Source organism: Littorina saxatilis, unplaced genomic scaffold, assembly GCF_037325665.1.
Source record: "Littorina saxatilis isolate snail1 unplaced genomic scaffold, US_GU_Lsax_2.0 scaffold_338, whole genome shotgun sequence".
NCBI lineage: Eukaryota > Metazoa > Mollusca > Gastropoda > Littorinimorpha > Littorinidae > Littorina > Littorina saxatilis.
In genome coordinates, this window is record NW_027129678.1 from 74,669 (window position 1) to 136,056 (window position 61,388).

At 43.8% G+C, this 61,388-nt stretch overlaps 2 protein-coding genes across 3 annotated transcripts; one reads left to right on the forward strand and one right to left on the reverse strand.

Moving 5' to 3' along the window:
* Positions 1-5,561: 5,561 nt before the first annotated feature.
* On the forward strand, positions 5,562-36,598 carry LOC138957903 (uncharacterized). 2 transcript variants are annotated; one of them, XM_070328939.1, is made up of 8 exons: positions 5,562-6,209; positions 6,606-6,783; positions 10,567-10,660; positions 10,869-11,002; positions 23,133-23,235; positions 23,674-23,963; positions 35,680-35,734; positions 36,448-36,598. In XM_070328939.1, exons 2-6 carry the CDS (start codon positions 6,614-6,616, stop codon positions 23,926-23,928), a joined length of 756 nt encoding a protein of 251 aa, XP_070185040.1. In that variant the 5' UTR covers positions 5,562-6,209; positions 6,606-6,613; the 3' UTR covers positions 23,929-23,963; positions 35,680-35,734; positions 36,448-36,598. The 2 variants fall into 2 exon arrangements, with proteins under 2 accessions (XP_070185040.1, XP_070185041.1); XM_070328940.1 differs by lacking the exon at positions 5,562-6,209 and having other exon boundaries at positions 6,378-6,783.
* A 2,649-nt stretch (positions 36,599-39,247) lies between these two features.
* Positions 39,248-60,121, reverse strand: LOC138957905 (uncharacterized; the record flags this gene model as incomplete). The annotated part of the gene is made up of 7 exons (XM_070328943.1): positions 39,248-41,721; positions 43,858-43,967; positions 53,329-53,407; positions 54,184-54,305; positions 55,000-57,771; positions 59,137-59,284; positions 59,859-60,121. Coding segments are annotated over 7 exons (3,668 nt in total), but the record flags the coding sequence as incomplete, so codon positions are not given.
* Positions 60,122-61,388: the final 1,267 nt, after the last annotated feature.

A 61,388-nucleotide genomic window follows, 5' to 3' on the forward strand; every position in this document is an offset into this window, starting at 1 on the left:
ATAAGAAGAAGAAGGGAGAAAAGTTTAAAAAACGTACCATTTTTGTTTTGTTTTGCCGCGGTAGTCATTTTTTTTGCTGGAATAATATCAAGGAATGTCACTAGACATTTCCGCAAAACAATTGTTCATGAATTGTTCCCCGTTGATCGCATATTGAGGTGTTCCAAATTGGCCGACTGTTCCGGGATTGGCGACTTTCCCTTATAAAGGTCAGTGGCTGACTCACTTCCATGTGTATTAGTTGAGCCAAGGAAGAAAATTTGTAATTTTCACTCATAAATGTAATTATCTCGTGAAAACTTTAAAATGTCTTGTGAAAATTTCATATGTAGTTTTGGCGCTAGTAAGCCGTCATAGGAGTGTCCCATTCTGAGGTCGCAAGCCGCGCAGGTAGGCCAGGACTTTGAACTCGCCTGACACGGTTTGTATTCGCCTCACTTTCGTTAGGTATCCGATTTTTAATGACCAAACTCACTCATTAGTTTTTAAGCCACCAAGCTGAAATGCAATACCAAACCCCGGGCTTCGTCGAAGATTGCTTTGCCAAAGTTTCAACTTTTGATTGAAAAATGAGGGTGTGACGGTGCCGCCTCAACTTTTACAAAAAGCCGGATATGACGTCATCGAAGGTATTTATCGAAAAAAAGAAAAAAAACGTCCGGGGATATCATACCCAGGAACTCTCATGTCAAATTTCATAAAGATCGGCCCAGTAGTTTAGTCTGAATCGCTCTACACACACACACAGACAGACAGACACACACACATACACCACGACCCTCGTCTCGATTCCCCCTCTATGTTAAAACATTTAGTCAAAACTTGACTAAATGTGAAAATACTGGCCCTGCGATATCTTGTTATTCTTCTTGATGACGTTGAAGCGTATTACGTAATCGTGAACGCCAATGGCTGCGTTTCATTTGACGTTGTGCGAAAGAAAGGTTGTAAATGTCCACTGCAAGTCAGTGTTTATGACTTCGCTATTTCCTTATCACTGAAATAACTGGACAAGTAATAAAACAGCAAGCCCATTAAAAGTGGGATTACAACTTTTAGTCAATCTCACGGCATAAAAGATCAAAACTAAACAGTTTTGTTAGTAATAGAAGCGATTGAGCGAATGAAAAAGAAGAACCCAGAACATATCCCATATCACTTAATGTCGATGAAAAGAAATGTCACAGAAAAAAAATGTGAGAGTGATTGAGAAAGACAGAAAGACAGACAGCGAGCGGGGTGGTGTGGGGGTGGGTTGGATGTAAATAGAAATTTCATACTGATGATATAATAGCATTATTGTGTGCTAATGTGTGTTTTCCTTGTGTGGCATTATATTACGTAGGGAAAAACATGACAGCATTTATGAAGCCAGGTTCTTTTTTTTACGAAAATGTATTTACATAAGGACTCTCGAGTCTCAACTCAACTCTGGGAATGACACCACCAAAAAGAGCTACACCAAAAAATAAAAATCAGAAACTTACACCATCAAAAAGTGTTATAAACATACACACAGACACATAGACACACACACAGACACGCACACACACACACACACACAGACACGCACACACACACACACACACAGACACACACACACACACACACACAGACACGCACTCACACAGACACGCACTCACACAGACACGCACACGCACACACACACACACACACACACACACACACACATACACACACACACACACACACACATATATATATGACTAAGTGCCAAAAGGTGCGCACGAAAAGCGGACAAAGGGGCTAAAAAATAAAAGTTGACAAACACGACTGATATTGTGATTTTTGTTAAGACAACAGATGCTGGAACCCAATTACGAAAAGAAAAGATAAATTTACCCAAATGATTTTACAAATAACGATAATTTTGTTCGTTATATCATTCAAAACGGCACTGAGTCATAGCATTAAGGTTATCTCGCACGTTTTTAAAGCTAGGGCTTTGAAACTTGGCACACAACCAAAGTATAATGACCTCCAGGTATGGTGCACATCACATTAAACAACATTGAATTTCAAGGTCACAGCGAGGTTAAATTTCCTTTGCAAACTGGAAAATTGTCGTTGTCACGTCTTACATGTTTTAATACTAGATCAGTTAGACTTTACATACTTCACATACTTTCAGCATTTTTATAAAACCTCATTAAAAGTGACCTGCTGGTTAATCTTTGTCAAAGTTCAAGGTCACAGCGGGGTCACATCTGGTCCAAATGTGGAATATTTTCAATTTATTCAGCGCGTTTATAGCACGAGCTTTGAAAATACACACAGTTCTAGTGTATAATGTTCACACACGATTAAAGTCTGGTTGAAAAAGTCAAGGTCACAGCAGGGTCGCGTTGAGGTCAAACATATACATTTTTCAATGAGGTTTTCTCATATGTTTTTGAAGCTAGGGCCTTGAAACTTGGCACACTACGCAAGTTAAATTAAACCTCATCAAATTCCAAGGTCACAGTAAGGTTAAAGATCCTTTAAGGATATTTTCTAAAAAAGGTGACCGCCTGGTTAATGTTTGTCAAATTTCAAGGTCACAGCAGTGCCATCTGGCTTAAACTTTGAAAAATTGTCAATTTCTTCAACTAGTTTTATAGTGTTTGAAGTCATTCACACATGATGAAAGTCTGGTTGATAAAATCAAACGTCAAGGTCGCAGCGGGGTCGCATTGAAGTCAGACACATACAATTGTCATTTTCACGAACGCCTTTTAAGCAACACCTTTGAAACTTCACACATTCCAAAGTTTTGATGTTGTTTGGTTATAATCAAAGTGTGGTCAATTTCCATGATTGAGAGCATTCAGAGGGGTCAAGTTGAGGTCACACAAAAAGTGATAATCTTTATAAGACTCACGTTTGCTGCTATTGCTCACTTGACATTGGTGAAAGTGCTTATTTTATAATTGTTGATCTTGATGTTTTGACCAATTAATATTACCAGGATCAACCATACCAGATTTCAAAGTCCAGAAGTTGTCAAACCTCAAACCTGTTGGAAGTTTCAAAGATTTAAGCATCAACAAATTTCTATTTGATTTGACCTTAAATAACAGATTTGACCTTAAATCTTAAAACAGATCAACCAGACTTTGGTTTTATATAAATTGAAGTTCAATACAATTTCCTTTTTTTTTTTACCCAAACCATAACGCCACTTTGACCTTGACATTTGACTAAGGTCGACCATACTTGGTTCATGTTTGCTGGTGTTGTCCATTTGTAAATGTACTGATATCTGAAATATGACATGACTTATGTTTTGTCGTTCCATGCTACATGCAGTGTCCGAACAATCTCATTTTTACCCACACGAGACCCTGCTATGACCTTCACATTTCTCAAGGATCAACCTTGAATTCTCCATGTTGAACAATCATTAAGCAAATGCGTTGTTTGAAGTTTGAAGGTTCTAGCTTCAAAAATCTCTGAAAAAATATGTTTCATCCGTTTTCTGAACCACATGTGACCCAGCCGTGACCTTGAAATCTGACAAGGGTCAACAAGACTTTTACCATGCATGGGGGCGATTAAACCCCAAATGTGTGTAAAGTTTCAAGGTTTCAACTTAAAAAACGTCTGAGAAAAATATACATTTTCCTTTTTGGACAATGTGTTGCACGCAAGACAACACGACAAACGCTCGTGTTATCATTCTTTTACTTTAAGGTCGAATTGCGTGCCCGCTCTTTCGCTAATCTCAATTAAAATTCATCTTGGAAGTTCGGTTTTATTACGCTTTTAATTAAGAAGATTAAACTAAGACAACAAATAGTTAGTTTTATCCATTAAACTCGATAAGGTAGTGACATTTTATGTTGAACGCAAGATGGTGTCGCACGCAAGATCTGAAAAGATGTTGACGACATAATTTCAACACTTGATAGCGCATTCGTGGTTCGTGATTTCTTCACAAATTTTGAACACAGAATGTGTCACGTGGTTCCGTAGATGAAGTAGATCTTTGTACATGTAAATTTTGTTTTTAAAAGAAAATAACCGTTAATTACCGAACATTTTGTCGCACGCAAGATATGACGAAATTTTCAAATCGTTTTCAAAAATGCTGTTCAAAAGTTCTGCAGTCTTTGCTGGATTACTTGAAAGACAGCAGTTTGATACACCGTTATCGCTTGACGTGTCGACATCAATTCCAGAATTTTTGAAAAAGAAATTTAGTAAATATCTGCGATTGAAAAATGTATGCCGTGATGACGACACATCTTGCGTGCGACACCTTAAAATTCGGTTATCGAAAAAAAAAAATTCTCTCGAGATTTAGATTTGACGTTTGGTCTCGTCTGTAAAGCGATGTTTCAGGCATTCAATCAAACTAAATGCAATTCATTTGTGCTTCTTGTTATTTTTCTGTGGCATATTCAAAACACGAGGTATCACGATGTCCTTTTTCAGATAGCTGGTTTTGGCGTTATTTTTGACTTTAAACAAAGATAACTTCAAAACCGTTCAAGTCAGACACACGAAATTATGTCCACTATCTCTTCGCACATTCATCCACACACACACCAATTTTCAGCAGACACACGTTTTTAGAAACATTTTTATTGTAAAACAAAGTCGTCTTCTGTTCTGTGAGCACCTTTTGGCACTTAGTCATATATATATATATACACACACACACACACACACACACACACACACACACACACACACACACACACACACACACATACACACACACACACACACACACACACACACACACACAAAATGTGTAAATAAGCAAAATTAATGCTATCAGGAATGTGAATAACAATTCAGTTTCATCAATAAAGCTTTCATCAATGTTCGAGACATGCTTTCCGCAAACAGAAACACGCACACATAAACACACCTAGTGAGACGAACATCCGCTTCCGCCCTCGGTAAATCATTTGGCCAAGTAGTGACTGAATGTCAAAATAAAAAATAAGAGTAAAATAAAAAAGAATTGTAACAAGTTACTCAATAATGACCAAACAAATTAAACACACACACTAAAGCGTTCTAGGAATGTGTTAAGTCCCAACATCTGATTGATCAAAGAAATGTGTTGAGTATTCTTTCTTTTCAAGTTAAAAAAAAACCTGTAGTTTTGCTCGTTTTAAGCGTTCAGCATAGCGGAAATATCTACAGCTAACAAAAACCTTCCTCTTCGTGAGATGTGAACCTCAAAATCATTGACAGCGAGGGTTGCAAACATTAATCCTACACATAATCGTGTCCGCAAACATTCTAATATTTATGCAGTGTTCGAGAAACGAGTAACCAAATGTTTTATGTATTTTACTCATAAAACTTGAAATAATTCAAAAGAAAATCATCAACTGGTCAGTCGTGCAAGTATTGAACACTTTTGTTGCGATGACAAAGTAATGTGAAATTAAGAGATGAGAAGAAATTATAAAGACGTATCGCTGTATTTCTACCTATATAAGTGAGTGCTAGCGTGTGTGCGTGTGCCAGCGTGTGTGTGAGCGAGAGAGAGAGAGAGAGAGAGAGAGAGAGAGAGAGAGAGAGAGAGAGAGAGAGAGAGAGAGAGTGAGAGAGAGAGAGAGTGAGAGACAAGACAAGACAAGACAAGACAAGACAAAATATGTGTTATCGGGGATAAGCAAGGATATATGCTTTTTTTACATCCAGCCTTCGTCCTTGATAGGGTCGACTAAAACAGAAAAATATAATCAAAGAACTATCAGAGCGAGGGATCGAGGGAATGATTGAGTGCGTAATTCTGGTCAACAAAACACCAGGCACAATTACTACATTATTGACTCAGTGTATCCCTAGGTATCTCTATGTACAACTTCAGATGGAATAACAAAATCATAATCACTAGGTTTGCAGCTTATATACATGATATAACTGATATCAATACTTTAGCCTACTGACAACGGGTACACATTCACCCACGGGTACAGGCCTCGATTAGCCCGCCGTACCCGATTAGCGCACCTATTTTCATCATTACAGACATAATATACTGATACGATGGATTGACCAGAAAGTGACTCTAGTATAGTTATCAGTATATGACTCTTGTTATCAGTAAGATGTTGAGTTAGGTGTGTACTCATTGTTTATACCAGATCGGTTTTTCAGAACAGTCGCAGGTCATTTTTGCCTTGGCTGTCCGTCTGTTAACAGTGTACGACTAAACGGGTATCTCTTTGCAACTCTACCTGGTAAGCTATAACTGTGACATGTCATTCTGTGTAAATGTGACGCACATGAGCAAATTTTTTCAATTCCTTCCTATTGAATATTAATTGTGGGTTTTTGGGTTTTTTTGGTGTGTGGTTTTTTTTTTTTTTTTTTTTTTTTGGGGGGGGGGGTTGCTGAGACCCTAGTTGATTGGATGATTTGTTTGTTTTGTTTATTTGCTTGCTTTTCGTTTTGTTTTTTGTTTGTTTGTATTTTGCTGTTGTTTGTTTCTTTGCAAATCCTAGTAGGGTGTTCATATTCTTTGCTTGATCATGAAATTATTATAATTAGTTTTCAAACGTTGAATCTGATGATCTCTTGTCAGTTTTCACCGACAATTGAAAACAGAAATCGTTGACACCTCTTATATGATTCAGCGAAAAAAATGGCGTCGCGCTACATTGTGTACGTGCTGGCGGTGTGCGCCACGTTGCTATGGAAACCAGCCATGCTCCAAGATACCACGCTGTGTAGCAGTTCGTCCCCTTGTGTGTTCGACTGTGGGGAAACCACTCTTGACCTGGTACCGCTTTCTAGAGACGACGAGCAACCCTTGTGAGTGTGTGTGTGTGTGTGTGTGTGTGTGTGTGGAATAAGCTTGTGTGTGTGTGTGTGTGTGTATCATGAGTTTGTGTGTGTGTGTGTGTGTGTATGACGGTTTGTGTGTGTGTGTGTGTGTGTGTGTGTGTGTGTGTGTGAGTGATTGTGTGTGTTTTCACTGACAGTGCAGAATGTAGGAATTCGGCTCCCCAGCTTTGCAGATTTGTTACAGTGTGGAGAAAAGTGCAGTAGGCTACACATACGTTTGGTTTGATATCCGTCATTTCCCCTATAAGAGTCTTGCAACAGTACAAAAGGGCATCCAGTACAAATCGCCAGTGCGTAAATAGGTCACTTTAACCCGACAACTTGTGTGCACACCAGAATTGGGTTTTTCCTCTTTCTCTTAGCAAAACTTTGGTACCGAGCTAGTTAATTACTTTCACATGATTGTGTTGCTGAGGCGAGCTTGGCTGGCCCTGGGAAGCCGAGCTGACCACAGAGGGGCCTTTGTTCTAGTCCCCCCTCCCCCTCTCGCAGCTGGACTTTACCCCCCCCCCCCCCCCCCCCTGTAGCTGTAGGAAATGATCCGACTTGGAGATTTTAGGATCTTCTTTGCCCTGCCTTTTCTTGTAATGTTTTAATTACATCGTTTTTGATACAACAAATAACGTCCCTTTTTGTTTTAGGATCATCTTTGTTAAGTTTTATAGTCAGTTTTTACGAAGGTTTGGCGAAGAGGGGCGTGTTCTTTTTACCCTCTCTTTCCAACCCCTTCTTTAGTTTGTTTATTGCTAGGCTTGACACTTTCCTACTGCTATGCTCACAAACGCATACTCTCTCTCTCCCTCTCTCTCTCTCTCTCTATTTTATTTTGCCATTCTTTTTCTCGGTATCCCTTTCATTCGTATATTCAATACATGTATTCATTTATTTAGTAGAATGTAGGCGCTATGTTAATCATATATATATGGCTAAGACGAATGTACAAAGACGATTGAGACTGGTGTATGCAGACGATTTTTGTTATGGCAATGGCCGTTGGTGCTTGGAGCACGAGTTGTTTTTGCGGGTCAGTTTTATGGGCATGGATTTGCCGTTTGATATGAACGTCTAGCGGACGTTTTGTGTGTTAGAGAAGAAGCATTTTTGTGTGAACATAATTGCTCAGTCTTTGAGAGACAGAGTGTAATTGGAAGTTTTGCAGTTCGTCTGCGTTTTTGTCTACCTACAAGTGTTTGGTATCTACAGATACGTTGTAAGGTTTGTCGTTTAAGGACATATGTTTGTACAGCATTTTTCATGTGGATTTTCTTAATAGAAGAGCTTTTGTGTATATTTGAGGAATTTAACTTCAGTTGGTAAGGAGGCTGGCAGCCCTCCACCTCCCCTTCCTTTTGCTCCCGCGCTGCCAGAGCGAGATTCTCATTGGCCTCGCTAGGGTGACGCGGGAGGAAGCACCGTTAGTTATAAAAGCCGATGTCCTTATGAGGTCGGGAGACGTATGAGAGAGTAGGGTGCCTAGTAAGTGCCCGAAGCATGCGTCTCTTCTGTTTTAGAGTCAGGGTCATCAAAACTACCACTCAGTGGGGAGAGATACACTGAGTTGGGCAAAAGGTGCAGGAACCTATGCCATCTGCTCGGTGCCTCTCCCCGAGAGATACACTCAGTTGGGCAAAAGGTGCAGGAACCTATGCCATCTGCTCGGTGCCTCTCCCCGAAAGATACATTGAGTTGGGCAAAAGGTGCGGGAACCTATGCCATCTGCTCGACAGTGTCTTTCAGGAGTTGCGTGTGGTTTTGTGCCTTGGTGCTTGACCACGTCCTCAAATCGCAGCTCCAGTCCCAACCAGCAATAGTGAACAGTGCGCGCTGTTTGCTCGGTTACCACAAGGCTTATTAGAGTAGTGCGTGCTACTCTACCGTTACCAACAAGCAGTGATCGAGTGGCGTCACTCGATTTTGTCCAGGCCCCGAACCCCTGCCCGATTTTTCATCCAGATTAGGACTTAGCTTTTGTTTTCAAAGAGTCAGTTGAGTCGCCAGGGTACCTACGGGTCATGCCCGATTTTTCAGCAGTTTAGGGATTTAGATTATATTTGTTAGTATAGAAGAGGAAGACTGTTTTAGAGCCAACCTAGACTCTTTATAGATATATTTTCTATGGAAGAACTCACGTAGCCCATGTATGTTTTACTAGATGATTACCCGCTTCGCCGGGTACCGGCTTCACCGGGAAGAAGTAGAGCCGAACACCAGGCTGCGCCTGGGACCCGGCATTGCCACACGGAGAAAGGGAGATAATCGCGGCTAGGGTGAATCGCGAGACAGAGACAGACAGCGTGGCGGTTCATCACAATCATCTTTGCAGGATTGAGAATTTTAGAGCTTATTTCTTAGCCCTATATTATCTGTTGTGGCTTCTCAAATGCCAGAACATACAGACAGAAAATCGTTTATTTAACGTCACTCTGTAAAAACATTGGCGACATTTGTCTTAGATTAAGAACACACACAGGCACGCACACAAACTTTCCCTTTATGTACAGTGGTTCACCACCCTCCCGCCCCCCGCACAGACAGACAAAAGCCGCTAGACCACATCACAAACAGAACTCTACAATACACAGGTTTTTGCCCACACACACACACAAACACACACACACACAGAGAAGCCGTATATATATATGTATATCTATATCTATAAATATATAGAGATAGGTGAGAGTGTATTTTTCGCGTGGCTATAAATTGATTCGACCTTTTCACTTTGACAGTAAGAACAACTTACGGGTGCAAGGGAAGCGTTCTGGACAGCGCAGTGACATTCTAAAAATAGTAACTTAGAAACGAGAATATGGATTGAAGCCACACGAAGGAAGGGAGATACACGCAAAACACTGGAGAAGATAAGGAAGAGTTACTTGTAACAAAAACCAAAATCGGTTCAGCGCTGCGCGCTGAGAGCACGTGTTGAAATATCTCATCGATGATATTGTGTCCGGGGTGTAGCTGAATACGGTGTCCAAATTTGAAAAAGATCCACCGAGAACTTTGGCTTTGGTGTGTCGGTATGGGGGCCCGGGTAGCTCAGGTGGAACCAAAATCGGTTCAGCGCTGCGCGCTGAGAGCACGTGTTGAAATATCTCATCGACCAGATTTTGTGCAGGGTGTATCTGAATATGGACACCAAATTTGAAGCAGATCCATCGATAACAAACACATACACACACACACACATACACACACACACACACACACACACAGACACAAGTCGTTATATATATATAGATGATTGTTGTTTTGGTCTGAATACAATTTGTAATCTTACTACACTCTTGTTGGTTTTACATTTTGTTGTCAGAAGTATTTTGTTCGTCTGTTCGTCTGGTGCGTGTGGTTTGAATGCCATCCTGACAAATGCCTTTTAAAACCACATGCACGGTAACATCTTAGGCGCAGACACAGACAGTTAGTATTCCCGTGAAGCTACCACCGCTCGGCTTTACAACAGCATCATCACATTCCTTGGGCAAAAGCCTCGCAGCAGCTAAACTATATATATCACTTGTCTACATGATGCTTTAAACTGAACTGGGCGCATCGAAAAGCGGACGCTCAGGGAGAAGCCCTAATTACTTGCTCTCTGCTGTCCTGTTCCTGCCGTTTGCCAGCTACTACCGTTGCACGTGTGCGTGCGTGCGTGCGTGTGTGTGTGAGTGTGTTTGTGTGTTTACCTGCACAGTGTTTTCAAGTCAGCGGATTTTACCTCACTCTCTCCCTAAACCTTTCCCTCAGTTTTCCAGATTTGCCCGACCGAGAAGGAGCTTTCCAGTTTTCCTTCAGCCCATGTTCCAGTTTTTCTGAGGGTTCCGGTTGTGCCAACACTTCAGTGAGTGCACTCGTTTGCTTTTTGCTCACATTTTTATTTTCCAAAAAAGTGCGCCTAAAGCCTGTCCTAAACCGGGCCAAGTCGACTTCACGAAGTATACTTCGCGAAGCTGGCGGCATGGTTTTTTTAATTGTAATTGTTCTTGTTGTTGTTGAAATTGTATCAATTCATGACTAATCTGTTTTCGCCCTACATCTGACGCCGACAGGTGTGTCAGATCGATCCACTGGATGCAAACAACACAGTGGATGTTGGCAGCACTGCCTCTGTCGCACTGACACAAAATCCACAAACCAACGCCGCTGTTCTGACTTACACGTCTACTCAGGGTGGAGTAAAAAGGTGAGATAAACGGTCGTGTTCTGCGGGTAAAAAATGTTTCTGTAATTTGTTCATCCCTCTTGGCCCGGTGTCACGAACTGAAACCTCTGCTGAACAATCCATCTCATTGCGGTCAATGCGCATGCGCCAATCTTGGACTTAAAAAAATGCGACCCTTTGATCGAACGAACCATGGGTTTAAGGTTAGGGTTAGGATTAGGGTTAGGATTAGGGTAAGGGTTAAGGTAAGGGTTAGGTTAGGGTTAGGTTGTTCACGACCTGATTAATCTCCCCATGTTAGCGCATGCGCATTGACCGCAATGATAAGGATTGTTCAGGCAGAGTTTTCAGTTCGTGACACCGGTAAAGGTTGAAAATCTTCGCTTAGGGGGTTACTTTGCCTTGCCTTGCTTCCGACACAGCTTAACTGACTGACTGCCTGAATGAATGATTGATTGAATGACTGACTGACTGCCTGAATGAATGATTGATTGAATGACTGACTGCCTGCCTGAATGAATGATTGATTGAATGACTGACTGACTGCCTGAATGATTGATTGAATGACTGACTGACTGCCTGAATGAATGATTGATTGAATGACTGACTGAATGAATGAATGATTGATTGAATGACTGACGGACTGCCTGAATGAATGATTGATTGAATGACTGACTGACTGCCTGAATGAATGATTGATTGAATGACTGACTGCCTGAATGAATGATTAATTGAATGACTTACTGCCTGAATGAATGATTGATTGAATGACTGACTGACTGCCTGAATGAATGATTGATTGAATGACTAACTGCCTGAATGAATGATTGATAGAATGACTGACTGACTGAATGATTGATTGATTGAATGACTGACTGCCTGAATGAATGATTGATTGAATGACTGACTGACTGCCTGAATGAATGATTGATTGAATGACTGACTGCCTGCCTGAATGAATGATTGATTGAATGACTGACTGACTGCCTGAATGAATGATTGATTGAATGACTGACTGCCTGCCTGAATGAATGATTGATTGAATGACTGACTGCCTGAATGAATGATTGATTGAATGACTGACTGCCTGAATGAATGATTGATTGAATGACTGACTGACTGCCTGAATGAATGATTGATTGAATGACTGACTGACTGTCTGAATGCATGATTGATTGAATGACTGACTGACTGCCTGAATGAAGGATTGATTGAATGACTGACTGCCTGAATGAATGATTGATTGAATGACTGACTGACTGACTGAATGATTGATTGATTGAATGACTGACTGACTGCCTGAATGAATGATTGATTGAATGACTGACCAACTTACTGGCCAAAGTAAGTAAAAGGGTCGTTACACCGGGAACGGATTATCAATACAGGGATAGATGGGAATGACTGCCATGTTAGTGCATGAAATGCAAGTTGATGTATTCGAAGACGGTGCGATAGTGGTAGTGTGGAGGTGTCTGAATTTCATTTTTTTCTCAATCAAAAAATGAAGGCAAGAAAGCGCTCTACAGAAAGACAGCTGCTAGTGGGAGCTACGCAGAACCATGCAGCCTGCCGGGCTGAGGTCGGATTGGTCGTATCAATCAAACCGACCCCACGACTGGCTCTCATCCAGTGGGGTTCTTTCTCGTGTACATCAGCCATGAGACATCCAGTAGAGTAGTACTGAAAGACTGGTGCACATCAGCCATGATACATCCAGTAGAGTAGTACTGAAAGACTGGTGCACATCACCCATGATACATCCAGTAGGGTACTGAAAGACTCAGTGGTGCACATCAGCCATGATACATCCAGTAGAGTAGTACTGAAAGACTGGTGCACATCAGCCATGATACATCCAGTAGGGTACTGAAAGACTGGTGCACATCAGTCATGATACATCCAGTAGAGTACTGAAAGACTGGTGCACATCAGCCATGATACATCCAGTAGGGTACTGAAAGACTGGTGCACATCAGCCATGATACATCCAGTAGGGTACTGAAAGACTGGTTGTTAGGAAACGCTACCGTTGCTGAGCTTTGGTTCAGTTTTGTGTGTTGCATGTAGTTGACTTATTTGTACTTTGTGGGAAAGTACCGATATTATATTTTGTAAACACAATATTTATGCTTGGACGAGAATGCAGGTGAACTTTCTAGTCCTGTCAAAACAAGTTGTTTACCATGCTGTTTTAGTCGTGAGTTCGTGGCGTTCGTTCGGATTAAGTGCGTCGGCGCTTTTTGATGTACGTCATAGAGAATGTCGCTAGTTTAGTCCATGCACGGCTCGTATAATGTAGTTGTATCGTGTTCGGTCTGGAATATTCTCGAGATTGAGTATTTACTATATATGCCAGCGCGATTTGTATGTAAAAAAAGCTTCTATTCGAGTTCTGCTAGATGTGCAGTTGTATGTATTGAATGCTGAATAAATCCTCGAACTCAATTTGACGAGTTGTTTTCTGCTGCTGCGAAGACGGGCGACGTAGAATAAAAGAACACAACTATACGACATTTGAGAAACTTGTGGCAATTTCAAGTGTCGTGTAACACTGGTGCACATCAGTCATGATACATCCAGTAGAGTACTGAAAGACTGGTACACATCAGCCATGATACATCCTGTAGGGTACTGAAAGACTGGTACACGTCAGCCATGATACATCCTGTAGGGTACTGAAAGACTGGGACACATCAGCCATGATACATCCTGTAGGGTACTGAAAGACTGGGACACATCAGCCATGATACATCCTGTAGGGTACTGAAAGACTGGTGCACATCAGCCATGATACACCCTGTGTCACGTAGTGGTGGCAAGTGTTTGACGACTGTTGTCCTTGGTGGCAATGTTGCGTTATTTTTGGCGCGATGTATCATTGTGTGTTTGTTGATGGGTGCATTCCGTGCGATTTCCCTTTGCCAGTTGCTATAACACTGTCAGCGAATTATGCACGCTTAGATGGCGTATCTCGTGCGCTAGCTGCGGACCTCGCGTTGCAGCATTTTTGCGCAGGCCTTGGGTTCTGTCTCGTGCGTATGAGTACGACAGAACTGCGAGAGTTCACGCGTTGGATGGCAGAGAAGCTGGACAGAGTCTGGACTGTGTGGCGGTGTTGGGGGTTTGTTGGCAACTACCAAGAGCCGCTGGGGTAATTGTGTGTTGGAATGTGTCTTGTTTCGTTTGTTTATTGGTTGTAATTATTGTCGTCTACTGTGGTGTCGTTGTCTCAGTTGTCGTGTGAAATTTTGTGTGAACTAACACTAGTTGACAGTTGTCAGTGGACAGAACGATTAGTGGTCAAGGTGACGTTTAAACCAAGTTCAAAACAACTCCAGCTTTTGCTTTGTTTGACGACTGTTATTTTATCAAGGGACGTTAACGTGTATTACAATCAAGAATGCCAAGCCTGGGCTGCTTTCCGTTCTTTGGAAATTGATTATAGCATTCATGGCTATTGTAAAGATTTATGGTTGTTGTAAGTATTGTTGCCGGGTGATTGACAGTTCGCAAGACAATATTTCCTGGGGGTAATATTATTGTACACACCTAGGGCTGGGGGCAGTGGGGGAAAGGATATGTTTCGCCGACTCTGGGACTCATTGGTTATCGAATGTGTTGCAGCTTCTTTTCTTCTTGATTTTCTTCATCAACCCACCTGTTGCCTCGACCTTGTCACCGGTGTTGTCACCGTGGCAGTATCCTGCAGCGCTACTGTGTCCCACTCTCAGCTTGGGATGTCCGCCCGCCTTCGGAGCTTGATTTGTGCACCGTCGAGGCCGGGTGGGTTCGCCTCCACCGTGCTTCGTCTCCACCGCCGTCCGTCCTCGTTGTCGCCGGCGCTGATGGTGGTGACGTAGGGGGCTCCAACTACGCTCTCGCATGAACTGACGCCGAGACCCTGGCTCCTCACCTTCAGGAAGCCCGCGCTGCATGAGCCGAGCTTCAAGTTACCCCGTCGACACTTCCGGGAAGGACCAGCTTACCTGCTTAATTGCAGGCAGTCTATCGTCGACGTGACGTCACCGTCAAGGAACACTTATCTTCGCCGACGGTGTCAGTCATTTTTTTTTGTGTTTACCCCACAGAGAGAAAAAACTTGTAAACATCGAGACAACGCAGGCTCGTCTCATTAACTCTTGATCTTCGGGAGGAGTCCCAAGATATGCATCAGGGAGTAGTCCCTAGACTTTCTTTGAATATTTGTTTCCTGCGTTTTCCCTATTAAATGTACAGGGTCAGTCTTTGTTCTCTTAAATCTTCAATTAATTTTTCCTGTTTCTTGTGAATTTCATGAACGATTACTGTGGCGAAGACCCTTGAATTATTATTGATCGCAATCTATCGCAGGTCCTTTTTCCCGTGTGTTTGATTGCCTAAGGCTGCAGCCGGACGTCTGCCTTGCCTTGTTTATACTTGTATATTGTCGTGATCTAGCACAGGGGTGCTGAGTAACTATTCCCATTAACCCTTACTAACCGCTTAATAGTTGAGTGCGTGTGCATGTGTTATAAGTGTGCTCGAAGTTGGAAACAGAGTGAATACAAATGTGAATAATAACTTGGAAAAGGATGCAAAACGGGCTTGGTTATTTCTTTATTAACGCCAACAACGCAAGTAACTTACATTTCACGTCTTGACGTGACATATTTGGTGGAGATGCAGGGTATAAAACACGGTTGACATATAAAGCTAACTTATACTTGTTTTTTTTTATAAGTTCATAAGTTGTTAACCCTCTGTTTTACTTGTTCCCGTCCCTATTTGTTCACTTGTGTGGTATATAGCCTTGTCCTCTGTTGTGGGTGTGGGTGGGCTTCCAACACATGGTTGGCTCATCGGGTTTGGCTAGTTTTCAACAACAACAACCCCATGACTCAGTTTCCGAGCTATTTCATCTTTGCGATTTGATTCACACTCGTTCTTCGTTTCGGGGTTCGGTCTTGTTTTCATGATGTCATGCACAGACGATGTCTAAGGACTCGTCTCCAAGGAAATTACGTTCTTTACCACGTGTTGATTATTCTGAACAAACAGTCACTGACGACGATAATTCTTCTTCCTCTGACGTAGTTGATACTTCGGAGTATTCGCTTTCTGATACCTCTTTTGTTGCCGCTCCTGCTCCTCCGCTGGCTGCTACTCCCTCAGGTAATCCTTCTGCCACCATGGACTACCTTCAGTTAGGTAAGGAGGCCGGTCTTACCGGGCGTGATTTGTTGGATTTTGTGATTGAGGCCGGAGAGAGGAACCGTAACTTAGAACTTGAGGAGAGGAAGTGGGACTTAGAAGTTGAGGAGAGGAAACGCCGACTCGCCATGGAAGAAGAAAGCCACTCATACGCTTTAGCCAACCCGGAAGAAGCGCATGCTCACCAGGTTGCTTTGGCTGCCGCCTCAATCACGTCCAAGAAATCAGACATTGGCATTATTGCCGACAAAATTCGGTTGCCTTATTTGGACGATAAGGATGATGTGGATACGTACCTGGCCAAGTTTGAGCGTATTGCTACGCAGATGAAGTGGGAGGTTTCGACTTGGGCCCTCAGGTTGAGTGGTCACCTCAAGGGCAAAGCTGCCGAGGTTTATACGAAGTTGCCAGTTGAAATAGCTGATGACTATGATGTTTTAAAGGGTGCTCTTTTGAAAGCTTTCCATTGCACGGCAAAGACGTACAGAGAGAAGTTCCGCGCTGCCAAGCGTGTTGGTCCCGAGAAATACGAGCAGTTGTTGGAGCGCAGCAAGATGTATTTGGACCGTTGGCTTGATCTTGCCAAAGGCAATCGTGATTTTGACAGCCTCTATGACCTCATTCGTCTTGAGCAGTTTATCAACGGTCTGCCCGCTGATGTCAAAGCATTTGTGAAGGAGCGGTCACCCGGATCGGCTGACGCTGCTGCTGCCGCTGCCCAAGCTTATTCGGAAGCCCACGAGCCGGATTGCAAAAACCCGTTCTCTCGTCGTCAGGCCGAGTCAGTCAGTGCCGTACGTAATTCCGGTGCCAAGAAGAAGCAGAGACAGCGTCGCCAGGCTGCCAAATCTGAGGAGAGGGTGAGTCAGGTCAGTTCTCCTGCCTCTCAGGCTAGTTCTGAATCGGTGGCCAACACTAATGCGCCGCCCAGGAAAAAGAAACACTGTAATTATTGTAATCGGGAAGGCCACGAGGCTGATTATTGCCTCAAGCGTGCTCGTGACGTCATAGCTCGCGAAAAGTCGTCGGTTACCGTTTTTAAGGGAGTGAATGCCACTCCCGGTTCCGGGCAGTCGTCCGCGATTTTTGGATGTGTTCATGTGATCTCCGCTGACGGTTCTGTGCCAAAGTTGCGTTCTCGGTTGTGTCCAGATTGTCAGGCTGCTACCGCAGGCGACAACTACATGGTCAGGGTAAAAATTTGTGGCATTGAGACCGAGGCTCTCCGAGACACAGGTTCCAACATATCGCTGGCTCGGCATGATATCGTCCCTAAATCATGTTTCACAGGCAAGACCCGCGATCTCACCGGTGCGTTCGGCCCGGATAGTCGCGTCGCTCAGATTGCCCACGTGGATGTAGAGACACCTTATTACTCCGGAGTTATCGAGATCAATGTCGTGAATGATCTCAACACTTCTGTTCTCATCGGGAATCACTTCACTCTTCCCTCCGGTGTGGTTGTCGAAGTCCCGACTTACGGCCCGCGCGATTCGTGTGCCGCTGTGACTCGTGCTCAGGCTAAGAAGGACGCCCGCGGCGATCTTCCCCTCGATCCTAAATCACAAGGTCTTCAGAAGACTAGGCAAGAACTGATTGATGCCCAGGAATCTGACTCTTCTCTCAAACGGATGCGTGATTTGGCTCGCGACCAGCACCCGTGGTCCTCCCAGGGTCAAGGCCGTGTGCGGTTCCTGTATCGCGCCAACGTTTTGTACCGCGAGTATTGTGGTTCTGATGGAGTGTTCCACCGCCAAGTTTGCGTTCCTCACACGTTCCGCAGCCAGGTCTTAACTCTAGGCCATTCTTCACCGATGGCCGGCCACCTAGCTGCTAGACGCACGTTGAGCCGGATCTGGTCGGATTTCTATTGGCCGGGCATGTGTGCCGACGTTCGCCGGTTCGTCGCGTCTTGCGACTCGTGTCAGCGTACAGTTCCCCGCGGCAGTTTGCGCAAGGTTGCTCTCTCGAGAAAATGCCGCTGGTGGATGTTCCTTTCGAGCAGGTAGCGATTGACCTCATCGGGCCCATCCATCCTCCGTCCGATCGAGGTCATAGGTTCGTTTTGGTTGCTGTGGACTACGCCACACGCTACCCAGAAGCGGTCCCGCTCAAAAAGATTGATGCCATTACGGTAGCAGAAGCGCTCTGGCAGATGTGCACTCGCGTGGGCGTTCCCAAGAGAATTCTCTCGGACAACGGGTCTCAATTTCGAAGCGAAGTCATGACGGAGTTGTACAAGTTGTTGCAAGTCAACGGGCTCTATACTACCCCTTACCACGCTCAAGGGAACGGGCTTGTAGAGCGTTTTAACGGCACGCTCAAGTCCATGCTCAGGCGTCTGTGCTCCGAACAGCCGAAGGAGTGGGATAGATTTATTCCTGCGGCACTCTTCGCGTACCGTGAGGCACCTCAGGAATCGCTGGGGTTCTCGCCGTTCGAGATGCTGTACGGACGCACTGTTCGTGGTCCCATGCAAATCTTGCGCCAGCTCTGGACGCAGGACGATGTCGACCCCGAGGTCAGGACTACCGGAGAATACATTGTGGATCTTCGGAACAGACTCGAAGCAACTTGCGAGCTTGCGCGCGAGGCTCTGAAGAAGGCCTCAGACCGTCACGCCGCACATTTTGACAAGAAAACCGTTCCGCGTTCGTTTAAGGTTAACGACCAAGTTCTGTTGCTGCTTCCACTTAAGAAAAACAAATTGGAAATCGCGTGGCAGGGACCATACAAAGTGGTTGAACGTTGCGGTCCGTGCGACTATCGTATCCTAGTCGGATCAAAGTTAAGAAGATTTTTCATGCGAATCTCCTGAAAACATGTCGCACGTGCTGAACCCGTGGCACAGGTCAATGTGGTCATCCAAGCTGAGGACGCCTCGGAAGTTGAATATTTCCAGGAAGGTACTGGTGCTCCTTGTCCCTTTCCGTTGATGCCTCTCGTCCAGGAGGAGTTTCCTTCGGATGTCCAGGTGGACAGGAAACTACCCGATCATAAACAAGCGGCACTCCGTGCCATTTGCTCCAGCCACGCACCTCAGTTGACAGATCTCCCGTGCGTCACTTCTCTGGAAGAGTGCGAGGTCGTTCTCTTAGACGATGTTCCGGTGCGCGTCAGGCAATACCCGTTACCCCACGCAACCCTCGACGTCGTGAGGAAGGAGGTGGAAGCTATGCTGGCTCTTGGGGTAATCGAACCCTGTGTATCGCCATACAGCGCGCCGATGGTCCTAGTGCGCAAGAAAAATGGACAAATCCGGTTCTGCTTGGACTACCGCGCCCTCAACCGCGTTGTTCGTTTCGATGCGGAGCCTATGCCTGATACGGACCAACTGTTTTCCAAGTTGAGTCGAGCCAAATATTTCTCGAAACTCGACATGACGAAAGGTTACTGGCAAATCCCGGTGAAGGAATCCGACCGCGACTAAGTTGGCTTTCTCCACTCCGCTGGGGCAGTTCAGGTGGATTACCATGCCCTTTGGTCTCAAGACGGCCGGAGCAGTATTCTCGCGGATGATGAGACGCCTTCTCGTTCCTCTCCAACGTGAGGATGTGGTCAATTTCATTGACGACGTACTGATAGCCAACGAGGACTGGAACACCCATCTTGGGGCGCTGAATGCGGTCTTTGACAGGATGGCGGAAGTCAGCCTCGCTGCGCGTCCCAAGAAATGTTTCCTCGGATTTCAGGAAGTGGGATTTTTGGGATATCATGTTGGATTCGGCTGCCTGCGCCCGGAACTTGATAAGACAGAGAAATTCTGTGAGCTGTCGCGTCCGACTACCAAGACTGGAGTTCGTCGGTTCCTTGGGATGGTCGGGTTTTACCGTCGCTTCGTGCCCCACTTTGCTGAAATTGCCCTCCCTCTGACGGATCTCACAAAGGGCAAGAGGACCGGGTCGATCTCTTGGTCGCCCGACTGTGAACACTCTTTCGGTGCGCTGCGCGATGCCCTCACCAGACGGCCAGTGTTGAAGTTGCCCGACGTGTCCTTACCCTTCAGACTGCGGACTGACGCGTCGGATCGTGGCCTCGGTGCCGTTCTGCTGCAAGACGGAGTCGATGGCGAGCAGCCCGTCAGTTTTGCGAGCAAGAAGCTTACGCCCGCTGAGCTCAACTACGCGACGATCGAGAAAGAGTGCCTCGCTATCGTCTGGGGTATTCGGCGATTTGAGCCGTACCTGTTCGGGCACCACTTCATCGTCCAGACCGACCATCAGCCGCTCCAGTATCTGCAGCAGGCTCGTCCTCTTAGTGGTCGTCTAGCCCGTTGGGCCCTTCAGCTCCAACAATATTCTTTTACGGTCGAATCCATCCCAGGTTCCCACAACGTTGACGCTGATTTCCTCAGCAGGGAGGCGTGTGGGTATTCTTCCCCGTGATGCTCCGGTTCAGTGCAGACATTTTTTTTTTCCCATGTCATACACTCTGGCATAGCCATCTTCTGTGTCACCTGTCACCCGCGGTTTCCTCTGGGATGGGGGTTTGTCACGTAGTGGTGGCAAGTGTTTGACGACTGTTGTCCTTGGTGGCAATGTTGCGTTATTTTCGGCGCGATGTATTATTGTGTGTTTGTTGATGGGTGCATTCCGTGCGATTTCCCTTTGCCAGTTGCTATAACACTGTCAGCGAATTATGCACGCTTAGATGGCGTATCTCGTGCGCTAGCTGCGGACCTCGCGTTGCAGCATTTTTGCGCAGGCCTTGGGTTCTGTTTCGTGCGTATGAGTACGACAGAACTGCGAGAGTTCACGGTTGGATGGCAGAGAAGCTGGACAGAGTCTGGACTGTGTGGCGGTGTTGGGGTTTTGTTGGCAACTACCAAGAGCCGCTGGGGTAATTGTGTGTTGGAATGTGTCTTGTTTCGTTTGTTTATTGGTTGTAATTATTGTCGTCTACTGTGGTGTCGTTGTCTCAGTTGTCGTGTGAAATTTTGTGTGAACTAACACTAGTTGACAGTTGTCAGTGGACAGAACGATTAGTGGTCAAGGTGACGTTTAAACCAAGTTCAAAACAACTCCAGCTTTTGCTTTGTTTGACGACTGTTATTTTATCAAGGGACGTTAACGTGTATTACAATCAAGAATGCCAAGCCTGGGCTGCTTTCCGTTCTTTGGAAATTGATTATAGCATTCATGGCTATTGTAAAGATTTATGGTTGTTGTAAGTATTGTTGCCGGGTGATTGACAGTTCGCAAGACAATATTTCCTGGGGGTAATATTATTGTACACACCTAGGGCTGGGGGCAGTGGGGGAAAGGATATGTTTCGCCGACTCTGGGACTCATTGGTTATCGAATGTGTTGCAGCTTCTTTTCTTCTTGATTTTCTTCTTCAACCCACCTGTTGCCTCGACCTTGTCACCGGTGTTGTCACCGTGGCAGTATCCTGCAGCGCTACTGTGTCCCACTCTCAGCTTGGGATGTCCGCCCGCCTTCGGAGCTTGATTTGTGCACCGTCGAGGCCGGGTGGGTTCGCCTCCACCGTGCTTCGTCTCCACCGCCGTCCGTCCTCGTTGTCGCCGGCGCTGATGGTGGTGACGTAGGGGCTACAACTACGCTCTCGCATGAACTGACGCCGAGACCCTGGTTCCCCACCTTCAGGAAGCCCGCGCTGCATGAGCCGAGCTTCAAGTTACCCCGTCGACACTTCCGGGGAGGACCAGCTTACCTGCTTAATTGCAGGCAGTCTATCGTCGACGTGACGTCACCGTCAAGGAACACTTATCTTCGCCGACAAAGAGCTAAGTCTTCCATCTTTTCCCCTCTCTTGTTCCCGGCCCGACGGTGTCAGTCATTTTTTTGTTTTGTTTACCCCACAGAGAGGAAAAACTTGTAAATATCGAGACAACGCAGGCTCGTCTCAATAACTCTTGATCTTCGGGAGGAGTCCCAAGATATGCATCAGGGAGTAGTCCCTAGACTTTCTTTGAATATTTGTTTCCTGCGTTTTCCCTATTAAATGTACAGGGTCAGTCTTTGTTCTCTTGAATCTTCAATTAATTTTTCCTGTTTCTTGTGAATTTCATGAACGATTACTGTGGCGAAGACCCTTGAATTATTATCGATCGCAATCTATCGCAGGTCCTTTTCCCCGTGTGTTTGATTGCCAAAGGCTGCAGCCGGACGTCTGCCTTGCCTTGTTTATACTTGTATATTGTCGTGATCTAGCACAGGGGTGCTGAGTAACTATTCCCATTAACCCTTACTAACCGCTTAATAGTTGAGTGCGTGTGCATGTGTTATAAGTGTGCTTGAAGTTGGAAACAGAGTGAATACAAATGTGAATAATAACTTGGAAAAGGATGCAAAACGGGCTTGGTTATTTCTTTTATTAACGCCAACAACGCAAGTAACTTACATTTCACGCCTTGACGTGACACCCTGTAGGGTACTGAAAGACTGGTGCACATCAGCTCTGATACATTCTGTAGGGTACTGAAAGACTGGTGCACATCAGCCATGATACATCCAGTAGGGTACTGAAAGACTGGTGCACATCAGCCATGATACATCCAGTAGGGTACTGAAAGACTGGTGCACATCAGCCATGATACATCCAGTAGGGTACTGAAAGACTGGTGCACATCAGCTCTGATACATCCTGTAGGGTACTGAAAGACTGGTGCACATCAGCCATGATACATCCAGTAGGGTACTGAAAGACTGGTGCACATCAGCTCCTGAGACAGTGACAAGTATTTAGTGAACACATGACTTTTAATGTCAGAGCTGATTCAACTTGAAAGCGTTGTTTGTTGTTGTTAATTGTAGAGTACGGACGTGACTTTGCATTATGGGTATTCAATTTAGTCACAACATTTTGGGATCGCGTACGAAACGAAACTTTCTTGAGACGCAACAAAAAATGCCAAACCATTTCTCCACATAAATTTTATATTCATGTATGTGTTTTCTAGAGTAATACGTGGACATGCGCGTTCTGTGGTTTGCAGAACCACGACAGTATCACTGGTGTGTGCCGCCGACGGACCACAAGCGAACGGTACTGGTACTTTGAGTGTCGCTGGTGAAGTACCCCTCAGTTCTCGAAACTACGTGAGTTACTCATTACGAATTGACAAAATATTTGTTTTCTTGTTCGTAAGAAGTACGAGCTTCAATTTCCGTGGACAAACTTTCGCTCTGTTGACAAATATTTGGATGAAAGATTGAATATTTGCTGACGAGTCAGACGGTGTGGGGGTGGGAGGGAGTATTCGGAATAAGGTAGTGTGTGCGTGTGCGTGTGTGTGTGTGTGTGTGTGTGTGTGTGTGTGTGCGCGCGCGCGTGTGTGTGTTTGTGTGTATGTGTGTGTCTCTCTCTGTGTGCGTGTGTCTGCCTGTCCGTGTGTGAGTGTCTGGGTGTGAGTGTGCGTGTATGTGTGCACCCGGCCGTATTAATATGCGTGTGTAACATTGAGAAGAAAAACTGAACCCCAACCTTTTCCTCAACAGTTGCCTGCATATAAAAAGGTTTTCTCTTTGACTTTTCAGTCCATGACCCTGACAAGCCAGTACGCCTGTTTTCACAAATTCAACGGCAACTCAACAACCGAGCCTTCAGTGATCACCACTACCTCAGAAAGCAACGTCACGTCAGAGAATCCGCCCACCACAGAACCGCCAACAAACACTACGTCAAACATCAACGGCACTACGTCAGAGAGTAACGTGACGTCAGAGATTCCTCCCACTACAGAACCGCCAACAAACACTACGTCACAGAGTAACGTACGTCACCATGACTGAGCCAGCCACAAGCCCTGCTGGTTCTGTTTCAACAGGTAGGACGCGGAACTGATTTTTGTGACGTTCTGACAGTGAATGCTGGCATTTCTACGTATATTAAGATTGTACACAGACACAAAGACTTTTTTGACGAAGTCGGGACGAAGTGTCTTCCGATTCCTTTTCCTTGGTGGGTGTCTCTCTTTCTCTGCCCTCCTGTCAGTCTCCAACACACACACACACACACACACACACTCTCTCTCTCTCGGTTTTCCCCACCCACCCCCTCTCTATCTCTGTCGCTCTCTAAAGGCTGTTCTTAACCAGACGAACCTTTGGTTCGCGAACTAGGTTCGTGGGGTTCGGCGAACCTCAAGACTGGTTCGGCGAACTTGTCTTGGTTCTTAACCAGACGAACCTGAGTTTTCGAACTAGGTTTGGGAGGTTCGGCGAACTAGGTTCGGGGTTTGCAAGTCATGTCTTGGGAACCTTGAAGATCGGGCCGAACCTTTGACTCTTCTGCCAAGGAGGAAGACAAATTATTGAAAAACTGAATCTCAATGGCGGACGAAATCACCCAAGTCAAAATTACATTTTCTGAGATTTTGTAAAAACAACGCTTGAACGAAAAGGTAGAATGGTGACTTCCGTTCGATTTCAAGTTAAGCTTTTCACTTTTCCGAGCAAGACAACCGCTGAGAGTGAAAAAACGCCGCTGTTCGACTTCGAAATTTCCAGTCGTAGACGACCTTCACTTCTGCAGCATTGTGTTAGTGCAGGTGAGGCAGTGTGACTCATTTCGCTGAGCTCGTTTTCGTATTGTTGTGCATTAGGATCATCTAGTATGATATGAATAAAAGCAGGAATGACTTCGGCATGTAAACGCATTGATTTTGTCGAAATCAGCACAGCAGTAAGCTAGATTCTTTCTGCTCAATTTGTTTAATTTTTTCTTCAAAAGTTTATGACTTTGATTTTGATTGTTTGTTTATCTCATCGGCACAACATCCATCAGGCAAAATATCAATATGTTGAATGATAACGTTGAGATAAGGAAGTTCACACATTTATCTGCTTGCAACAACAATCGCAAGGACAGATCTATCTGCTTCGTTGACTGCTAGATTTTCATTGAATTTCCCAAGTAATGATGATCTCGTTTTCAATTAGATCTGGACAGTGTTTGTGTTCTTACTCTTAGATTCATGATTGACCATGCAGGCTGATTGAGATCATAACATTGTGTTTGTTTGTGCTGGTGCAATGTGCAGATCAATGGTCCGGACCGCAGGATGACCAAGTGATCAATACAACTTGCGTTCACCACTCAACATTGTCTTCCACCTAACTCAAGGGCAAAAATAAAGGTACATGCTGGTGAAATCATTGTGCAATTTATGTCTGTGAAGATCAAGATAGTTGTTAGCTCTAACTGATCATGCTTATTATTATCAAGTTACATACACACTCCGCCCCAGCACCACCCTAAACCCATAACAACACTCTCCAGTCCAACTACCCCCACCCTTCCGTGCAACATATGTTGCCGTCTGTACCTTGTTTGTGGTTATGGGGAGTGCTCAAATAGTTCCATAACTGTTAATATAAATTAAAAGTACTGAGAGTTTCATTTTCCATTGCTCTTCCCCTTCCTCACGTCACATTACACACTCCCTTTGCCCCATCCCCCACCCCCTCTCTCTTTCTATGCTCTCTTTTTTCATGTACTTCTTCTTCTCTTTCTCTCTCTCTCTACCTGTATAAATCAGCTCTCTGGTTGTTGCTTCTGTAAGTGTAATGTAAAGTTCTACATCTCTGCATTTGTATTGTCATTTTTCAGAATGCCCTTGTAATAACTTCAGCGTCTGCCCATGGAGTCTATATAGGTCAAAGTCTCAAATGTGATGTGATCAAGAGGATGCCGCAATGATCCAGGTAATATTGCAAATACTCAAACTGATCTAAAAGCAGAAGCATAACGTGATCCACAAACATTTCTGCTTAAACATTACAGGGTTACAGTACACCCAGAAAAACAGCTGGATGTTAGTGCATAATTATCTGCAAGTGCAAGCAACATCGACCCTCTCCCCCTGCTCTTTTTCCATCAGCAAGAGCAACATTTATTTTCATGTACAACTTTTCTAGTGCCTCATGTTGTATAACTGTTGATATTTAAATGAAGCAAGTGTTTGTTTTCAATGGCACTGCATTTCCCATGTACACACACACACACACACACACACACACACATTCGCATTGTCTCTGCCTGTCTGTGTCTGTCTGTCTCTCTCTCTGTCTCTGTCTCTCTCTGTCTCTGTCTCTCTCTGTCTCTGTCTCTCTCTCTCTGTTTTTACATCAGTAATTTTGATCACTTGCACTTCACTGGGATTTAGTTACTGAATCAGTCATTCAGTGAGAGTGTTATGTAGAGTAAGAGTATTAAGTCTGCTGCTGCTGCTGCTGTTGTTCTTACTCATTACTGTTTCTCCTCTCTGCATAATTCTTGTTCTCCCTTAAAATGCTGGTTTTTTTTTCATCATTACAGTATCTGTCCATTGAGTCTGCGTCTGAGCTAGCTGTGATGGGACCAAAAAGATTCCAGAATGAAAGAGGTAACTTTTACTGATCTTTATTTAGTTAATGGAGAAGTTGGTTCACATAATGCATTACAGAGTTGCTGCCTTTTTAGATATATTAAACATTGTACCAGTCATTACATGATCAAACTGTGTTAGCCACCCCACCTTCCCCGGTTCCCAGCTATCCTTCTATCCCCGCCTCTAAACCCCCACCCCAATCCTTCCATCTCAATCAATCAATCAATCAATCAATGAGTCTTATATCGCGCATATTCCGTGGGTACAGTTCTAGGCGCTCTGCAGTGATGCCGTGTGAAGTGAAATTTTATACGGCCAGTAGATTGCAGCCATTTCGGCGCATATTTACCTTTCACGGCCTATTATTCCAAGTCACACGGGTATAGGTAGACAATTATTAACTGTGCCTAAGCAATTTTGCCAGGAAAGACCCTTTTGTCAATCGTGGGATCTTTAACGTGCACACCCAATGTAGTGTACACGGGGGGAGGTTCGGACACCGAAGAGAGTCTGCACACAAAGTTGACTCTGTGAAATAAATTTCCGCCGAACCTGGGATCGAACTCACGCTGACAGCGGCCAACTGAATACAAATCCAGCGCGCTACCAACTGAGCTATATCCCCCTATATCTCCCCCAAATCAAATTTACTGACACAACACTGATTTTCATTTTACCTTATTTAAGTGTTCTTTGAATAAAATTATATAGCCTGTTGCTGCTGCAAATGTTGTTGTGACTGTTCTTCCTCAGTGTATATTTTTTTCGTTTCCTCAGAATGCAGTTCTCCCATGCACCACAGCGTCTATCAATGGAGTCTACAATATTGTCTGGGATGTGATTTGAGCAAGAGCATGTCAGAATGATCAAGGTAACTTTTTAAACACACAGAACTGATCAAACTGTAGAATTCAAGTACACAATTTCAGATGTTTTCAAATGCATAACATACTGCAACAGTCAGGGTCTTTCTCCACATAAAGAGTGTGAGGTTTTCTTGGTAAAATTGCGATTTTTGTCGCTATGCGCAGAGTGCGACCTTTTTATTTGATTTTTGTACTATAAAGGCAGATATTCAAATAAAAGAAAGTCTTGCATGGGGAGGAAGGAATATGCATGAGGCTTTTGACAAGACAAACTGTCCTTATTAGAGCCTAAACATACGTTCCTTACCGTTAGAACCAAAATGTCAGACATCATAGATGCTCCAATTAAACAAAAGAAGGGCATCCTTTTACTTAAACATAATTATACACTGTACCGCACATTAATAACCTGGTTGTGTTCTGTGGCAGTGCATAGTGGGAACCTTTTTGCTTAATGAATTTCACATGTGTCTGTAACTTGAATCTCCACCAAAAGAAGCTGGACGTAAAAAGGGGTGTCTAAAAAAAAGCGCCCTATTTCCTTTTTGATCTCTTTTTTTTTCTCGCAGTTGTCTTGCTCGGAAAAGTGAAAAGTTTAACTTGAAATCGAACGGAAGTCACCATTCTACCTTTTCGTTTGGGCGTTGTTTTTATAATTTGGATCACTTGCACTTCACTGGGATTTAGTTACTGAATCAGTCATTCAGTGATAGTGTTATGTGGAATAAGAGTATTGACGTATGCTGCTGCTGCTGCTGTTGTTCTTACTCATTACTGTTTTTCCTCTCTGCATAACTCTTGTTCTCCCTTAAAATGCTGGGTTTTTTTTTTCATCACTACAGTATCTGTCCATTGAGTCTGAGCTGTGATGGGACCAAAAAGATTCCAGAATGAAAGAGGTAACTTTTTAAACTGATCTTTATTTAGTTTATGGAGAAGTTGGTTCACATAATGCATTAGTTACAGAGTTGCTGCCCCTTTAGATAAATTAAACATTGTACCAGTCATTACATCTAAATGGCCATGCTGAATGATCAAACTGTGTTAGCCACCCCACCTTCTACGGTTCCTAGCTATCCTTCTATCGCCGCCTCTAACCCCCCACCCCAATCCTCCCATCTCCCCCAAATCAAATTTACTGACAACACTGATTTTCCTTTTACCTTATTTAAGTGTTCTTTGAATACAATTATATAGCTGAGCTCGTTTTCGTATTGTTGTGCATTAGGATCATCTAGAATGATATGAATAAAAGCAGGAATGACTTCGGCATGTAAATGCATTGATTTTGTCTAAATCAGCACAGCAGTAAGCTAGATCTTTCTGCTCAATTTGTTTGATTTTTTTCTTCAAAAGTTTACTACTACTAAAATACTACTTTGATTTTGATTGTTTGTTTATCTCATCGGCACAAAAATCCATCAGGCAAAGTATCAATATGTTGAATGATAACGTTGAGATAAGGAAGTTCACACATTTATCTGCTTGCAACAACAATCGCAAGGACAAATCTATCTGCTTCATTGACTGCTAGATTTTCATTGAATTTCCCAAGTGATGATCTCGTTTTCAAAATCTGGACAGTGTTTGTGTTCTTAGATTCATGATTGACCATGCAGGCTGTTTGAGCTCATAACATCGTGTTTGTTTGTTTGTGCTGGTGCAATGTGCAGATCAAAGGGGACGGACTGCAGGATGACCCAGTGATCAATACAACTTACGTTCACCACTCAACATTGTCTTCTACCTAACTCAATGGCAAACATAAAGGTACATGCTGGTGAATTCACTGTGCAATGTATGTCTGTACAGATCAAGATAGTTGTTAGCTGGAACGGATCATGCTTATTATTATCAAGTTACACACACACTCCGCCCAAGCACCACCCTAAAACAGGTGCCTCTTATGTTGTATAACTCATTAACTGTTGATATTTAATTTAAACGAAGCAAGTGTTTGTTTCAAATGGCACTGCATTTCCCATGTACACACACACACACACACATTCACATTGTCTCTGTCTCTCTGCCTGTCTGTCTGTCTCTCTCCCTCTTTCTCTCTCTCTCTCTCTGTGTTTTTAATTCAGTAATTTGGATCACTTGCACTTCACTGGGATTCAGTTACTAAATCAGTGATAGTGTTTTGTGGAGTAAGAGTATTGACGTGTGCTGCTGCTGTTCCTGTTGTTCTTACTCATTACTGTTTTTCCTCTCTGCATAATTCGTGTTCTCCCTTATGATGCTGGTGGTTTTTTCATCACTACAGTATCTGTCCATTGAGTCTGCGTCTGAGCTGTGATGGGACCAAAAAGATTCCAGAATGAAAGAGGTAACTTTTTCAACTGATCTTTATTTAGTTTATGGAGAAGTTGGTTCACATAATTAATGCATTACAGAGTTACTGCCTTTTTTGATAAATTAAACATTGTACCAGTCATTGCATGATACATCTAAATGGGCTTGCTGAATGATATCAAACTGTGTAGATAGCCACCCCACCTTCACCGGTTCCCAACTATCCTTCTATCGCCCCCTCTAAACCCCCACAACCATCCTTCCATCTCCCCCAAATCAAATTTACTGACACAACACTGATTTTCCTTTTACCTTATTTAAGTGTTCTTTGAATACAATTATATAGCCTGTTGCTGCTGCAAATGTTGTTGTGACTGTTCTTCCTCAGTGTATATTTTTTTCGTTTCCTCAGAATGCAGTTCTCCCATGCACCACAGCGTCTATCAATGGAGTCCACAATATTGTGTGGAGTGTAATTTGAGCAAGAGCATGTCAGAATGATCAAGGTAACTTTTTAAACACACAGAGCTGATTAAAGGCACAGCACGCCTCCTGTAAACCATCACAGATACTGTCAGGCTTTTACACACAGTACAAACACCCTTCCATTTCAACGCTCACCGAACGGGAACGTCCTAGGTGCCCTACGTAAAGAGCAAGCAATTTTCAAATAATTAATTTTGCCGATTGTCTGACCACGGTGGGTTTTGGTGCTAGACCTAACTTTTAAAATCTAAATAATAAATTGACAGCTTCTTACACAAACATTCTTGAATCCCAAAAGAATTATTTTTTCATCAAGACAAGATCAGTACAATCCGAAGTTTTAAAAGTTGGAAAAAAGAAAGCCCGGAAGCAGGGTCACGCCAGGTCGTGGTTCTCGTAGCAGACGATGGTTTATGCCTATTGCCAGTTCCTCTGGCTGTGAACAGCCAAAAGCCATCGCTGGAGTTCTTGTGAACCACAGCCGTGTGTTTCATTAAGATTCAGAGGTACACAATAACGTGGTATTGCAGATAAGCTTACTGCGAGTCGCATTCAAATTACAAACTGACGACTTCATTGTGAAAAAAGGATACTGGATCACACGGGTTCACGATGGCTCAGGGGTAAGATAAACCACGCAAAAAAAAAAATATTTGAAAATTTCTCACTCTTTACGGAGGGTACCTTTAGAGGCCAAGTCACCATTGTGAAAGCCATTCTGCTCAGCTGGAATTTGATGAATTGTGGAATTATTTTTTTAATGAAATGAATTCACAAAAAAAGAAAAAATATAAAAATTTACTGAACACCCAAAGCACTCAGGTTGTAGAGTTTTGGGATGTGCCGTAGATAAGGGGAGGTGTTATTCTATGTAAAAGCCTGCCAGGTAGCGTGAGCCGAGTTGTTTGCATGGGAAGGACTGTGCCTTTTAAGGATCAGGCATGGGAATTGAAAATTGTAAAAAAGGCGGAAAATTTATAACTGAAGACGCGAAGTGTCAAGTCGACGGCGCAAAGCGCCTAGCCTTACTAGGGGGGTCCGGGGGCATGCCCCCCCGGAAAAAAATTTTCTCCAAAGAACCCAGATGGTGCAATCTGGTGTCATCTGAGCTCCAAGTTTGCCATTAAATTCTGTTTTTAGAATTAGAGTTTTTAGTACAAAAATGTACCAATGTTTGCTTTTTTGAAGAAAAAAAATATATACATGTATTATATTGTTTACATTTGCAAAAAAATTGATCTGTTGAGACAAACAGGAAAATGTAACTTGTAACACAATCTGTGCAATCTGGTTTACTTTCAAACATAAAAGTTCAATAACTGAGGCGGGCGGTAGCAGTGCGTGAACAAAGTACGGAAAGTTTTCGCGGGCTTTTGCGCAAAGGCCAAAGTAACCGGTGCTTTTTTTGTGTGACTCCCCCCTTTATTTTTTCGGCGGATACTTTTGCATTTTCGGCGGAACAAAAAAAAAAATTCGGTGGAAATCCGCCGTTCGGCGGACAATTCCCATGCCTGAAGGATGCATGGGTTTTTTATCTATTCAATTGCAGGAAACCAACACAACAGCCAATAGTTTTTCATCTTGAACACACGGCCAGTACAACTGGCCTTGACACGGAACGATCCAAGGGGGGCAATCTTAGTCATCTGAAAGAGGGAAATCCAAACGCAATCCGCCTTGTTCGATTTTATGGGCTTGGACGATAGAGAAAAATAAGAAAAGCAAAAGCTGGAGTCCAGTCTGGACAAAACTGCTATCAAGAACGCAGAATTGATTTTTTCTGAGTTTGTTTTTAGCCGTAAGCGCCATTTCTCATTTCGAATTTCTCATAACTGCTGTTCACAATGCGGACGCAGTGAAACCAACAAAGGGGCCTCACTCTGGAAGAGTTTCCTGCTCCGATAAACATGGCAACCCCCCTTTCAGACCCATTCATTTCAGACTTCCTCCTTTTTAAGATCTTGCTTCTTTAGATGTTCTGTGACGGGTGAAGTGGCGCGCAGTGGTAAGACGTCGGCCTCCTAATCGGGAGGTTGTGAGTTCGAATCCCGGTCGCTGCCGCCTGGTGGGTTAAGAGTGGAGATTTTTTCGATCTCCCAGGTCAACTTATGTGCAGACCTGCTTAGTGACTTAATCCCCTTCGTGTGTACACGCAAGCACAAGACCAAGTGCGCACGGAAAAGATCCTGTAAACCATGTCGGAGTTCGCTGGGTTATGGAAACATGAAAATACCCAGCATGCCTACTCAACGAAAGCGGAGTGAAGCTGACTATGCTCGCAGAGTATAGTGTGGGGAACCCAAATGGGCAAACAAGCTCACACGTCACCGGAATTTCTGGAACGCTGAAGAAGAAGATGTTCTGTTCATAACCTCTGTAAATTACCCCCATTTTTAGACCCCTTCCATTTTAAGACTTGATTTTCTCACATTTTTTAAGGTCTTAAAAGGGGTTTCCCCTGTACTCCTAAAAAACCCTGACCCACAAAGTAATTTAACTATAACTGCTGTAATCGTTCCTTCCGTGTGCTATTATCTGTGGTTTTTTCATTTTTTCTCCTGTGTTGTCTCATCCTCTGTGCGCCCTGAAAGAGACCTCCGGGTCGAAATTGCCGTACCTTGTCTTATCCAGCTGTGATCCCGCCTTCGTATTAATGTGAGGGCAGTACTTTTTTTAAACTTTCAATATTGACCTTACGTTTTGCATAAAACACCAATAATGAATTAAAAATACATCAGAAAATTATTTCCTCACTATACACAATAACCCCTCATTTAAAGGCTGACAAAGTCCTATTTAATTAGTTTACTTACTTCCAGGGCTTTTCCCATCGTTGCGGGGATGTATAAATTAAGCTTCCTGCAAAGTTTTAGGTTTGAAGTCCTTACCAATTACAAGAAATAATCAATTCTTAATAAAGTTTATTGCTATCTTTAGAAACAGTTCTCCAGGGCTTGGGCTATTTTTAGACCGTCAACACAGACATACAGCTTCGTCAACCCCCGCGTGAAGGAAATCGCTCACCTTCCACGTGCAAAACGTAGTGATATTGACACGCCAGATTAGCGCGGTAGCGGATTGTGCTAAGCAGGAAAGCGCGCTTTTTTGTATTCTTGTTAACTTCGCAATTTCCGGAAAACATCCACTTTCACTTTGAGACTGTTCTGTTTACATTCGACACTATCAACACCACTTTGCAATACTGAAATAATTTTTTCTGTTTTCGAAAGCTACAGCCAATCGTTATTATATCCCCTTAGGTACAGTTTTATAACATTATTGGCACATGTAAACAATAGGAATTAATTAATGAACGCTACGAAAAGGGCAGCCTTTAACCTATGAACTTGCAACTGTGTTGACCTGTGTAATGTAACATAGACCACCACCATCTCTGTCTCTGTCTCTGTCTCTGTTACACCCCTTACCTGTTCGCAAACCTTTACCCAAATGTATGCTAAATGTATATACAATACAAGACAAGACAAGACATGGCAAGACAAGACAAGTTAGGAAAAGGTTGCCAGTAGGCCAATAGAGGGATGACAAGACAAGACAAGGCATGACAAGACAGGACAGGACAGGGACCAAAAAAAAAAGAAAGATAACTAATTCGGTCAACAGATGTTAAAGAAATAAGCATTTGTTTGGGTTGAATGTTTGGGTGTCACCCTGTATATATTTGTATTTTTGCAGGACAGGGTCGAGTTGTGATGATGTCAGGGCGACTGAAGACACACCAACAAGTATTCTTCGGAAGTGTTTGGAACACAAATGAACATTATTTCATAATAAAAAGGCGGCTGACATTGATGTTCATATCGGTTCATGTTCATATTCTCAGCACAGACGTGTGCTTAGAAATCGGATGTTTAAGAACAAGAGACAACCCTGAATAAAGCCTTATGAAATATGGTTGGAGCTGGATCAAAAGTGTGTGTGTGTGTGTGTGTGTGTGTGTGATTGAAGGGCAACATTTATAAATGATGAGACAGAAAGCTAAAGCACATCCTTTTATCGTACGTTCCATATCGTCCTCCTACTTTAAATGCTTGCTAATACAGACGTTCTCCAAGAAAACGTCTATCCAGTAATGTTTTGTTAATCGCAATGAAAGCTTTTTTTTTGAGAAGAATGAAGAGGAATCAAATTTTTTAAAAACAAAAACCAAGACCAATTGAATTGCTCAAAACGTAAAGAAACAGGATGATTTTGGTTCAGTAGTACTATTTGTAGACCCTCAAAGCAATACACCCACAAGGGATTCCAGTGTATCAGTGCAAATAGAAATTTTATGATATAACTTGAAAATTAAAACAGACTGAATTGTGATAAAAAGAACCAAAATCCCGAGTAGTTTTTTTTTTAGGTCTCCCTCTTCACTCAATCCCCAAACTCATATTCTGTACCGAAAAGAGCTCAAACACACACGTGGACAGACAGACACGCACACACACTTTGGTAAACATCATGTATGCTTGAGCTTCTCGACTCTGCTGATCCACAATTAGAAATATCGCTATCATCATTTATTTTTGGTCACCGTCTTTCCCTTTTCACAGGCAAGTTTTTTTGTGTAGCATTTCCCATAGAACCCCGATGGCTCCACGGTAGACACAATGATCAGTCCATACCAGTCATGTTATTTTCTCGAATCAATTTATAACCTTTAACCCAGGAGGGTAAATGACATAGAAGGCTTCGGGTAATCTTGAACTTTAATGTGTTAAATTCATAGCTCATAATTCAGAGGCATTCAAGCCTCCAAATTTGGAGAACCTGCACTTGTAATCATAACAAGTCTTTTAGATCCCTTTAAAGTCACGGAATGAACTCCGATGAACTGTACGAATCATAGCGTACTCTGGTACGAATGCATTTTGTTTACAAATTACATGCGTCAAAGAAGGAATTATCCGTGTCAGCGGACAGGGGAGGCAACTTTGTCGTGTAATTGAAGTCCCTTGGTTGACAACCTACGCCATTTTCGCCGATCAAACAACCAAATTAATTAATTATGCTTAGGTTTGGAGCTTAATCCGTCAATTAATTTCATGATAAATGTTCTTGGGCTTGATTACAGGTACTTGGATCTAAAATAAGTAAAGTATGCCACTCGATTCTGAGCTATGAATTTAACACACTAAAGTTCAAGATTACCAGGCTTCGTGCACCATGATCAAGTGGGAAGGAGAGACCCAAATCGACAACCAGCACGGAGTTACCACTCAATCGGTGATTTCGTCTTGGAGGCAGCCATTTTTGGAAGGGGAATAACTTACTTGCTTTTATTGTCGACTCGGAGTGAGCTCCCCTCGTTTGTCGGCGATCCAGGTTTCGTGTCTTAACTGGCCGAACTAGTCCTTGAGTTTGCCGAACAAGTTCACCCAGTTAAGACACAAACCATGGTTCGCGAACCTTAGTTCGGCGAACCAATGGTTCGTCTGGTTAAGAACAGCCTTAACCCTCGCTTTTAACATAAATGTTTTGTTTTTTTAAATCAATGACTTTTACCTTTTCTTCAGTGACCATACCGTCCACCACTCCCGCTGGCCCACCTGGTCACGCCTCTGCTCTCAGGTTTGTACAGCAGTCCCTCTCATTAACGAACACGCTTGAGACATCGCAGTTGTCCGTATAATTTAAAGTGCCGGTCACGGGAGGGATGTCCCGACCCTCATCACACGCGCACAAACACACACACACAAACTCACACACAAACACGCACACAAACACGGCACAGTGAGCGAGTCTATGCTAGTCTTTACCGTACTTATCTGGCTTGGGGGTGTGTGTGTGTGTGTGTGTGTGTGTGTGTGTGTGTGTGTGTGTGTGTGTTTGTGTGTTTGCTTGTGCGTGTGCGTGTGTGTGTGTGTGAGAGAAAGAGAGAGAGTCTTTGTGCATGTGTTTGAAGGGGTGGGGACAGACAAAGAGATAGAAAGACAGAAACAAATGGAAACAGAGAAAAAGAAACGGAGGCAGACAGACAGACAGACAGACAGACAAACAGGCAGATAAACTGACACACACACACGCCCACACAGTAGTGACACACACACTCACTCATACACACACACTTACACACCCACACATACACACCCACAGATACACACGCGATCAGATTAAGAAAGAGATTGTATTAGACGTACACAACGGTCAGTAATCAACTGTGCACCCAAGCTTAGCATAGTTCAAGGACTCAGTACTTAGACTGATATCTCCAGACCTTGTCTGGGTTGTAATTTTGTTTAAATCTAACAGGTGAATTGTACAACAAATGATTCATGTTGCAGAGGTTCCGTGCTCACTGTTGTGCTTGTGGCTGCAGCAGCAATAGTCACGAGAGGTTGAAACTTCTGAACTCAAAGCTTAAGTTCTGTCGGGAAAACATCCGCCCTTTGCTGAATAGAGCCCACCTCAAGAATAATAATTCTGCGAAATGCGGGTGTTCGTTTAAATTTCTGATGGTGTGAGTGTGTGCGAGTGTATGTGTGGGTGGTGTGCTTGTGAGTGTGTGGTTGATTGCATGCATGGGTGGGTGTGTGTGTGGGGGTGAACTTTTGTATGTGTACTTGTATGTGTGGGTCTGTTTGCAAACCTGTGTTTGTGTATGCACGTGTGTGTGTGACAGTGTGCCTCCCCCTCCAACCCACAAACAAAGGCAGCATGAAGAAGGTTTGTTTTCCATGTTATGCAGTGCAACAGAATCTTAGAGTTTTTGCTCTTGTGCTAAAGTTTCTACACAATGTTCTAGAAACACTCAATATATCATATTTTCAACTCTAATCTTGAATTGAAAATTCAAAGCCAGTTTCTTTCTCTGACACACACATACCATTTCAACACAGTGTTTGATAGTGCACTGATTAATTTTATAAAGAAGCAGTTCTCAAAACAGGCCAACAGCTAACAAATAAAATTTTAAAACAGGTTACATAACATCTGTAAAATGTTCTTAAAACAAGGTGTTCCCTCCAACCATAACAAACTTATGCATGAAACAAGATTATGCATTGTGTATTTATGATACCAGATTCTAAAGAAAACAAAACAAAAACAGCTTCATTTAGAAAATTTAAATTGTAAAAAGATCTTCCTTCACTGCTCTACGTCTAAAAGGAATAGGTTGCAAAAATAAGTCTACTTTTCTCCTGGAAAAATCCACTTTACAACTTATGATCTCTAAATATTATGCAAAAGCCTTGTAAATCTTAAACCATATAATGCAAAAGGAGCAAACACTAGACAACTACATCTACCATTTCACTCAGTATCATCAGGCCTACGTGATTGCTGTGAGATACTGTAATAAGGCAAGTCCATCTGATACTGAGGATTATTCACTTATTAAATTGATACCATCCTGAAGAAGGCAGTTTGTCGCTGCCAAAATATTGACAAAGAAAGACCTAGCCTGGTTACTGCTGTGTCCTCTTTTTGTTAAGGCACAGTAAGCCTCCCGTAAACCATCACAGATACGGTCAGGCTTTTACACACAGTACAAACGCCCTTTCATTTATACATTCACCGATTGAGAACATCCTAGGTGCCCTCCGTAAAGAGCGAACAATTTTCAAAGAATTTAATTTTGTGTGGTTTATCTTACCCCTGAGCCATCGTGAACCCGTGTGATCCAGTTTCCCTTTTTCACAATGTAGTCGTCAGTTAGTCATTTGAATGCGACATGTGAGCTTATCTACAATAGCACGTTTTTATGCACGAAACAAACGGCTGTGGTTCACAAGAATTCTAGCGATGGCTTTTGACTGTTGAGAGGAACGGCGATATGCATAAACCGTCGTTTGCTACGACCCTAGCGTGACCCTACTTCCGGGCTTTTCTTTTTTCAAACTTTCACAACTTCGAATTGTACTGATCTTGTCTTGATGAAAAAAGAATTCTTTTGTAAGAATGTTTGTGTAAGAAGCTGTCAATTTATTAGTTTAGATTTGAAAAGTTAGGTCTAACGCAAAAACGCACCACGGTCCAAAAACATTCTGATAATCATCGATCCACGGCTATTGCCAGTTTACATCAATAGAATGAGACCCGAAGGGAAGTAACTCATTTTTGACCTGAGTTCAGGATGGGTCCAAAAAGTGTTCGAGACAATCTGCAAAATTAATTCTTTAAAAATTGCTCGCTCTTTACATAGGGCACCCAGGATGTTCCCGTTTGGTGAGCTTTCAAATGGAAGGGTGTTTGTACTGTGTGTAAAAGCCTGACAGTATCTGTGATGGTTTACGGGAGGCTTACTGTCCGGACGTGATTTCCGGTATTCAGGAATATTCATAACAGCCGTCCAGCACCAAAACGAGGCGCCATTGTTGTAGAGGAGCAAGTCCACGAAAATAAATTCTTTGAAAATTTCTCACGCTCGACAGAAAGCAGCCAGGATGTTCTCGTTCGGTGAGCGTTCAAATGGAAGTATGCTTGTACTGTATGTAGACGCTCAGGGAGCTCTGTGATGGTTTACGGGAGGCTAAGTTTACTGTGCCTTTAATTGATTATTAAATTAATCGACTTCTCATAACTGCGGAACATGTGTAACAAAACAAACAATTTTGGTTTTTTATTCCGATACATGTATTAGCACTGTCATCACACAGGCCATTTTCTTTTACTTGTCATTCAGTTACTAATGAATGATCGTGACAATCAATTCTGGGGTAACAATTTGAGCAATTTGTAACATCATTTGCATTATAATCTGAGGTGAAAATCTCAGCAGTTTACTGTAACACACATGTTCTGACATTATTTTGTGTTTCCGCACTGCCCTTTATCAAATAGAAATCCAAAAAAAGATATGTTGGCAAAAAAGTGTGACCTTTCAAGCACTTACGTACAATAAAACTAACAAAACTACAAACATATTCTCCAAGCGTCAAAGCAAATCAACGTCATCATGGAATTTTGGCGTCACTCATTTTAGACAGCTTTTCAGGAGAAGGCCAAAACTGATTATTTCTATTATGACATAGTGTTTATTTTTGTACCTTGTGCGGATAGAAAGATATAATAATGTTAAATCATGTATTGTCAATCTTATTGGAGAGAATATTTCTCATGGAGAATGATTTAAAATTACTTAGTCTGAAGCACAAAAACATCAAAATCGCCAAGAATTGACTTACGTCAACATTCCGTGACGACGACGAAATACATTATCTGAAATCTAAATACAATTACAGAGAAGAATACTGTTTCAAGCCACTTTCAATATTCTCCAAGTACAAAGACAAATATAATGACCATGATCAGAAATGTAAAAATCTTACCGCAAACTTACTATAATTATGTACTGTACTGTCAATATTCTCTAGGAGCAAAAGCAATCACATGATGTCAATTCTTAAGTTCTTTAGTATTAACAAAACAATCTTTAAAATGTAGTTCTGATTAAAAGTTCAAGTACATGATATACTTTTAAAATGTAGCAAAAGCATAGAGAAGAATAACTAATTCAACAAAGCGAACTAAAAGTCTGACACATGAGAAAATGTCAAAATGTGTTGTCGACTTTCTTCATCTGCATCACAACTTTTCATTCACATCTTTTCATTCACATTCATGTGTATCAAATTAAGCAAAAGTCTGACAAAACTTTATCATCATTAATTTGGCAACACCCTTTTCTAGCAACATCATTTGGTTCTCATAACTCTCCTTGAGCAAATACAAGGCAATCCACATTGCTATAATTCATATTAGCACTTGCCCCAAATTATGGCAGGAAAAATGGTGCATGCAAATCACAGGTAGCCAACATGTGTACGTCACATCTACACACACAAATCTTATCAAACATGTTTCTTTGTCATCTCCAAATATTTGACATCTCCAGATGAATCCTCTAAACATACATTTTATGTAAAGAAATTCATCCTGCAAAACTGTCCTTTAAAAAGCTCTGACATGACGCAAGTTAAAGAAAGCAAAACCAATTTACAAAAGTTAGTAACTGTCAGAAAAAATACTCACACTATACAAGGTGTTCAAGCTAAAGTGTAACAGTGATGAAAAATTAACAGATGCACTTGTTGCATAACCAAATAGGTGTACTATTCCAAGAGCATGCCTGTATGTGCATGCCAGGATTCCCCCCAGTAAGAGTTTGAATTTCTCTGTGTGTTCAACAATGCATACATGGATGCATGTGCTAGTGACTGCAAGTATGCACTGAATGCGTAAGCACAATGCAAGGAATGGCCAGAGAGGTATGTGGGAGGTGTGTTTATAACCTGCCCTGTTATATATATAGTGCTATATGTCTGATGTAAAAACAATGTCCTGTTTGTATTATTGTTATGTACCACGCCTGAATTTCTCTATGAGATAATAAAGTATTTTTATTCTTATTCTTATTCTTATTATATCTTTGCACTAGAAAAGCTTGAATCTGGGTGCAAGTGTACATATGTGCAGAAAAAATTGAACATCTGCAAATCTGAAACTTAAAAAAGTCCGGCAAAGCAAATATCACAACCAACGCAAAAGGACAAAGAAGAGAAGAAGAAAACAAGTCGCGTAAGGCGAAATTACTACATTTAGTCAAGCTGTGGAACTCACAGAATGAAATTGAACGTAGTCCGCCGCTAGTGCAAAAGGCAGTGAAAGTGGCGAGCCTGTTTGGCGCCTGTAGCGGTTGCGCTGTGCTTCATAGCACGCTTTCCTGTACCTCTCTTCGTTTTAACTTTCTGAGCGTGTTTTTAATCCAAACATATCATATCTATATGTTTTTGGAATCAGGAACCGACAAAGAATAAGATGGAAGTGTTTTTAAATTGATTTCAAAAATTTAATTTTGATCATAATTTGTAATTTTTTTAATTTTCAGAGCTTGTTTTTAATCCAAATATAACATATTTATATATTTTTGGAATCAGAAAATGATGAAGAATAAGATGAACGTAAATTTGGATCGTTTTATAAATTGTTTCTTTTTTTTACAATTTTCAGATTTTTAATGACCAAAGTCATTAATTAATTTTTAAGCCACCAAGCTGAAATGCAATACCGAAGTCCGGCCTTCGTCGAAGATTGCTTGGCCAAAATTTCAATCAATTTGATTGAAAAATGAGGGTGTGACAGTGCCGCCTCAACTTTTACAAAAAGCCGGATATGACGTCATCAAAGACATTTATCGAAAAAAAGAAAAAAACGTCCGGGGATATCATTCCCAGGAACTCTCATGTCAAATTTCATAAAGATCGGTCCAGTAGTTTAGTCTGAATCGCTCTACACACACACACAGACACAGACACACACACACACACACACACACACACATACACCACGACCCTCGTCTCGATTCCCCCTCTATGTTAAAACATTTAGTCAAAACTTGACTAAATGTAAAAAAATGAGCAAAAATGAAGCCATTTTTCCTCTCAGTACACAAGATGGTCAGCGCACCAACACACACTGGAGATGTCGTTTTCTTCGGCAAGCTCAAAGACCTTGACACTGGTGATGGTAGTGGGGTCGAAGGTTGAGAAGCAGTCAACAAGTGTCTTGCCATCGTCATGTTTAAGTAGGAAATGACGAAACCCTGCCTGGTAAAGCTGTAACAGACCGTAAAAAGAAATTCAATACAAAGCCGTAACACAGCATACATAGAAATCCAATAGACTGAATGGATTCCCAAGGTCTCAAAAGTTAAAAAGGGAGAGATGTGCGAACCAAAAGAATGTAAGCACTCTAAATGCATACGACATGTGCTACAAGAGGAAGTGAGAGTTATGGCGAACCAAAGGGGGAGAGTTTTAAACCTTGGAGTTTTAAAACCGAGGTTCCACTGTAGTTTAGTACATTTCATACCAGGCATTACACACTGTGAAAGATATGTTTTCATTCTTTCAATGAAAACGAGAATATCCAAAGGGCCCAGGCTGACAGGATCGAGGAGCAGTAACCCTAAAAAGGTCTAATGGGCAGTGTCCCCAGAAAATTCAACTTAAACAGTATCAGAACACAAAGCCAGCATGTGCAGACACTGAACACATCGGCTTTGAGCATGGTGTTCTGTTAGAACAGTGGAACCTCCCTTTTAAGCCCCCAATTTATTAGACTCCCTCCCCAAAAAGACCCGGTTTTCTTAGACTTTCTATTCATAACCTGTGTAAAAGTACCGCCATTTTAACACTCACTTTCTTTATTTGGTGTTTAACGTCGTTTTCAACCACGAAGGTTATATCGCGACGGGGAAAGGGGGGGGGGGGGGGGGGGAGGGAGATGGGATAGAGCCACTTGTCAATTGTTTCTTGTTCACAAAAGCACTAATCAAAAATTTGCTCCAGGGGCTTGCAACGTAGTACAATGTATGACCTTACTGGGAGAATGCAAGTTTCCAGTACAAAGGACTTAACATTTCTTACATACTGCTTGACTAAAATCTTTACAAAAATTGACTATATTCTATACAAGAAACACTTAACAAGGGTAAAAAGAGAAACAGAATCCGCTAGTCGCCTCTTACGACATGCTGGGGAGCATCGGGTAAATTCTTCCCCCTAACCCGCGGGGGGTATTTTAAGACTCCCTCCATTTTAAGACTCCCTCCATTTTTTTAAGACTTAAGACTCCCTCCATTTTTTTAAGACTCCCTCCATTTAAAGACTCCCTCCATTTTAAGACTCCCTCCATTTTAAGACTCCCTCCATTTTAAGACCTGCTTTGGTCAGACTTGTGAAGGTCTTAAAGGGGCCGGTTCCACTGTACAGGGTCCCCACTGGTTTTTAGAAACAAAATTCCATGACTTTTCCATGACTTTCCATGAGCCTCAATAACATTTTCCATGACTCTAAGATCCACAGGTCGCTATTTCCGAACACGCAAACTTTTTACGTCTTGTCATTGCCAGTTTTGACACTGGCTTGCTTTGCACTGAATTTGAGTCAGTTTCTACGCAGTGTCTCTTCGACAAGCAAGTCAAGCATTTGCTACGCAGTCAGATTATCGGTAATGTTTGCTGGTCCTGTCATTTCATTAAACTGGACCAGCCACTGTTTGTATCCATCTGCACTTTCGTAAATTCCGTTTCGTAACCGTCACTGTGACTTGACGAACTGTCATTTTTTTCACCGCGATACACAGTTCATTGCGAAGATCTTCCTCGGTAATTTGTTCCAATTCCGCATACTTTTTGTTGTCAAGAAACAACTCGAAAGAAAGTTTCAAACTCATCATCCTCCATCTTGCTTGTCGAAGCGCTAAAGTACTTTATCGATGCAAAAACAAAAGCAGAAAACTTCGACGAAACCGACTCAAATGCAGCGCAGACGACACGACGAGATAACGGAAGGAAGTGAGCCTCGCTTTGGCTCAAGTGCCGTTAAAAATACCGTTATTCTCGTATGCAAATACGAACGAGAAGTTGGTCATACGAACAAGCCTTGTGCTGGCGACGCAAATCGCTGCTGGCTGGCAATGGGGGGCCGGGGGGGGGAATGGCTGGGCAACGAAAATCGCCGCTGGCGTGCTAAAGGTTAATTTGTCTTTCTTTCTTATTTTCGTTAAATTCCATGACTTTCCATGACTTGAATTGAAATTCCATGACTTTCCAGGCCTGGAAAATTAAAAATCAAATTCCATGACTTTCCAGGTTTTCCAAGACCTGTACGAACCCTGACTATACACTAAACTGACTAAAGCAAGCGAGTTGTACCATGCATTTACTACAGGAATAAAAATACACCCACCTGTGCACGAAAGGTGTTGGCCAGTTCTTTCCAAGCTTTGTTGCCTCCAGAGATGCGCATGGTGAAGAGGTGTTGTCCTTCGGGATTGGTGAAGATCAGGGGCTTACCTTCTGAACAACAAATATACACACCAATTTACAGGAAAGCGAATCAACATCAGCATGCTGCACAAATTAGGTCCAAACAAAACCTCACCAAAAACAAACAAAACAGCAAACAAGACCACCCACCAACTAAAACAACACAAAACATCCCCACAACAAAACAAAGAAAGAAAGAAACTAAAAGGAAAAGCAACAGCTAAGAGTAACGGTTGGTCTGGTGAAGAAGAAAAATTCATTCGTGAGAACAAAAAAATCTAGATATTAGAATGAATATTTTAGTGTTTAGATCTGTCTGTCTGTCTGTGGTTGCCAAAACTCAGTAGTTGCAAGAGGTACGAACAAGATACTGTGCATGTGCACATTAATTGGAAAATTTTTAATTAAATTTTCATTTAATTAATATACTTACCCAATTCTTATGAATGCATTGACTTCAGTCCCACATGCTAGATGGCGAAAAAACCACTCAAATTACCTGCCCTTAGTAGGGTGGTAACCAAGCTAAAAGCGACGCCATAGCCGTTGCTATGGCCTGACCTTGCTCAGTTACCCATAACACCCTGCGCACCACGTGAGCGCCAGCATCCGTAATAATCATTCGAGACTATTAAAACACCCCAAGGATATAAGACAGCGGGGATGGATGGGAGGGTATTAACTATAAGAATTGGGTAAGTATATTAATTAAATGAAAATTTAATTAAAAATTTTCCATTTAATTACATATTCTTACTCCAATTCTTATGAATGCAGATTCCTCCTAAAGGTGGAGGGAACCTACTTATGTCCTTGTAAGAACCTGCCCTGCAGCAACTAAAGCCAGCAATGAACTGGAGCCGTCTAGCCACGTGCAGGAGATATCCCGAAGATAGAAACCGATGAACACATCGTCTGACCTCCAGTAAGCCGTTTGCAAAGCTTCGCCTAAGCGACCAGAACGCAACACGGCAATAAAGGAAGCACAAAATCTGTACCCGAGCTGTTGGCAAACTTCGCATAGGCGAGAGGAACACCACCAGCCAGAGAAGAACACCAGACTCTGGACTCCCTAACGCCTGAAGAGGAATAGAGGGAGGACTGAACGCCCCCCCCACCCTGTTCAAAACGCACCACTCATAGGACTGTCCTATGAATGTAGCAGAGCCTCTAGAGAGAGACCAATAAAAGATGTCTCTTTCACCCCATTGTAAAGAAACAAGAACCTGAGCTAAAGCTCGTGGTTCCAAAAGACCGTAAAGTCAAAAAGGGATTTAAAAAGTCTAACCAGACAGTTAGAAAATCCAAATCTCCCTGAGCGAGAATCCTCCCGAGAGGAGGGAATCAAACACCAGAGGAGATTGACCAGGTTTCTGAACCCCAAAACCTGGCCAAAAACCGTGAACAAACGGAACCAAAAGCCCTAAGGCTACATCCTCTGGCAAACCCCAAAAACGCATGCGCCTCACTGCCCTACAGGGCTGAGGCCCAGAGTAAGTAGAACAAAGTCCAACGCGCTAAACAAGGGGGAGCCTCTAAACCTCGTAAAACAAGGTCCTTTGATCATGCCCACCAGAGCGCCATGAACAACAGAAGAGAGGCCTATTTGTCCCAAAACAGCTGAGATAGCCGAGACGCCGGAACCTCAAAGAAGAGGCCCAGCTGCCCAAAGCCAAAAAATGAAACAGAGGTGAAAAACCACCTGGCTTGAGAGAGGGGCGCTAAGGAGTTGCACCCCCGCTCTATATCCCCAATTGGCCAAGGAGGCCAAAAAGGAGCATACACAGATAAAGTGGAGGAAATATATGCTTCATGCCCAAAGACCAGAGTCAGAACCCATGATCTAAAACACAAACAGCACGCCTCCAGACCCGTAAGCAGATGGGCCAACCCCTGTGCAAGCCCTGAGAGGACCTGTTGAGCGAGTCGGCCAGATCGCAGAGCTGGCCGGGGAGATATTCCCCTGAGAAAATGATTTAGTGTGAAACCCCAATCAGAATCCCTTATACTCTGTCTGACAGGGAGTGAGAACTTGCTCCTCCCAGCTAGTTCACATAAGAAGCAACAGAAGAATTGCCCGAATGCAACAGGACATGCCTGTAAATAGCCAAAAAGAAAGGCTAGTAGACTTAGAGCTACTGCTCCTAACCCCAGGCAAAAGAGAAGCCCAAGGAGTTGCGTCTACATCACAGCCTCAAGACTGCAATTGCCAGTGCAGGCCCCATCCAGACGAAAACGCATCCATAAAGCAGTCTAAGTCCGGGGGGGAACAAAGCTAGGGAAAACAAGAAGAGCAAACGCTCGATCGAGTCACTTTCGCAGTTCTGAATATTATATGAGGCATCAGATGGACAGGAAGAAATTGCTATTCACAACACAATACAGATGTAAATAATTTGATGTAAAGAATAATCCTATAAAGTTTGAATCAAATCCGATGAATAGTTTCAGAGATATGATATTTCAATTTTTTTCCTTCAAGACATACCTGTGACCTTGAAAAAGGTCAAAGGTCACCAAAGCAGACGTCAAAGTGTAGAGGTCACTGGGAGTCACGTTCACATAAAATTTGAGCCCGGTCACTTTTATAGTTTCCGAGAAAAGCCCAACGTTAAGTTGTGTGTTGCCGAACAGAAAAGGCTAGTTATCTCCCTTGTTTTTCTGATAACGTTCGTAAAAGGCTACAGATGTAAATACTTTGATGTAAAGAATAATCCTACAAAGTTTCAATCACATCCGATGAACTTTGTCAAAGATATAAAATGTCTAATTTTTCCTTTGACGCTGACCTGTGACCTTGAAAAAGGTCAAAGGTCAACGAAACCATCGTTAAAGTGTAGAGGTCATTGGAGGTCACGACTAAACAAAATATGAGCCGGATCGCTTTGATAGTTTCCGAGAAAAGTCCAACGTTAAGGTGGTGTCTACGGACGGCCGGCCGGCCGGACGGACAGACTAACACTGACCGATTACATAGAGTCACTTTTTCTCAAGTGACTCAAAAACCCTGAGCGATCCAAAAGGATTCCAGCCACCTTCCCGCGTGGAGGAAGCCACTCTGGAGGAGGCCCTCATGTCCCAGCCTGTGAGGCCGAACGCCCCAAAAAACTTGAGGAAAGGAGGGCCAGCATAGCTATCGATACCGTCCGACCGAAGATCGGGTCTAACGACCCCGCAGAGGCCTGCTCTCGTGCCAGTCTGGCAGTGAAAAGAGCTTAAAGCCTCCCTATTCTCTCTTGTGTGAAGGACAAACCCTCCAAGAGACAAAGCCGAACAGCATGCCTAGGTAAAAACCTGGGATAAGGACAGCTCGGAATTTTGCCTGGTTACTGAGAGCACCAGGCAAAAAGCCTGGTTCAACACCAAAAGAAAGTGCAGCTGACAAGCTGATTGACCTTGAAAAAGCTCAACCAGCCCCCGAGATAGTCCAGAGACCAACACCCTCCAGAAACCGAGCCCTTTCCTGTGTGCAGAAACGCAAAAGGAAAGCTCATGTGAGAGCACAGAGGAAAATCTCAGCCAAAGCTGAAGGCTCTAGCCCATGCCGACCCACCTCCCGCAGAGAGGGAGGAGACACACACTATTTCATCCGGTCGCCCTTTCTGCTATTTCAGCACAACTGTGCTTGGAACTGGAGGGCTAATTTTATAGCCGACGCAGCGCGCGCTGTGAGCCTGTGACCTCTTTACCTCTCCCGCCGAAATCTCAGAGCACAAAGGCAGTCTTGAACTGTGTACAGCTGTGTTTTCCGGTGTGAAAAAAATCGTATTTCTTCGTATTAAATCGAATGGTTTCCGTGACTTGAAGGTTGGATTACCGTCATCTTGTGTATATTGTTACTCTGATATTCAGGCTTTGTGTATGTGCAAACTAGAGGTCAGTGGATGATTCGGTTTGTTCGATTTTGAAGTAAGACTGCTATCGACTCTACCGGCAGGTCGTTCTTTGTTTGTACTTCCAAGAAGCAGAATGTGCGCATTGTATACCACTTTGTAACCACGCTCAATGTTTATACCAACGACCGACTGTGTTTCTGATGTTGCCGTCAGTAAGTACTTAGTCTAAACTGTGTCATAGAGTGAGAATAAGTGCGTGGGATGTTTGTGTACTTGACTTTGGAGCAATTTTGTTTCGTTAATCCACGCGCCTCATCAATGCATGCACGGTTTGGAACAGGCACTCGACTCTAGTGCATTTCATCTTTTCTGTTTTTAAATTGTCGTCGGATCGACGAGTTTTGTTTCCTGTGGTATATATACAAGTTTGTGAGAACAATACGAGTGAAAAACTGTGTTGAAAAACTTTCAAATCGACTTGTGTGCTGCTATTGGATTACTGATGTAGGAGGAGACATCAGGTAGGCTTTTTGTTTTCTTCACATGCAGCTAACAATTTGCATGAACATGTATTGAAAGACCGTTTTTTCTTTCTTTTATATTACAGGCATTAATTGCACTATTTTGAATTATATAAACGCAAAACAAATTTCACATGCGCACCATACGCATGCCTATAATATGTTTTTAAATACGACATTAATTAGTGTTCTTTTTTTGTGGCACATTTAGGATGTTTTGTTTACTGTGTTGTCTTCTGCCGTCTTACATACTGTGCCGTTCCTGTTTCTTTAAATGCAACATGCACATGTTTTTCAGAGTGTAAAGAGTGGCATAATTATATACTTGAGGAGCAAACACTTTTTCTAATTCTCTCATTTACCCTTTCTTCTGTCTTGAAAATTGTGGCATGTTTTGTTTCATACTATTGACATACATGTATTATCCGCCTATGTGTTGTCGGGGTATAATATCATGTGGCACTTCGCGCGGATTTGGGTGAGCGCGCGCGAGCTACGTTTTTTTTTCTCCTGTGGTATATTATATATACAAGTTTGTGAGACTTGTATAGGAGGGCCGTGAGGTAAGCTTTTTTGTTTTATTCACATGCAGCTAACACTGTAACATGAACAGTTTTCTTTCTTATATGTTACTGACATTATCTACACTATTTTGAATTATATACTTATATAAACGCAAAACAAATTTTACATGCGCACCATCAATGACTTCTACTAGTAGTCCTTGGCATAATATGTATGTAAATATACGACTGTATATACTCTACTGTTTGTATATATTTCGTAAAGTGTTGTATATATGTATTATGTACTTGGGGATTACCTTTGTCTTTATCTTTCATTATTTTGTGTTCTTTTATTGTGGCACATTTAGGATGTTTTGTTTACTGCGTTGTTTCAAGGTGTTTCATTAAATGCAGCATGCACATTTTTTTTCAGAGTGCAAAGAGTCGCATAATTATATACTTGGGGGGGGGGGGGGGGGGGGGACACACTTTTTCTAATTCTCTCATGTATCCTTTCTTCTGTCTTGTGAATTGTGGCATGCATTGCAATAAATACAACTAAACACACTAAAAACATCAGTTCCGAAAGGCAAGGGCCACCATCACACACTCAGAACGACTGCTATCTCTCTGCTCGCGGCATCCTTATCAACACAGCATAACAGAGAGCTAGAGGGCCCACGCACGCTAGCTGCAGACAAAGAAGAGTGCAGGTCTGGCCCTATTTCAGGCGCCACTGTGGGCGGAAGGGGTTGGAGGGAAATGGGGAAGGAAAGGGTAAATAGGCAGGAGGAGAGTGGTACTGCCGGTTATTTTTAGCCTGGAGCAGAGAGTACCTCAAACGGAACACAGTGGACACTGAACCAAAACACCCCTTTGTAACCGGGAGCGCATAAACGCGCTGCCAGCGGTCCAATAAGGAAGGGAAAGATTCCAGCTATTAAGTAGGTTTTAACAACCCCAGAAAAAGCCTGACCCTTGCTTCCTGCAACCGGCGTGAAATCAAACCCCTTGTAAAAGAAGGAGATCACACCAAGCAAAAACAGTGAGGGCCTAAAACGTCACCGAGAAACTCCTCCGCTCGGTGACGACCCTAGCCCAAGCTGCCAGCAGCCTGGCTAAATCCTTATCCAAGGCATCCTCCCTAACCCAAAAGAGCGTTCAGGGAGGATAAGATTGCCTATAAGAAAGCACAGAAGAGAGTCTCAGCCAAAACAGAAAACTCTAAACCATGCCATCCTAGCTCCTCCAGAGAGGAGAGGGAGGAGTAACATCATGAAAACCCCATGTTCCCTGTGGTCTGTAAGCGAAGCCAGGAAACTAGCCCCTGGCAATAAAAAAGTCCGGATCAGACCCTGAGCCTGAAAATTCCCTGCTATCTTCTTCCGCACTAAAAGTGAGGACGAAGCAGCCTGAAACCCCGAAGCCAGCAGTTCCCTGCGTATGAAGCAGCGGGAAAGGTGTAGGCTGAAGACCACTATCCTAAGGTGCGGATCAAGCCAAAAAGTGTGGCATGTGGTAGGCAATCACCGGAGACTCAGCAAAAGAAACAATTGCGAGAAAGCCTGTGAAAACCCAAAGCCATCCCGGAAGAGGAAGGAAGAGAGACACCCCCAACCTATCCGGGACAAAGTAAACTGCAACAGCAGCCGCTCTATGTATGGGAAGCCTACAACCAGTAGGCAGCCCTATACACTCCCCCTCCTCAAACAAGGAGTCCGAATCCTCACCACCAGTTGTGTAAAAACACAAAAGGAGGGGAGACAGGGGAGGTCGCGCACTAAACACTCCTGCCGATAACACCGCCAAGAGTGTGAATGAAAAGCGTGATCAGTCTCTGACTGCCAACCCAAACCGCCCACCTGAACAAGAGGTGGGGGGAAGAGGGGTTGGTAACTGGCACAGCTCCCTGCCAAGGAGAGAGAGTGGGGAAACAAGACAAAGCCGGGCCCGGCGCGTCTTACCCCACCCGCTGTGCGAGAGAAGCATCCCAGTGCTAAGAACCAGACTACCTGGTTTGAACCGCAACTCACCCCAAGTGGGGAGGGGGGTGGTCCAGCAAAGCTGTAACCCCTAGAGGGGGGAAAGACTGAAATAGAGAAACGGCCGTAAACGGCCGATCCTCACTCGTCCACCTGCCGAAGTCAAGTAGCCCTATCACTCACCCACCCCTAGGAGGGGGGGGGGGGGGGGGTGACCTATGCTGGCTAAGGACAATGACCACTGGCCAGGCGATACTATAGCCGAGTCCCCGCAAACCATTGTGAATACAAAGAATGGGAGACTGGAGAGAAAGAGTATGTTCTGTCTCCGCCTGCCAGAGCGACCGCTCACAGGTAGACAGCCGGCACAGCCCGTGCAGAGAACAAAACGGAGCAAAGCTCATTGTTCCCCGACCACTGTGCGAGACACCCTGCCGAGAACAAAAGAGTCAAGCTCATTGTTTCCCTGCCACCTGCCCCAAATAGAGCAGAGAAGGAGTATGTAACGTAGCCTGGAAAGCCGTACATAGCACCCCCACTGTGTAGAAAGGCCTGAGCCACGCCATGCCCCATATGGGGCGGGGGGTGGCTCGTCACAGCAGTAAGAGGGAAGGAGAGAGACGAACCGAAAAACGGCCGACCCCCATCCGTCCACCTGCCGTAGTCCTATAGCCCACCGCCCACCCACCCCGATAGGGGAGGAGAACGATTGTCGGGCCAGGACAATAGAGGCACAGACTGTACAGACAGTCCAACAGCGCCCACCCAGTCCAACCCAGAGGGAGGGAAAGGGTGGAACGCTGCTCCAGCCCCCACCCGATCCTGCCCGGTGAGCGGGAAAGAGTGAGTCACTGATACCCCCCCCCACCCGAACGCGCCCGGGGGGCGGGAAAGGGTGGGAAGCTAACACAGCCCCCTGCCCGCAAAGGGCAGAGTGGGACAAGCCCAGGCCGTGACTTACCGTGCCCCCCCACTCCCCCTTCCTCACGGTAAGGGGGCTGCATGACCGACCCAGCTGTGCTGTTTTAAAGCAAGCCGAGCGGCCAAAGCAGGCGGGGAGCAGGCCCCCTCTCCTAAAGGAGAGAGTGCTCGCGAACAACCCAGTCTACCAGTGGCAGAAAGGACTGAACCGAACTGGCCATTTGCACCAGACGACGGTGCGAAGCAGGAGCGCCCCCCCCTATCCCCCCCCATTGGCGGGGGGCTGCGTAACACACTGTGAAGTACCGGAGGTAATCAGAGTGGTTAGACGCAGGCAGGGAGCAGGCCCCCCCTCCTAAAAGGAGGGGGTGCTCGAGAACAGCCCAGAGCCACCAGAGGCAAAAAACGGGCTGAACCGAACAGGCCATTTGCACTAGACCACAGTGCGAAGCTGACGAACGGGAGGGCGGGAACCACCGATCGCGCCTGAAACAGCTGAGAATAAAGACACAAAACATCGTTAAGTCCCCCCAAAGGGAGGACATTGACTGATTTCTCTAACGCAGAGAAAGGGGAAAGAATAGCCACACGGCCACCCCCCCCCCCCCCCCCCCATCAGTCGCACCGACGACGATCCAACAAAAAGTCTATAAGGAGCCTAAAGGCTGATTAAACCCCAACAGGGGAAGCGAGCTGTGAAAGAACTGAACCCGCCCTCGGAGGAATAGGAACATTAAAAGAAGTGCTGTTTGACGGATCTACGACCGGCATAATAGGCAAATCAAAGTTCTTTGGCTACTCTTAGGTATAGTTTTCGTAAACAGGCTAAGAGCCTTGTCACCTTCCAGTCTCGCGCCAAGTTTAGCTTTGTTGTCGGCCATTTTAAGACCGGCGAAAAACAGTCACCCAGAACGAAAAACTTCTGCGTGCGTGTTCAACACAAAGCTATCAACATTTATACCAAACATAAACAGGAAAGATCTCACCAAAAGGTAGACGGACAGGTAGACCCACAAGAAACCGGCTAGTCTCACGGACGAGCAGGCATGCGAAGGCCAAAAGTGAGAGCGAAATTCAGACACGTCCACCGTGTGTTGTCGAAAGTCGAGAATGATTATTACGGATGCTGGCGCTCACGTGGTGCGCAGGGTGTTATGGGTAACTGAGCAAGGTCAGGCCATAGCAACGGCTATGGCGTCGCTTTTAGCTTGGTTACCACCCTACTAAGGGCAGGTAATTTGAGTGGTTTTTTCGACATCTAGCATGTGGGACTGAAGTCAATGCATTCATAAGAATTGGAGTAAGAATATGTAATTAAATCCACAGATAAATCCAAGGTAAACCACAGATTCTATACCAAAATTTTATTTTGACTTTTTGCGTCTTTCTTTTTCTTTTCACTTTTTCTCTCTTTTACATCTTATTTCGACAATAGCAATTAAACAAATGACTTCGTACTCAGCTGCCCCCTGGGTGAAGCCCCGTCCTGATTGCTAGTAGTTAAATAAAGAGAAAAAACGGTGAACAGGAAAAAACTAATTTGAATGGAGAGAACACACACACACACACACACACACACACACACACACACACACACACAAAGTACAGAAGTTTCATGGCCTTACTTAGATTCTCATCGCTGATCCCTTCTTGAAGCATGACCAGTATGCTGCTTTCCTCTTGGTCTGAAGTGCTCTCCCCTTGCTGTTATACAAACATTGCACACACATAAGATAATGCAGAATAGGTTAGCTGCTATTTTTGTCACAAATATATACTACAATTTCTGAAAATCCCTTTGAATTGGTTACTAAGAAAATACAGAATGAACGAAAAACAATCCAATTCCAATAACAACAAAAATATCCACACAAATCCCCTATCTCAAACTCCCCGGGAACGAATCGCCCTACAGTTATTGTCAAAAACAATGGAGGCATACTTTTACTTCTCATTTCACATGTAATACGCCACAGACTTAACAACTTGATCTCAAGTCAAACCTGTAGCACCAACAAAAATCTACGGTAAACTTTGCCAAAATATTATTGTGACTATTTTCGTACCAAAATGAAAATATTCATTCCCATGTCATTTCATTCCAAAAATCTATGCAATTAAAGGCACTCAACTTAGCTATCTTGCACACTTCTCGAATTAAAGATTTATTTGACAGGGATCATGTGACTGCAGCTCCAATAAGGGTACCCCTCAAAATTAACCTCCAAAAACGCAAGGTACCAATAAAAAAAAATATGACAATAAAAATTCAGAATATATACAGAAATTGGCGCGGCAACTCTTACATACACAGAGAAAGTCAAAACAATTATCTATCCAGAACAGGTTGTTCTATGGAATTTGAGCTGGTCTGACTGCTTGTGTTGACAGATTGACCAGTTTTTTCGGGAGCCTGGATTTGTACTTTTGATAGTTCTATTCATAGTCTGTGTGATCACTGAATAGTTTCACAAACTCACCTGGTCATATAGCATAGAAAAATGGTGATTAGACGAGACGTCTGACAGTTCTGAGACAGACCCTATCATGGGATCCTGGGCCAGCAGTATATCGAAACCTGGCGTCTGCAGCTGAAGGTTGGCTGGAATTGATTATAAAATGTTGTCAGCAATATAATAATATTACCCCAATCCTGTCCGAGGCCAAATTAATGAATAGCCTTTAGGACATAAATATTCCTCTTCATTCAATAATATCAAAGTTATGAATTTACAATTTGCAATTTTCTCATTCAATCTAATTAAGTGAGATTTTCCCCTGCTTCATCCAACCCCATTTTTACTGTATCTGTTCTAAAATCAGACATTGGAGCAATCAAGCACAAACACAATGCAATCTCTCTTTCTCTCTCACACACACACACACACACACATTTTCATTCTGATTTTCTCTCCCTCTCACTTTCACACACACACACACACACACACACACACACACACACACACACACACACACACACACACACACACACACACACAAACACACACACACACACACACACACACACACACACACACACACACACACACACACACACACACACCCTCTCTCTCAAATACACACACACTCACTCTCTTGCTCTCAAATACACACACACACTCACTCTCTTGCTCTCCCACACACTCACACATCCACTCTGTCTCTCACACACACATACAAAAACACACACTAACTCTGTCTTTCTCTCACGCACACACACCTCTCACAACTAACACATACATGTATACAAGAACAAACCAAGCACAAGACCAAAGAAAAACACTTTAAACACTCACTCCATTCCTGCTCCTGTTTGTCGTACGTGCTGCTTCGAGGGGTTGACGTTGATGACCCAGACTCGTTCCGTGACCTTGGCCTCCCCTCCGTCTGCCTGGCTACGACAACCAAAGGTGAGGCGGTCAACGGTGAAACACCTGTGTTCAACATGAAGGCGTCATCACTCCCCTGCGTCTGTTGGTTGTGAGCGGAGTCCGGAGGTGCAGACGACTGAGACGTTCGCTGAACTTCACCGCGGTTGGTTGGTCTGGTTGGGGTGGAGGTTTGGTAATGCGAGACGTCAAGGCGAAGATTTGGGTTCTTCCTGGCTGAGCGCGGAGATATCACTTCAGGGGCGGGAGCTGGCTGCGTTAGTAGAGAAGGAGCTGATGATGACTGATGTATACGTAGGGACGCTCGCTGTTGATGCTGCAGCTGTTGTTGTTGATGGTGGGGCGGCGCTTGCTGCTGCTCCTGTCTGTAGGCGATGGCCTCCTGAAAGTCCTTGTTGTTATCGGGACCTGATCCAAACAGGTCTCCACTGGAGATGCGATCTTCATCCGAGTTGACCCTCGCAAGGGGACCTCCTGCTTTACCGGGCTGAATGGCGCTGATGTTTGTTGCCTCAGCATGTACGGCCTCACTGCCTCTTGCTCTACCGTGCCTTGCATGAGCTCGGTCAGGCTCATCCATGCCTCGCTGAGCTGCACTATAGCCTTGTTGAGCGGAGGGAGCAGTACAAAGAGAAGAACGCTCAGTAATGCCACCAGCAGCATGGACCGCGGCCTGCATCTCTTCCGATGTGAACATGTTTCTGATAGACCGAAGAGTGCTGGAATCCGACTGCAGAGAAAGCAAGTGAAAATTTGGCATGTGCTGCTGATCCACTGATGTTGACTCAGCGCCTGGGGGAGAAGGGTAGACCTCCAGCCTGGGTCTGTGTCCTGCCTGGTCTGTCAGCGACTGAAGAAAGGAGTCCTGGCCTCCTTGTGCACAGGACATAAACTGATCCTGGATGTAGTTGGAAATCATGTCGTCATCGCTCGACCCCATCGACTCACTCGTTTGAGTCGACGGCAACAAAGACTCTCGCTCTTCCGTTATCATGGACAGCATGGGGTAGTGTCTTCCGCCATGCACAGGGCTGGGTAACTGGATGTCTGCTGCAGTGAGGGGTGGCAGGACCGGATAGACGGCTTGGTTTTGAGCATGTTGTCCGGAGACTGGAGTATTTGTGACTGTAGCTTGAAAAGGGTTGCTAGCATCAGTGACGGTTGTGGGGATGGTGGTTTGGAAAGGGTTGATGGTGTGTGTCCTGGATGCTACTCCTGTGTTGGCCTTGCTAGTGGAGTGGGAGTGTGAAGAAGTGCCTGTGCTGAAAGCAGCGCTTGTGTTACGGGATGTTATTGTGATGGGAAGTTCTGCAGAGGCAGTCTGATAGCTGCTATGCTCAACGCTGGATGCGTCTGGTGGAGGAATGTTCATCAGCTTTCCTGGCAATTCCGGAGGAATCGCCACCAGAGTAGGGGTCCAGCTTCTGGTGCTGGTAAATGCTGGTTCCTCCCTCATGCCACAGTAGCCCCCCACAAACTGTTCGGGTTGAGCTGCAGCTGGCTGGGCTCCTTCAGGAGTTGGAGCAGCAGCCGACACCTGGTCGACGCCCATCTCGAGCCTCGTGGGTGTAATCTCTGTTTCGTAGGATCCAAAGGAGCCCAGACTTCTACCTCCATGCGATAACAAACTGCTCTGATTCTCTCTGTCCCCAAGAGAGTTGCTGGGCAACGTCTCGCTGCCTCTGCTGCTGCCGAAACTGGAGGGAGGTGGAACTTGCAGAGTGGGCGCTGATACTGTCGGTACACTCTGCTGTGCCTTCGCCCTAGACAGTGCATCCATTTTTCCAACAGGGAGGCTGGTGGGACCCGAATTCCTCATCTGAGATGTGGTGTAGAGAAATTGGCAACTGCTGGGACCCACAGACAAGGTGATGTGCTGCATTTTGGTAGTAAATTCCGAAGCCAGGGTCAGGACGGGCAACGGCATCTCAGGCAGAGGTTCCGGCATCAGCTCATCCGCTGACTTCGAGCGGAGCGGCAGGTTACTTTTTGCCTGAGCTGCTGCAGAATTGTGGGTTGAAAATTTCCGCTGCACCACCACATCATCCTGTTCCACAGGAGAGTCTCGAACACCAGTGAGACTGGAGACAGTGCTGGTGGTTGTCTGCATAGTGATTGCGCTTTCCACTCCTCTTTGTCTGCCCAGCACAGTCATCTCAACGGACGAGGTTACCACCACCACCCCTTCCCTTCTCCGGCGATCTTGGGGGCCCGAAGAGCTTCCCTGGGGTGAAGAGGAGTGCAACATGTCAGGAGCAGACCTGCGTTCGGGTCTCTTCTTCAAGGACGTGGAGTCTGCTTCAGATGCAACTATTCCTGATGCTTCCCCTCTGTTTTCGTCAGCGCCCCCGGTGGGAAATGACGCAGGCAAAGACTGCAGTTCCGATCGAATCTCACAACTTGTGTTCTTCTCCCGAGGTACCTCCACAACTTTCACGCCCGACAGAGAGTGGATCGAGGTTGTGCTATTTACCGACATGGGTGGGGCTTGCATTTCTACTGATGTAATAGACGCTTCAAGGCTGCTGCCGCCTGCGGTTTCTTCTTCCCATGATGCCTGCTGCGGCTCATGTGCCTCTTGGTGTGGCTGATACGCTGTGGTTGCCGTAACAACGGGGCCGGAAGCCTGTGTTGCCATCGCAGGTTGGGCGAAAGTTGAGAAGAAGTAACCAGACTGGTCTGTTAAAAAAAGAAATGGAAAAAAAACTTAAAGGAATTTTTCCTGCTGGCAAACTGGTAATAATTGTTCGTGATTAAACCTGTCTTTTAGCTAAGAATAATGGTACCAAACAGCAGAGAACTTAGATAGATTCTGTAGATTTATTGATGTGGATTTATTTCAACAGTCCTCGTACCTAAAAACCCAAGACTCAAGAAATTGGTAAGCTGTGGCCAAAGAAAGTCCTCAAAACTATTTATTATTATGCGTTCCATACGTAAGTAAACTGCTGGAAATGTAGGTTGCAATAGTATTGGTATGCAGGTTGACTCCTACTTTTCTCAGCCTTAAGATGCCAGTAAACAGATCTTTAAATCCTCAATAAAGAGTCAAAAATAAAGAAATAAAGAAATACAGAAAATGTTCACTGTTCAACATAATCAATGGTTTGACACTATACCTTCCGGTCTCTCAAAGTCCTCACAACCATACACACAGGGCAATAGCCTGATTTAGCCCCATGCGAGGTTCATGCATGGTCCCACTGAGTGAATCTTAAACAGTCGCTCCCCTTTCAGTATGTGATGTAACTTCCACGGGGTTAATTTGGGACTATGCCACACATGCCCACCCACCCCCACCCCCCTCCCCCCCCCCCCACTCTCTTAGAGAAACCCTTTTCCATTTCTGAAAAAGATTTACCTTTCAAAACAGAACTGGACCCTATCCTATCACAAGGTCCCCACTGGTTTTTAGAAACAAAATTCCATGACTTTTCCATGACTTTCCATGAGCCTCAATAACATTTTCCATGACTAGATCCACAGGTCGCCATTTCTGAACACGCAAGCTTTTTATGTCTTGTCACTGCCAGTTTTGACACTGGCTTGCTTTGCACTGAATTTGAGTCAGTTTCTACGCAGTGTCTCTTCGACAAGCAAGTCAAGCATTTGCTACGCAGTCAGATTATCGGTAATGTTTGCTGGTCCTGTCATTTCACTAAACTGGACCAACCACTGTTTGTATCCATCTGCACTTTCGTAAATTCCGTTTCGTAACCGTCACTGACACTGTGACTTGACGAACTGTCATTGTTTTCACCGCGATACACAGTTCATTGCGAAGATCTTCCTTGGTAATTCGTTCCAATTCTGCATACTTTTTGTTGTCAAGAAACAACTCGAAAGAAAGCTGGCGTGCTAAAGGTTAAAATTTTTTTCTTTCTTATTTTTGTTAAATTCCATGACTTTCCATGACTTGAATTGAAATTCCATGACTTTCCAGGCCTGGAAAATTAAAAATCAAATTCCATGTCTTTCCAGATTTTCCATGACCTGTACGAACCCTGCTATCATACCACTTAAAAGTCTACAAGCAGTTTTTACCTAGTTGCTGAAACGCAGGGTGTAACAGAATCTGCTGTGCTGTGGGTCGAATGGCCTTGTCCTTCACCAGACAACAGCAAATGAGGTCACGCATATTGTGCTTGACATTGTCAGGGACATCCTCCACTGGTGCAGGCTTCGACCAGATCTGCAAAATAATTCCATAGAATGTTTGTATTTTTCATTCCTGTTACAGCTTTTGTAACACGGCCTTCAAGTCTTTGTGACATTCCACTTTTTTGTGGATAGAAATGCTAAAAATTGTTCAACAACTCCAAACGAAACAACAGCAACATGCCTATACAGAGAGACAGACTCTTCCAGAATAAAAATGAAATTGAACTACAGACACACAGATATGAAACGATTTTCTTCAATGCAAGAAGATACCTTACAGTATCCACTGAACTGTGACATCAAGCACACCTCATTCCTTTAACAGGAGACACAGTTCCCACCCATTAACATTACAAAAGCACACAGGGGACTTGTTATACAAAGCACAAACATACTTCTAAGCACATACTCTCATGCAGTCTCTTTCCCTAACCTTTGTCCTCCTACATGCAGAAACGAAAAGGAGAGAAAAGAGGAAAAATAAAAGAAAGAAAAAGAGAAAGAACAAAACTAGCAAACAGAGCACAACAAAGAAAATTTAATCCATCCGATTTTATTCACCATCATCTAACATTTATCCCAGCTCACCAAAATAGAAAACTTACGATAAAATTCAGAATGGAAGCATCAGGATAGCGAACGATCCAGGGTGGACTGCCACTCAACATGTGTATCAAGACGCACGCGCACGCCCAAAGGTCAGAGGGGAAGCCATGACCTTCGCTGGCGGCTTTCTCCGGACTCCAGTGAGCGGGAGATCCGGTTGGATGGCGATTGGGAGGGGTGTGGTCTTGGGGGATTTGCTGGGCTGCTCCGAAGTCGGCCAGGATAATTTCTGTGGTGCCTTGTCTCACGAGCAAGTTGTCCGCTGTTTGAAGTGATGCAAAAAAACACAAATGAGTTTTGACATGTACGTTGGTATGAGGGATCAAAAGGATATCCATCATATTTCAGTGTTCATGTTTGCAACTAGAAAATACAAAGCAAATAACAAACATTACATGTTTTCATAACACAAATTTAAAAGGTTCTTCAATATATATATGACTTTCTGAACACTAACAATTAATTCTGTCAAGCTAGTTTTATAACTTCTTATGTAGGGAAGGCAAATGGAATGGTGGGGAGACAAACATACAATGAAACCTCCTTTTTAAGACCCCTTTTATTTTAAAACCATGCTTTCAAGGTTTCTATCTTTTTCAGAAAAATTAGAGTACTCCACTGTGAAGGAAATCAAACAGCTAACAACTGAGTCATGCCGAGTTAGCATTTGTTCCCTCCACGATACACAGAAGCCAACCAGATACACGTGGATATTGTATTGCACGGAGTTAACACAGCTCACAAACCAGAGAACAGTTGACTTCGTGAATCGGAGCTAGTTTAGCAGCACAATTGACGATTGTCCATCGAAGAGAAAGGTCTCGATGTTAATCGCGCGGGAGGATAAAATCCCCGGAGAGAATGCAGTAGAAGGTTCCAGCCCTTACTTGTGTTTTCGGAAACGCAATCGTCAAAGCACTTTAACAGTGCGTCCAGTAACCTGTCCATAAGAAGAGGATTGCGGCCAGATGCTGGGGAAGAAGAATAATCTGAGAAGCCGCCGAATATCTTATTTCTATGGATCAGTTTAGCTGAAGTTCGACGGGACTTTCACGAAGCTAGCAGTGAGGTTACAGTCCTGATAGTTGGACCCGAGAGGTCACATGACGAAGTGAACTGGTTTGGTCGAGATCGCCAGTCGGAGAATTAAGTACACCGCTACTTTTTTCAAGTGAAGGACATATCGACAGTTTTTGTGTGTGCTCTAGCTGAGCTAAGCCATGTTGAGGAGAACCTATTTAATTAAGATATGATTAGTGTTTAGCATCTAGATCAGATGGTTGCCGCAGTTTGGTCAGAATCATAACTGAACAGTGACTGTATTTTTTCTACTTACACACTTGCCGTGTGTTGGTATTATACTGTGGATATCGTGCCTGTGATTTCACGGACTGTGTGTGTGTTTTTTCTGTCTACCTCACGGGTAGCGATTTTGATACACTCAGGGTAATATTATGGTTAGTTTGTGCACGGGATTTTCAAACCTGTCTTCAAACCTGTGAGTACACTGTTTTGAATATATAACCCTG

Excerpts from the sequence above, each read along its gene's own strand:
- LOC138957903 (XM_070328939.1), top strand. The coding sequence starts at position 6,614 with ATGGCGTCGCGCTACATTGTGTACGTGCTGGCGGTGTGCGCCACGTTG. Across the intron at positions 10,661-10,868 it reads CCGGTTGTGCCAACACTTCA|GTGTGTCAGATCGATCCACT; the intron begins GTGAGTGCACTC and ends TGACGCCGACAG. Across the intron at positions 23,236-23,673 it reads CCCTCAGTTCTCGAAACTAC|TCCATGACCCTGACAAGCCA; the intron begins GTGAGTTACTCA and ends TTGACTTTTCAG.